Source organism: Pelodiscus sinensis, chromosome 11, assembly GCF_049634645.1.
Source record: "Pelodiscus sinensis isolate JC-2024 chromosome 11, ASM4963464v1, whole genome shotgun sequence".
In the NCBI taxonomy this organism is placed as follows: domain Eukaryota; kingdom Metazoa; phylum Chordata; order Testudines; family Trionychidae; genus Pelodiscus; species Pelodiscus sinensis.
The window spans coordinates 22,613,290-22,674,237 of record NC_134721.1 but is presented as its reverse complement, the minus strand read 5'-3'; the positions used below and the strand labels follow the sequence as shown (position 1 = coordinate 22,674,237).

Genomic DNA, 60,948 nt, shown 5'->3' with positions numbered 1-60,948 from the left:
CAAATTCTCTGAAGATCTATGGACTGGCTGTGAATTTTTTTAACTGACTAGAGACTTATTTATTGTTTTTTGTCCAAAATGTCCTGTAATGTTATTTTTAATCACTACATTTTGTGTACTATATCTATCTTTCTATATATAGATATATAAAAAATGAATATATAATACATGGCTCTTCGCACTCTATCCACCACTATTTTGGCTCTTCGTTGGCCACCCCTGCGATGAACAAACTGGTTGGCCACCCCTGGGTTGGACAAACACCTGCCCTGAATGATCTAGGTTTACTTGGTCTTGCCTCCGTACCAGAGCTGGACAAGATGTCCTTTTAAAGTTCCACCCTCCCTACATTTCTAGACCAGATGGTATTTTTAAATGGATGTCTGGATTTTGTATCCTAGCTTGGAAATGTGTCCCATACTCTGCAGGTCTAGGTGCTAGTGATGTAATAGCTCCTTAGTCCAATGCCAAAAACAGTGATTAGTAACAATAAAATAATGGCAATAACCCCTCTTTCAATCTACAAAAGTTTACATTTTATTTGTGCATGTTTCAATAAACTATAAAAAACTTCTGAACAGACATTCCTTAAACTGTGAAAGAACAATCCATCTTGTCAATTAGATAAATTCACTTAGTCAGGCCCTGCCCTGGATGACTGTTCAGTGAGCTATAATTCTATGGGGAACATGCTCTGTGAGATCCTAAATACTCAAGTTATGGAAAAAAAATTTTAAGGCCTTTATTGTTTCTCCCTCCCCCAGGATATGGCAGACATGGAGAAGGGGGAAAAAACCGCTTAGGCTCCATCTGCTGATTGGAAACATTGCAACAACCTCATCTAGGATCTTATCTGAAGACTAACTAAAGTCAATGGAAACACTTCCATTGACTTCAATGGGGTGTGAATTTAAGCCAATCAAAATGCAGATTTGCCAGGATATGACCTTTGTTCCTTAGCCCCTGGTTTTCTTGCTGCACACATAGAAGAAGTACACTGTTTTCACATGGTTCGGTCACTTTCAAAGCTGTATAAGTCCAGATGGGTTCTGCTTCTTTCAATCTGAATTAACAGCTGTAAGGCAATGCAGTGGTCAGTGGGGATGGGCAGGATAGCAGACCCATTGCAGTTTAAAGACCGAGAATACCCTGTTGGACCATGTTAAAGCACCATTCTGAATGAGTTGCTTGGCGGAGCAGCAATGGATCAGTGCTGCAGCAGAAGTCCTGCTAGTTTCCCGGTTTCATCTCTGTCCCATTCATGAGCCAAACCAAACGGAAGCAAAGTGCCAGGAATCCTGTGCCCAGGAGGTCTCCCAAGGCAGTGAGGTAGGGGATGGAGAAATTGTCTGGATCTAGGGCCTTCCTCCACATCAGTCGCACAATTAAATCAGCCATGTAGAGCAGAATTCCCACCTGCAGTGAGAAGACAGATCCAGTTATCAGTGAGTGCCAAGTATGCAGCAGTGATACAGTACCTACTTCTAGAATAGACTGTCCTTGGGATGGAGGGATGGAGTTCCTACAGCCAATGACACATGTAGCTGTGAGCAGGACTGGGCCAAACAAGTTTAGAGAAAAACAACTGGCTAGCCCACAAAAGCTAACTTCTGAAGGCGGAGGTTTCATGCTTCACTTTTCCTTTAATGATTCAGATCTTGTCTACCATGTTTTTCCTGTCAATCTCCCTGGTCAACTGGAGAACTAGTAGGTTTTTAATCACATTGAAGGTACCAAGCAAGTGAACCCTGAGCCATTGGAGAGAAAACTGATTTTTTTTTAATCTAGAATGTTTAAAAACCTTTGGGTTTTTTTTTTGTTTTCTTTTTTGTTTGTTTTTTCATTCCTATTTAACTCAAGATCCTGATAGTCAGCTGGAGGCAAAGCTATGATTTATTATTAAAGACTGCCTTCTTAATTCAGTTCAGTGTTGAGAGAGCTCTCCCACTGTGAATCACTATATCATAGAATCACAGAGCTGGAAGAGATCTCAGGAGGTCATCAAGTCCAGCCCCGTGCCCAAAATAGGACCAATCCCAACTATATCAACCCAGCCAGGGATTTGTCAAGCAGAGACTTAAAAACTTCTAGGGATGGAGATTCCACCACCTCCCTAGGTAACCCATTCCAGTGCTTCACCACCTTCCTAGTGAAACAGTTTTTCCTAATATCCAACCTAGACCTTCCACAGTATAATTTGAGACCATTGCTCCTTGTTCTGCCATCTGTCACTACTAAGAACAGCCTCTCTCCATCCTCTCTAAGGAACATCTCATCACACCCAGGACCATGAGGCCGGGCATTTAACAAACCAAGCAGAAAAAACCCAACACAACTCACTCCCCTGCAATGTTTCCTATTCTTATTGTAAAAAGGCACAAGCCTAGTGTTCTCTTCTCTACTGGGCTCCCCTAGAAATCAGCAGTGATGTTGCTGGGATTCGGTTACCAGTGCTGTAATTTACCGCATGTATTTTCATATTTGGGTCTGACAGAGGGAATAGTTTTGCCATGGTGGATACATTGAGTGGCAAACTGCCATCCTCTGTCTGTGTTTTATGACCTGCAACTGTGACACCACAGTGGAAGATGTTGGAAAAACAAAGACAACCCAAGTACTACACATGCAATGAAATCACACATAGGTGCAAGCCTGATTGTAAAGGGAAGCAAAAGGAGGAACAAAATCTTTTACCCTGCAAGCTAATGAACTTGTAGAATGACTCATTTCAAAGGGTGAATCAATGTATCAAGAGCATCAATGAATTTAAGAGACGGCAACATTTCTGTGAGTAGGACACTGGAGCATGTGGGCTGGGAAGGCAGAATAGTGAAAGGATAAAGGGGCAAAAGCAGAGCCAATGGAATTGGTGGTCTGAAGTCTATGTAGAGCTGTTCATTTTGGATGTGGGATCTCTCGCCCTCTCAGCCTGCTTGCTGCTGGATTTTCTCCCTGATGAATGTAGCTCTGACCCACAAAATCAAGTCCCCCCACTCCACAGGTTTCTACTCTGGCATGTGAAATCAGCCTTGCAGTGATAATGGGGGAGAGGAGGAACTCTCAAACTAGAGATTGTTATTTGCCCAATAAAATATTACTGCTGCAGTGAGACTCGAGAACTACACAAGCCTGTTCAACATAGCCAACATCTGGCACAGGGATGCTCCTGTCATTCATAATTCCTGGTACTATGGACACTGGGTGAGCACGGTGGGAACAGATGTCTGAGTCTAAGGAACAATGTTTGGGATTCTGGAGTTTTTCCCTGCTTAAGAAGTATCTCCTAGATTCAACCCTTAGCTCAGATGCACTATTTTTGTTACCTGCAACAAAGCAGCAGTCAGATAGAACATCACAAAAGTGAAGGTGATGGCTGTGTGCCCGCCCTGCAGGAAGTGAATGGTGTACAGGAACACGAGGTGTCCAGGAATAACTAGCAGGAATAGAACTCGGGCTGACTTGGAATTCACCCCTGCAGAGAACACATGTATTAAAACAAACCAGAGTGGCTACTGCTCGAGGGGGAAAGAAGCGTACAGCTGAACAACTTTTAATGACTACAAACATATTTGTGAATGTTAAATATCACTACCAGAGGAGTAGGAGAAAGACATGGACTGTTGACAACTCATTTCTGAATGACATTCAGTTCCGTAATATTACATTAGGGATCATGTGTAACTAACTAGCTGTTTTATCCATCCTGGCAAATCTCACTGCTACCACCTTTGCTAGAATAAAAAGCAAAGCTATTGCCATGTGAAGTATTTCTACGACTGCCCCCGGCAGCTTTTTCTGGCATTAATGTCATCATAAAACCATAGTTTATGTACATACTCAGCTCCCTCACTCTCTCCTGATCCTCTTGCTTAGGCTTCCCACAGCTGTTCCATTCAGCTGTCCTATACAGTTCTGGTCCCCACTCAGCTCCTGCTATGAATCACTTATGATCCACTTTCCTAGCTCTGACTCTGCCCATTCATCAGTGCACAGACTTCTAGTGGAAAAGCAACATGAGTCAGTCATCTAAAAGTAACAGAGGCCAGATTTGGATTTTGCTTGTGCCAGTGTAACTCCATTACTTTGATCGGAACTATTCCTGATTTTCCCAACAGGAGCAAGATCAGCGTAAGCCCCACCATGTGCTACAGTCTGCTATTAATCCATGCCCTGGGGCATCTAAGACAGCCCCTGTTACAAAGGGTGACTGACTCTCCATCAGAGTGAATTTGAAGTTTATTTTCAAATGGCTTGTTGCCAGTACCACACTCTGGAGGCCAATGTTCCCGGTCCATCCACAGAACAAGTACAACATAAGCAACAGGAACCAACTTCTCACAACCTGCCCCTTGCCAAGGTATCTCAACTTTCAACTCCTATTCCTTTCCTAGAAGTGGAAACTTCAGAATACTCTCCACAACACATTTGGTCCTTGGTCAACAAGGGTGACAGTGCTCTCGTTGGGATGATGGGTGTTGTGAGGTGCAAATCTGGAGTTCACGGTCTACCTGACATGAAGAATGTAGTGCATGGGTTGGGCCAGTTCTGCCTCATCTTGTAGGGCAGGACTCCAGGCATGCTCCAGAAGTGCAGGAATGTGGAGATGCGGCTGGCTTGGATGGCAACCAGATTCCCGCCAACACCTGTAAGTGCAAAATGCAACTATTCCATAAACAGCAAGAAGCACACACAATACATTGATTTATAGGGATTTAGCAGAAAATTGGCCAACCTGAATCTGCTCAAATGCATAGTGAGAGTGGTGGGTAAGGAAAGATAAATCCAACCCCATGAATCATTGTGGTACTGTTTTATTCACATGCTAGGAACACTCACAAACATCACGGCAAGAAGAAAGTTCAGATGAACGTCTCTTTTTGATGGATTTATATAAAACATTCTCTGCTGAAACTTGTGCTTGTTATGACAAGTGATACACGCTGCATAATCTCCAGCAATGAGGCAAGTCCGGCCAACATTTATTGATCTCTGGAAAACACCTGATGCACACAGCCACTGCAAAGGCAGCTGCTGCTCTCAGTTCTGGTTCTCAGATGAACTCAGGTAGAGAGACTTTAGTATTTAAATCACAAGTGACACAGACAGTGATCATCTGTTCACTTGGAGGCATCTGATACACTTATTAAGTGAGAAATAATCAGATGAGGATGAAGCAGGCCTAATCATGTTAGCTAATTAAAAGGCAATTAGTTCCTTCCCAATTGTTTAATTCTGGCAAACATGAAATAGCAACTACATTCTCCATTAGACAACAGACTATATCCTAGGGAGCATTCCTGCATTTCCTAACTACATACACATCAATGGGGAGGGAATGGGATGCACTGGATAAAACAAGAAGCCTTTACTGGTTTCTTTTCTCTCAGGCACTCTGTCACTGAAAGTGAAATTTGCCAGAATAAAAGCCATGGAAAGTCTTCAGGACTTGATTCAATAATAATATTACCTAAAGGGTGATATTGTCAAATTGACTCCCTGAAATGAAAAATGGGCCAACCCCAGCTGGAGCAATTTTGCAATCCAGCCTGGGACTCTTGGTGCACCTATGGGACCTGTCCCTTACTGGCCCCAAAACCTGCCCCTTCCCGCCAGAGCCCTGCCCTCTTCTCACCATGGCACCCCATTCCCTGAGCATGTAGCTTTGGGGATCATCGAGGTGCGGGGGGGAGCCCTGGTACTGCACAGGGGCAGCAATTGCAGCCCCTTGTATGCTCTGTGGCAGCAGGAGCCACGGGGGGAAGTGGAGCACAGTGGGCGGGGATGCTCGCTCCATTTTCTCCATGGCTCCAGCTTGGACCCTCCACTCCCATGAGGTCATGAGATGTGAGCCAGTGCAATGTGTGTGTAGTTGGAAGGGGGATTAGTCTTGAGTCTGAATTCAAACCCTAGGTTTCCACTGCAGCGTAGACCTACCCAAACACGTCTACTTTTACACAGGTCTGATATCCACATCTCGTGGACATGAGAATCTCTGTGGCTTAAAGAGCTGCTAGATTACAAAATGCTTTGCAAATGGAAAAATGCTGCAATTTCTTAACAAATGTTGGTTTCCTCTGAAATGAGCCTAACTTGCATTAAACATTATATCAGAAAAAAAAGCAAACCAAGAGCCCAGGGTGTTTCCACAGTTGGCTAATCTTGGTCATCAAATGTATCAGAAGCTGAGACTGATTGCACAGCTCAGAATGTCGACATGGGAGAGGAAGGAAATGGGTTTTATTGTGATACTTTGTAGTGATTTAATGCACATGAAATTTAGGGTATGCCCACACTGCAATCAAAAAACCCCAGTTGGCCTGTGCCAGCTGACACAGGCTTGAAGGGCTCAGGCTAAGGGACAGTTTAACTGTGGTGTAGATATTTGGGTTCAAGCTGCAACTTAATCCTTGGGACCCTCCCACCTTGAAGGAACCCAGAGACTGGACTCCAAACTGAGCCTAAATGTTAACTCTGCAGTCAAACAGCCCCTCTGTCTGAGATCCAAAAGCTCAAGTCGGCTGGCATGGCCAGTTGTGTGTGTCTAAATTCAGTGTAGACATAGACTAACAGCAACCCCCCAGATTTAGTAGACTGGAGTTATGCAAAGGTCCTCCCCATAGCTCTGTCAATACACCTCAGTGCTGACATGCAGCACCCCCCTGCTACTCCATTCCAGAGCCTCGCCCAATCAGAGGTAATGTATAGACTGCAATCAGAGGCAAGGCTGCAGCTCAGGTTGGCATACTCGTGCTAACTAACCTAGCTAGCAAGGTTCAAAATAGCAAGTGACTGGCATAGATCTGAGCCCAATCCAGGAGCGTGTGTATGTACCCAGGGCTCTGAGCGCACACAGCCCATGCCACTGTGTCTTCACTGATATTTTTAGCCACACCAGCTAAATTAAAGGTAGTCTGGGTATGCCTACACAAGCTGCAATTACACCTTGGGCTGCGCTACAGGCATAGCTTGAAACTGACAATTGTTCTACAACATGTGATGTGGATAAAGGAAGACCCAGATGAAATCTCCAGACTCATTTTCCTTGGTAACATGAACTGGCATGTGAACCCAGCCCTCTGGCAGCGAAAGGACAAAGATATAAACCCCCACCCTCAACCTACCATTAATCACAGGTGTGAAAACTGCCATGCCTTCGAAGTTTGGGTCAGTGACTGTTTTGTCCAAGATCAGCCCACCAATGCTGTTAAAATGACACAAAATGGAAGCTTGTTACCAGTCATCTGGTACCAGGTGCAGCATAGAGAGACTGTATGAGGCAGTCTCTCTTTTGTTCTGTATTAGTCCAGCATCTAACACAATGAGGTTCATGACTGGGGTTCCTATGTGCTACCCCAACACCAATAACAATGATAGTTGTACAGGGTGCATTTGACAATGCAGCAGATGTGTCTGGTTTATGGAAGACATTGGTCCATCAAAGTGCCTCTAACAATGGCAGATCCCGAGGGCAATAGAATTTAAAATTTCTATGTCACTATCAATTATCACTGGAATCTCAAGCAGGCAGAATTTTTTTCTGGACACTGTCTTGGACCTTGGATTAGGTTGGTTGTTATTGCCTGAAAGAGAAAGAAGGATCTTCGGGGGGTGGAGTGCAGGTAGGGTGGTTCCTAGGTTTACCTGCTGATGCTCATTGCGACAATCACCGGCTGCCATCCAGACTTCAGCACCTCAGCAATGGAAGGACTTTGCTTGGCAACGGCAACCCAAAGAGGAATCATGATAATAAACACAGCGCAGATCAGAGGCGAAAGGTATTTCACATCTGGCATAGAAAAGAAATTCAAAATTAAATGCGATTTATATGCCTCCAAATCCACAACACTGTAAGTCTGATTGGACCAACCATTACATTCTGACCGACTGAAAGAAAGGAAGCAATGCCTGCAACTGAAGTCTTCATGTATCTTTTGCAACATCACATCCTTCAGGTGCTTTTTACCCCCCCACAGTCCATAATTCACCTGTGAAACTCACTGGCACAGGACAGTGCTGAGACCAAGAGATTAGGAGGATTCAAATCAAATTAGATGGCGATATGAATCTGGATGTTTAGGTGGCTTCATTAGATTGGATGAAAATGTATACGGAATATAAGCCCTTTTATTTCAGGGGTATGTCAACTGCGAACTCACTGGAGCTAAAAAGAAACTGTTCCTATAGCAAGTTATGCCATAAATAGATATAAGGGGGCATTTCACGCCTTCCTCTAAACCACTGGCTATTAATGGCGGGAAAACAGATGGACAACTGCTGTTTCCAGTGCTCCATACATCAGACAGTGAAGGGGCAGGAATGTACTGCTTCATTCATGTGCATTTCTATTAACTACTTTTCCATTTGGTAGCGGCATAACCTTGAAACAACCTTCAGAAGCAAATGGCGCTTAAAAATGCTGCCCTACAAGAAAACAAACATGACTCAGCACCAGAAGGAAGCACCTCCAAGCAACCGGGATTGTGCCAGGCCTTTTGATATGCTAATAATTTTTCTACAGGGCTCTCCATCTGCTCTCTGTATTAAGGCAAAGATGGGCCAGCTGCAACACAGTTTGGGCAGGTATTCCAATATAAAGCAAGCTTAATACATGCATTTTCCCGAAGGTGTTGTCAGGGCCCTAGGGTAGAAATGTAACACAGCATTAACTTTCTTAGAGTAATATCTTACCCTTATGAAAGCTTTTTTACACAGGGAGGTAAAGTGCACCCACCACCAAAATGCAGCCTCTTCTGGGGTGCAACAGCAGCTGTTTAACAGTGCACAGCACTTCTCAAGCCAGCTAGGACAGGAAGCAAAAATGCATGATGGGACATCCAAATGAGTTAGATGCTTAATATCCCCTTGCTTTTTCGGGCATTTGGCAATTAGCTTATTTTTAAACCCCACACAGAGGATTTTCACATCAATAATGTGCAATTCAACTCCTACTGTAATCAATGGAACAACTCCCTTTTGAATCTTTGTGGCAGGCCTTTGCCATCCTTACCCTGTAGTATTTTATTAAGCAAGGACTCCAATTATCACTGTCGAGGTATGTACTACTCAGTGGGTATGTCTACATTACAACATTAATTTGAACTAACTTAGTTTGAATTAGTTAATTCAAACTAAGCTAATTTGAACTAACGGATCCAGACTAAAAAACTAGTTCGAATTAGCGTTTTGCTAATTCGAACTAGCATGTCCACATTAAGTGGACCCTGAACCGGGGTTAAGGATGGCCGGAAGCAGTGCCGGCAGGGCATCAGAGGAGGACTTAGAGCGTGGAGATGCTGTCTCAGGCTAGCCGAGGGCTGTGCTTAAAGGGACCCGAACCCCACCCCGGACAGACAGTTCTCAGGGGTGCCCCACTTGCAAAGCAGTCCTGGCTTGGAGTGCCCGGACTACTCACACTGGGAACATCACAGCACCCAGCCATCATCCCGGCTGCACTTGCCGCAGGCTGCCATCTGGGGAGAAGGGGCAATTGGGGGGCTGCAGGAGAGCTTCCACCCCCAGAAGCCCGCAGAGCCAGCCCAGTCCTCCCCATCGGGGGCTCGTGTCCCATTCCTCCGTCACCTCCTTACACTTACGCTTCCCTAGCCCCTCTTCTTGATGTATAAAATAAAGATTACATGTCTTCCAAAATGGAATCTGTCTTTATTGAACAAAACTGGGGGAGACTGGGAAAAGGAGGTGGGAGAGGGGAAGAGAGAGGCTGGGAGAGGGGAGGGCAACTACAATGATCAGGGGTTGGGAACAGGTCCCATATGAAGAGAGGCTAAAGAGACTGGGATTTTTCAGCTTAGAAAAGAGGAGATGGAGGGGGGACAGGATAGAGGTCTCTAAAAGCAGGAGTTGGGTGGAGAGGGTGCATACAAAAAAGTTCTTCATTAGTTCCCATAAAGAAGGACTAGAGGACACCAAAGGAAAGGAATGGGTAGCAGGCTTTAAACTAGTAACAGAAAGTTGTTCTTCACAAAGCAAAGAGTCAACCTGTGGAACTCCTTGCTGCAGGAGGCTATGAAGGCTAGAACTAGAACAGCGTTTAAAGTGAAGTGAGATAAAGTAATGGAGGTTGGGTCCATGGAGTGCTATTAGCCAGGGGGAAGGAGTGGTGTCCTTGGCCAAGGTTTGTGGAAGGCTGGAGTGGGATGGCACGAGACAAATGGCTTGGTCACTGTCTTCGGTCCATCCCCTCCAGGGTCCCTAGGGTTGGCCACTGTCGGCAGACAGGCTACTGGACTAGATGGACCTTTGATCTGACCCAGGACGGCCATTGTAAGCTCAGGGCTCAGGGTCGGGAGTCTCAGTGGACCCCCTTGATTCTCTTGCACACCTGCTCCTGGGTGGCCAGGCTGGCAGCTCTCCTGCCCTAGACGGCCACTTTCCTGTGCCTAGTGCGGAGGTCGTGGACGAGGTCCACGATGTCTGCACTAGCCCAGGCGGGTGCCCGCCTCTTGCGGTCCCGGGCTTGCCCCTGGGAGCCGCTAGCCTGGTCCCGGGAAGAGGGGGTGGGCTGGGGGGCATCGGGTGGCTGGCTCGATCTGTGCCAGGTGCAGGTTCTGCTGGCTGGGTGCTGGCAGGCTTGCACCTGGCACAGGCACCGTAGCCAGCCCGTGCCCCTTTAAAGGGTCCGGGGCCGGGAGGGGGGCAGACGAGTTTCCCTGGTGTTGGCCAGAGTGGCCACCAGGGAAACCTAGGGAGGGCTAGCCTCCCACTAGTTCGAATTAAGGGGCTACACACCCCTTAATTCGAACTAGCTAGTTCGAACTAGGCTTAATCCTCGTAAAATGAGGTTTTCCTAATTCGAACTAAGCGCTCCACTAGTTCGAATTAAGTTCGAACTAGCGGAGCGCTAGTGTAGAGCCTAGCAAAGTTAATTCGAACTAACGTCCGTTAGTTCGAATTAACTTTGTAGTGTAGACATACCCAGTGTGAGTAAAGAGGGCATAATCAACTCCAAAGTTTTTAGAACTGGACAGAGACGTATTAATTTTAAAAGATTATAAATTGCTACAGTGGAACAACAGCGTTTTACCTAGGGCGAAATGTAACTTCAAAAGCATGTAACATTCTGAGCCTGCTAGGATTCATCAGTATCGTTAAGGGACTATGTAAGGGTATGTCTACACTACAAAGTTAATTCGAACTAACATCTGTTAGTTCGAATTAACTTTAATAGGCGCTACACTAGCAAACCACTAGTTCGAACTTAATTCAAACTAGCGGAGCGCTTAGTTTGAACTAGGTAAACCTCATTCTACGAGGACTAAGCCTAGTTCGAACTTACTAGTTTGAATTAAGGGGTGTGTAGCCCCTTAATTCGAACTAGTGGGAGGCTAGCCCTCCCCAGCTTTCCCTGGTGGCCACTCTGGCCAACACCAGGGAAACTCGTCTGCCCCCCTCCCGGCCCCGGACCGCTTAAAGGGGCACGGGCTGGCTACGATGCCCGTGCCAGGTGCAAGCCTGCCAGCACCCAGCTAGCAGACCCTGCACCTGGCACGGCTCGAGCCAGCCACCCGATTCCCCCCAGCCCTCCCCCTCTTCCCGGGACCAGGCTGGCGGCTCCCGGGAGCTTGCCCGGGACCGCACGAGGCGGGCACCCGCCTGGGCTAGTGCGGACATCGTGGACCTCGTCCACGACCTCCGCACTAGGCACAGGAAAGTGGCCATCTAGGGCAGGAGAGGTGCCAGCCTGGCCACCCAGGAGCAGGTTTGCATGAAAACTAAGGTGGTCCACTGAGACCCCCGACCCTGAGCCCTGAACTTACAATGGCCGTCCTGGGTCAGACCAAAGGTCCATCTAGCCCAGTAGCCTGTCTGCCGACAGCGGCCAACCGTAGGGACCCTGGAGGGGATGGACCGAAGACAGTGACCAAGCCATTTGTCTCGTGCCATCCCTCTCCAGCCTTCCACAAACTGTGGGCAGGAACACCACTCCTACCCCCTGGCTAATACCACTCCATGGACCCAACCTCCATCACTTTATCTCACTTCTCTTTAAACTCTGTTCTACTTCTAGCCTTCACAGCCTCCTGCAGCAAAAAGTTCCACAGGTTGACTCTTTGCTTTGTGAAGAACAACTTTCTGTTACTAGTTTGAAGCCTGCTACCCATTCCTTTCCTTTGGTGTCCTCTAGTCCTTCTTTATGGGAACTAACGAAGAACTTTTCTTGATGCACCCTCTCCACCCCACTCATGCTTTTAGAGACCTCTATCCTATCCCCCCTCAGTCTCCTCTTTTCTAAACTGAAAAATCCCAGTCTCTTTAGCCTCTCTTCATATGGGACCTCTTCCAAACCTCTGATCATTTGCCCTCCCCTCTCCCACCTTCTCTCTTCCCCTCTCCCACCTCCTTTTTCCAGTCTCCCCCAGTTTTGTTCAATAAAGAGAGATTCTATTTTTGACCACGTTTTCTTTATTTTGTACATCAGGAAGGGGGGCTAGGGAAGGGTAAGTGGAAGGAGGTGAGGGAGGAATGGGGTAGGAGCCCCCGATGGGGAGGACTGGGCTGGCTCTGCGGGCTTCTGGGGGTGGAAGCTCTCCTGCAGCCCCCCAATTGCCCCCTCTCCCCAGATGGCAGCCTGCGGCAAGTGCAGCCGGTCTGATGGCTGAGTGCTGTGACGTGCCCAGTGTGGGCACTCAGGGCACTCCAAGCCAGGACTGCTTTGCAAGCGGGGCACCCTTAAGAACTGTCTGTCCGGGGTGGGGGTCGGGTCCCTTTAAGCGCAGCCCTCGGCTAGCCTGACGCAGCAACTCCACGCTCTAAGTCCTCATCTGATGCCCTGCTGGCACTGCTTCCGGCCATCGTTAACCCCGGTTCAGGGTCCACTTAATGTAGACATGCTAGTTCGAATTAGCAAAACGCTAATTCAAACTAGTTTTTTAGTCTGGATGCGTTAGTTCGAATTAGCTTAGTTCGAATTAACTAATTCGAACTAAGTTAGTTCGAATTAGCGCTGTAGTGTAGACGTACCCTAACTCTGTGGTCCAGGCATGAAAACTTCAGAGCATAAGATCTGCAGGATCACACATCCTGTCCCACATCCCTCTCACCTCCACTGAAATGTAGAAGAGTTTGGAACCCTGGGAATTAAGAAAACCGACCAATTGGGTGATGTCACACTAGTGGCTGACACAATGTAACCAATCCCCTGCCAGAGGGCTACTGAAAAAAAACCCACCAGAATTATGTCCTTAGCTGCCGTGACAGCCCCTTACATGTATTGCTACTCTCTACTGTATTTGTATGTTATTTTATATGTTATCACCTTATTCTATAATGCAGTCCCTGAGAGGTATTACTGGCTGTGGAGATTCTGAAAGACACCAGTTTTGTCTAGGCAGATGAGACAGCATCTTGGGAAACTGCACACTGAATAAATACATATATGAAATCTAGGTGAAGTAGAATGAGTTGACTACTGGACTTCTGCTGGTCTTGCGCTCTCTTTGGGATGTGGATTCAATTGTTCCCCTATCTGTGAGTATGTAGAATAAACTGTTGTAATAGGAAACAGCTGTCTGTCTCTCACTTTCAGATCTCAGTTTTCAGTGAAAGCTTGGGTTTAACCGTTACAAATTTTTAAAAACATCCTCAACAGATTTTAAAAAACCATCCAACCCTTGATCTTTTCTCTTTCAAGGTCAGGACTATGGTACCTGGCTTCAGAGGCATAGCGAAGGGGGAGCGGGGGAGGACAATTGCCCCTGGGCGCCATGCTAGGGAGGCACCAGGCCAGGATGAGAGCAAGCGCACGCTGCGCCGGCTCACCTGACGTTCATGAGCGGCGAGTTCCATGGGCTCGTGGTGCCCATGCTCCAGCAATATTCAGAGCCGGGGGCCCTGCTCCAGCAATATGTGGAGCTGGGTCTCTCCCCCAACCCTGCCTGGAGCGGGCCCCAGCCCCCACCTGCTGGCCCCCCCACGCATCCCCCCGGCCCCGGGCCGTCCCGGCCGTGCGCAGCATTCAGTCAGCTTCCCCTTGCCAGTGCGTGCTGCTGCTGCTGCTGCCGCCATGCGCGGTGTTTCCAGGTGACCAGGGAGACGTCCGGGCGTGACGTCATGGCCCAGGACTTTAAAACTGGGAGAGGAAGAGGCTTGTGCGGAGGGGGACGGGAAGGGGTGGGAGACGAAGGGGCTTTTGCGGAGGGGGAGGGGGTGGGAGAGGAAAGCACCAAGGGACAGCCTGGAGGAGAAACAAATGCCAGGGGGCCAAGTGGAGACAATAAGGAAAAGGGCAGGAGGGGAGGTGTCAGTGGGAGGGGGGACAGGGTGGGGCTGGGAGAGGAGAGGGTAAGGGCATTGGAGTCTAGAGGCAGGAGGGGAGGTGCTGGGAGAAGGCATGAAAGAAGGGGTGGGCATGAGAAAGGTGGGGATGGAGCAAGTCATGTGTGAGGGCACAGGGGCAGAGAGTGGTGAGGGGGTGGGCATCAGGGAAAAAGGGGGCAAGGGCAGTGAGGGAGGAACCAGGAGGGTTCAGGGGTAAGGGAAGGTGCAGGTGCCAGGGGATTCTGGGGGTGAAGCAGAAGGGCAGACACCTGCAGGGGAGGGATCAGCACCAGAGGAGAGAGGCAGGGCAGGTGTGTAGTGGGAGGTGTTAGGAGAGGGGATGAGGAGGGGTAGCTCACATGATCAGAGAGGGTCTCCTGGAGGAGTGGGCACAGGGGGGAGAGAAGGGCTGGTGGATGGGGGCAGGTCGCAGGAGGGCTGAGGGCAATGAGAAGGGCAGGAGTCAGGACAGCAGAGGAGGGTGAGGAGTTGGGGGGCAGCAGGCACCAGGGGAGCTGATGGAGCAAGGGGAGGAGACATGGCAGCAGAGGGGAAAGGTAGAGGTTTATAAAATATTTATTAATAACTTGGGTGCCACAGTGGCACATCCAAACAAGCCCCATGAACTCAGTACTGGTGCACAACACAAAACTCATTCTGCTCATGGGAAGATGTGGTACAAGTTCCCCTCGGCTGTGCACCAGGTTTGGGCCGTGCCACATTGCGGCGGGGGGAGGGAAGGGTGCAAATTTTTCCTTTGCCCCCAGGCGCATAACACCCTCGCTACGCCTCTGCTTGGCTTAGCGATTACTGAACATCAATTAAAGCACAAATCACACTGCTCTGCTCTCCTGCTCCAAACATGTACTGTGAATTAACCAGGCCCATAAAGCAGTTCAAGTGCCAAGGTTTTAACCAATCTGTCACCTTGTGGATTATGTCTACGCAGCAAAGAAAACAGATGTCTGGATGTTGTGTAGCGATACCCTCAGGGCATAGTTAGCACAGCAATCACAGCACTGGCTTAAAGAGGATCACTCTAGGAGAATATATTCTCTCGCCAATTCTAAGATGATGATAAAGCTTTGTACTCCCAGAAGATCAGAGGACACCATCTAAGTCTCACAAGTCTAGTCAAGTGGGGAGCATTATTATTCCCATTTTACACATGGGAGTGCAAAGGCAAAGAGCACATAAGTGACTCAGCCACTGTTGCAGTGAGTTTGTGACAGATGCAGAAATAGAACCTAGGAGTCCTGAAGCCCCATCTTCTGCTCTAACCACTAGACAACATTATCTCCAGTCCACTGAATGGTCCTAAAAACCTTATAATAAACTGGTCAGGCATGGGACTTAACCTACACATTTTTTTCCATATCTATCTTCCACCTCCATGGCCCTATAAGTCCATCCACTGTTGTAACGCTGGGTCCAGTTTAGATTTAATATTCCCAGGAATCGGCACGTTTCCTTTCAAACACTGAACAGCTCTTCCTGTCCAGAGACTTCCCCGAGAGCAGAGCTGCAGGTCCTCTGGTATGTACCTTACCTATGTATTTAAAGAGGGTGCTGCTGATTCCTGCTAGCAGAGAAAGGGTTATCAAATCTCCAAGGCTCGCTGCTATGGGAGTGGCGACATTGTCTGGGTTGATCCCCACCTTCCGTGCACAGATGATTACGCCGATCATCACCAGACCTAGGGAAGAAGCAGACCAGGGGTTCAGACACAGAGGACAATGCTGTATTTTGTGGGGGCTCCGCACTCTGCCAACATTGGCCTGGTTCCAGAATGGCCCAAGGTGGCGTAAAGTTGCCTTTGCCAGTATTTAGATGCTGCCCCAAGCACAGTTCGGTCACACCCAGCAAAAGACCCCATTGTTCTCACTGACGAGCAAGGCTCTTCCACAGAAGACATAATCAGAACAGACCCATGGGGATAAACACAGCAAAGCAAACACCACAGCTCAGTGCAGACACCACTGCATGGCCCAAATGTACATGCTTCCTTTCATCAGGCTAGTCTCTACTGGATTGAAGTAGGACCGAGAGCAAAGCACGCTCATAAATATGCATCTCTGGCATCACATCTAGATTCCACAGCACAAAGGCATTTTTCAGAATGGAATTCAGTATTATTCAGACTTCTTCTTTTGATTCTGAATCCCCACATGGCATGGGCTGCTATTATAGGTTACAAGCATCTCCACACCCCCAGCATAAGGATCTTGGCTGGGTATTCCTTTCCCCTAGTGATCCCTGGCTCCCAGAACAGCTGCTTGGAGACCGCAGCTCTCTGAGCTGTTTTAATTTACAAGGGGGCCTGGCCTGGAAGAAGGACACTTCAGGATCAAGGAGATATCAGAGTGTTTCCTAGCCACATACACACCCCCATCCCGAAGTTTGCCAAGCAAAATTCAGCTGCAGTTCAGGACCTGAGTCACAGTCTTAGGCTACGTGGTGAGGGAGTAATTTTGACTTTTTAATATAAGCTGGAAAGGCCAAGACTAAATGCCAAAGAACAGGTGAGAATCAGATTCTGAGAATGGGAGAACACCCTGTGACAACAGTCCAAACCAGCAGAGAGTGCAGCAAAATGCTTTGGAGACTCACAGCAGCAATAACAGTTCAGTTCACTTCACTTGAGAAAATGAGACCTTGGCAGAGATCAGAAAAAACGTCTATCTGTGGGCAAGTCAACCACTAGATACATTTATCAGGATGACTCCTCTGTATTCTGACTGCTAAGGGCAGCAGTCTCCAAAACCCACGTCAAATTACCTTGGAGCCTCCCAGCGCATCCTGTCCTCTGCCACTGCCCCACGGCACTATGCTGACCACTGATGGCGTGGCGCTGAGGAGGCAGGAAAGGATAACACCCTTGTTTGCTCGCAAAGACTTCCAAGCGCTGAGTCTCCATGCATGCCTGGAACATACTGCACTCTTCCGAACACCACACCTCCAGCCCCCTAGACCAAAGCTCACACACATACGTCACCTCACCTCTAACACGTGTACAAAATGCTCCCCCAAAACACGCAAACACATCTTCCCCACAGAGCAAATCACTTGTCTCCCCTTCGACACACAAACACAACCTGCTTCCTTTGTTACACACACCCACACAACAGTGACTTGTCACTCTAGCTAGGAAAAACACTGTCAATGGAAGGTCTGTCGAAGTCCTTCCTTTTTATATCCAGTCAGATCCTTGGAGGAACAAAGGTTAATAAAAGCAGTGAGGTTTTTAAGAGACTTCTGAGAACTAGTCTAGTACTTCTCAGTACATGTATCTCCATTGTTCTTGGACTCTGGCCTGGGTACATCCCTATGTTCTGACTTGTCCTCTTTTTCTTAGAAAACTCCATGTGTGCAGGGCAGCTGAAACACACAAGGTTGCCAATTTTGTTTGGATGTATTCTTGTAGGTTTTGTTACATGACATAATCTTGAATTAAAGATTAATCTTTAACTTCTGGAGACTCCAGGGCAATCCTGGAGGATTGGCAACCGTAAAAACAAATTGCTGCCCACTCATTCACTAATAAAGATGTTACGCCACCCTCTTGTGGCAGATGTGTGAATTCCTACTCTTCCCTTTCACCAGACACTCCTTACAATGACATCACCATGGACTGGCCTGCCAAGAATGCTGCTCTGTTTATCTTCATTTCACAGATGGGGCAGACAGCTAGAGATGAGAAGTGATTTTGTCCAAGTTCAAAAAGTCAGTCAAAGACATAACCAGGAATAGAACTCAAGGGTGCAGACTTCCAGCCCCTTGCTTTAAGCACTCGATCATACTGACCTACCCTGGACTTTGCTTGAGGAAAGGGACAGCTCTGACAGCCATTTCCCCTCCCTTGTCACAAGCATACACATTTCCCTAGCTGGGCATGCTCTGAGAGAGAAGTGCGAGAGAGAGAGATGCGGTGAAAGAGCAGAGCCAATTAATGGTCCAGCCGTCGGGTGCAGGAGAAATCACAAAACTCAGAAATCAACAGATCACAGAGGACAAAAACAGATCACAGAGGACTGGGCTTCAGGACACAAGAACAACAGGGATTAAAAGGGACATGGAGCAGAAGAGCCCAGACAACACACCTGCAGCTCCAAGAAGGCATTCAAGAAGAGAGCAGACAACACCCATAAGAATTCTGTCCAGATGTGTGCATGGATCAGGACCCCAAAAAGGACCCCAAAGTCACAGAGAAGCCCCATGACCAACTTCCTTCTGCTGGACTGATGGATGGCAACACCTAGAGGCCAGTGCCAGGCATAGGATGATGATAATGGAGATTTTTGGACTTGCCCTGGAAATTGAAATGTTCTCTCCACAAAACAGATACAGCATGGACAACATCAGGACAAACTGGCCCCACCACACCAGCACACCTCACCGCCAATTAGGGGAGAGAGGGAAGCTCTCTCTTTCTCAATGGTGCATCGAGTCTTCTGCCTTTCTAGATGCTAATCTGTGGCAGTGATTTTAATAATCCAGTAATATTTTTGGGACGTGGCTCCCTGCCCACTGGCAGTTCCACCACAACCCCAAAATAGTTTCACATCAGCTACAGAACAGTCTCCAGATGGGAAAGGAGCAAACAGGTCATGGAGGGCAGGTGTGCATGGAAAGGGTCCAAATTACCAGGTTAACGAGACTTACCTAGGGAGAGCGCAGCTATGAATGCTGTCATCACGCTGCTCGCACACAGCACTGCAGCCTGATTCAGCTCCACATGCCCCTTGGAGAATGCTCCCAGGATGACAGCAGCTATTGCAGCCAGCAGCCCCACTACAGTGGCCTGTACCTGTTGGGCAAAAATCAGCAGGTAGGCAGTGTTCCATCTGGGGTCAGTGACCCCAAGCAGGAGAGTGTGATCTCACTGCTAACATGGCACTAACAAGACATGGAGATCATTTTGAAGCAGGAGGCTCCAAGTTATATCCCTGCTGTTGCAGTGAAGTTCTGGATAGGCACCCATTTTGTCATCATGCGTGTTTCAAAGGGGCAACGCAAGTGGAGCCCGGGGTCAGCTAGGGACTCCAGTTGATCACGGGCTCCCGTGGCACTGACAGCACCGCACAGCTGATCCTGTGCTTCTCTTGCACTGCTCCTTTGAAACACCACTGCGACATTTCAAAGGGGCAGCGCTGCATGGAGCTCCTTTGAAATGCCGCGGTGGGATTTCAAAGGGGCAGCACTGCATGGAGCCACGGGTCAGTTGGGGACTCTAGCTGATCCTGGGCTCCCGAGGCGCTGCCCCTTTTAAACTCTGCTGCAGTGTTTCAAAGGGGCAGTGCTACACAGTTGATCCCAGGCTCCGCTCATGCTGCCCCTTTGAAACACCACTGCAGCGTTTCAAAAGGGGCAGCGCTGCGCACTGAGGGACTCCAGCTGGGGACTCCAGCTGATCCTAGGCTCCTGCGGCATTGTCATTTTGAAGCGTCATGGCAGCGTTTCAAAGGGGGCAGTGCAACGTGGAGCCCAGGATCAGCTGGAGTCTTATTATTGTTTAACAGCACAATTAATCATAATTTATTTTTTAAATCGCTTGACAGCCCTATTCCTGGCTCAACAAAATGTAGAATCCCTATCCGCAGAAGTGCTGCCGATAGCTGAGAGAAAAGACGTGGAAGGGTGTGCGAAGGCATTGTGTAGTACAAATGCTATTAGCATGGAAGCACACCCATTATACCACTACATGCAACCTCAAGGTTAATCACAGGATTTTAATGCAGAATTGCCGGAGTCAATAGGGTTTACATAGGGAAAGATTCCATGCCACTAATAATAAATTATCTGACACAGCCGGCAGGAGATGTGTGCTCCACAGTCTAGCCCAGTATGACTTCCCAAGAGGGAACAGCCTAAAAGGGCACAGTTTAACAAAAGAAAGGAGCCTTTTCCAGCTCCTTTTGGGGTAGTTTACCTGAATCAAGGCCAAATTGCAGGTAGCCATTTTCCACTGTTCCTGGGTATCATCCATCTGTCCAGTGTTTGCCTGGAAATCAAGAGAGAAAGTGAAAGGGCTGCTGTCCCTCTGGCACTGGCAACACCCGAACATAGCAAGAGGGTTTCACTTGGACCCTCAGAGGGGGCAAGGTAAAGCCAGCATGACTACAGATGCTAGCCAGTGTCCCCAGTCCTCTTAACCTCCCCCCCTTCTCAGTAATAAGAATTCCCTTGCCCTAGCCTCTGACAGGCATCAGAATTCAGAGCTTTTCTCTTGAAGGCAGGTAGGATATCAGCAGACATGCTGGGCCAGACTTTCTAAGGCAGGTACTTGAGCTATTATGTACCATGTCTGCATGAGCAGATCCCATATGTGAGTGCCCACCGAATGCCAACATCCCAGTGCAGACTGTATGCACAAATGTGCAAATTCCACAGTGCACAGCTCAGGCACCTGCCTTTAAAATGCTGATCTACAGTGTCAGGAGCTCAGGGCTGCCATGGGACAGAAAAAACACCGTTTAGTCACTTCTTACAGGTAAGGGAGGCTGGCTCTGGCCTTTGACAGCACCCATAGATCTTTGGTACCCTCATGAGTGGTAATGTTGATGAAAACCACTGAGGGGATTGTGCTGTGCAAACAGAAGAGAAATTACACTATAACAAACCCCCTCCCCCCCCCAAACAAACAAACAAACAAAAAAAACAGCCTTCTCCCCACAAGGGAAAAAGACCTTTCAGAATAAGACTCGTGAAGGAACAGGCTATATGCACTAAATAATCTCTTCCATTTTCAGGCTACTTAGGGAAAACCCTGAGGCAGGGAAAACCCATCTGTGCCTCTCCCTTTGAAATGGACAAGAGCCATATCTTAAAAGGGAGAGCCGTGGGTGGCTCTTGTACATTTCAAAGGAAGAGGCACAGTGGGACAGTGAGTGCCCTCCTTATCGACTAATAGAGTAGTCGATGAAAATTCTATCAATTACTCAATTAGTTGATTAATTGAAATGTAAAATCCCTATGTCCAAGGGGCAGATTTGTATTATGGGCATTCCCCAAACCAACAAAAGGACTCCCAAAGGACAGGTCACGCCACTGCCAGTAGGGCTAGATCATGCCATGAGTTGCAGAAGCTACTGAAGGTGTCAAGACGCCTTGGAAAGACTAGTCTGCTTGGACAGCTCACTGCCAAGAATGGTCAGAGGACACAGTGAGGGGCAGCTCAGAAGTGCAGTTCATAGTCCATCATCGGTAGCCACTGTGCATACAGCCTATGTACTCTTTAGCCTCTCTCAAGTTTTGCAACACTCTCTGACACCGGCAGCTGGACACTCATGGATGAATTATCCTTTAAGAACTGAGCAGTTACAGAGTCAGGCACAAATCTTATTTAATACAAGGTGTTTCAGGGAAGGGGAGGTATCAGCTTAGCAGGGAAAGGGATGTGGTCTCTGCTCTATATAGGGCGTGTCTAGACTACAGGGTTTTGTTGACAAAACTATACCTGCATCTACACTACCGCCACGTTCTGTCGACAGTACGTCAACAGAAAGCGGCAGTTTTATCGACGGTGGTAAACCTCATTCTACGAATAACGCCTTTTTTCAACTGTACTCTGTTGAAGAAAGGCGCTATTGCACGCAAACTGTGCTTTTCAAAAGAGCGCGTCTAGACTCTCTGTTCAAAAAGCACCTTCCTTTGTCAACAGTACTGGTTGTAGTCTAGATGCTCTTTTTCGACAGAGGCATTGTCGACAGTATCGGTTGACAAAGCCTCTGTTGAAAAAAACCTCTAGTCTAGACGTACACCTACACAGCGAAGAGGACGGGGTCTTTGTCTCTCTTGGTCACACACATAGTGGAATCTCTATCCCTAGAGGTTTTTAAATCCCCTCTTGACAAAGCCCTGGCTGGGATGATTTAGTTGGGGTTGGTCCTGCTTTGGGCAGGGTGCTGGACTCAATGACATCCTGAGGTTTCTTCCAGCCCTAGGATTCTATGTACACATAAAAGTAGGTCCTATTGCTAAAAGGATTCCTTCCTGTTCACTCCTCCACACGCCCCCTTTACACTTACAGCAGTAGACAGTCTGGATGCTAGGGTCATTTCAAGGTTACCCTTCAAGCCAACCAGTGCAGGAACCAGGATAAAAACTTCTGTAATTGTTCGAAACACATCCCAGTGCTAAAAAGGAAAGCAACAAAATGAATGTCAACCTCATCTAATGCCATTCTGCTTAGTCCATTTTGAGTGGGTGTGTGTTCCCCCCACCCTTCTGTCCTAAGCCATATGGCATACAATTCAAACAGCTGATGTGTTCCACTCCAGAGGCAGCTGTAATCTGGTGATGGGTGAAGAAATTTTCAAGTGTACAAAGTGTTCTATGATCTCTTGGGCAGAGAGGCACTATATAAATATGAGATTATTAGTAACTATTATCCAATAACGTGAATTATTATTAATTGATATTATCCAGTGTGTCTCAACAGTCAAGACAAAAAGAAATTTTTGAACAAGATATAAAAAATACTTGTGTTTTAAGGCTTAAAACAATTTCTATTAGGAGGCAACCTTCTTGGAAGAATCTTCCCACTTTGGGTTTCTGGGAACTTCCTCGGAGACATTGTGATGCTGTGCACTATTGAAGACCGGATGCTGACATGGATGGACCGTGTGTCTAATGCAGTATGGCAATTCCTATGTTGGATGTTTCGATGGCTGCCTTGGAATTAAGTTACATAAAGTGGAAACTTCAAATCGTAACGTTCTTTAGGAGCTGAAAGCTCAAGTAGCTTCAATGACTGATGCAGAAATATTGTCTCTAAATACTAGAAGATTTACCTGGCAAGATTTACCTTAACTCTATGAATTTTTGTTTTTTGGAAAATAAAATGAAAATGTCCATGCTTCGTTTAAATCATTGTTCTGGGGTGGGGCGGAGAGATTCAGTGGGCAGGCTGCATTGGGGAGAAAGGACTACCTCAGCCCTCTCACTGCAGCAGGTTGGGGCCAGATGAGATGCATCTTTCCATGGCACTGCAACTCCAGTGGGCACAGCTGGGGGAGAGGCGCATGTCCCCTGGGTGGGGCAGGTCCAGGTTCGTCTGCCCCCTGCACTCCCTAGATAGAAAGAGGAATGCAGCAAACTGCACTTTCCCCTCACTCCCTGATCAAGGGAAACAGCCAGTAATGTTCCCCATACAAATGGGGGAGGCTGAAGGTTCAGCCCCTCCTTGCCCTTCTGAAAGGGTGCTGGGGGTGTGCAGGAAGCTCGGGGCTGGAGTAGTCCTGGAGTTGGGGGTGCCACTAGCCAGCTCCTTTCTCCTGCCTGGTGATTCTGTCTCTTCTCTGTATGGTTCTAGAAGAAGCACTCCCATTCCACACACATCCCATTCCTGTAGCCAAGAGAGGTCCTATCAGAGTGAAATGACAGACTAGACAAGCTTATCAGAATGTTCTGAAGTCTGCAGAGCTATTTTGAAACTGATCCATGTGCTGTAGCGAGAACCCATGTCAATTGCTGTGGGAAATCTGATTATGGGATAAACTGGGAGGTAAACTATCGAAGTCCCTTCCAAGCTCTCTTCCACGTGCATTGACTTTGCATTGTTGTTCAGTGGAGCCAGCCCGGAATACAAGGATCAAATTCAGCCTCGGAATAAGCGGATGCAACTTCCAATGGCACCACTGTCCTGAGATCGGTGGCCCAGCATTTCAATGGACATTAATCCAGCTGAAGACAGAGAGAGCTGCTGGTGCTCAGAACCTTTGAAAAATCAGGCCAAAGAACAGAGCCTATCTTTGGGAGCTATGGACAATAACCAGCCCACGGGCTGAATGTGGTTCACTAGGTTAGTCCCTGGTAGGCCGCTGGCACTTTATTTACCTGTGCCTCCACAGGTACAGGCGCTTGCAGCTCCCATTCACCACTGATCGCTGTTCCTGGCCAATGGGATCTGCAGGATGCAGCGCAGACTGGGATGCTGCTTCCCACAGCTCCCATTGGCCAGGAATGGTAATCCACGGCAAATGGGAGCTGCAAGCAGCCGTACCTGCGGAGGTGCAGTAAATAAAGTGCTGGCAGCCTGCAATGGCTAACGCCCTGTCTACTGGCTGGTTATTGCCCACTGCTGCCAAAGATAGACCTAATTTAATACGTGAGCAAGTGATGGGTAAAACATCAATTCTTATTCTCTTGCAATGGTGACCTGGATAAATAAGCTAGTGGATGTGAAGAGCAAATGTGAGAGTGGAAGGCATACTAGTCAGACAACCTGAGTGTCGTCAATTTTTATTTGATTTTAATACCTAACTCAAACACCTGAAAAACCTTTGAGGAAAAAAAAAATCTCTGTTAAAGATTCAAACACCCCTCTGCCTCTTTAACAGGTAAGAAAGCTTCCAATACACAACTGATCCTGCCAATGAGTCCTGTTTGTTTGTTTTTTTTCTGGAAGAGAGACCAGACTTGATCTTTTTAATGTACAAAAACAGGCATAACTTTACCACCTTCCACTTCACCTCCCCCAGGCTTGCTGGTTTTATACATAACTAAGAGGCTGCACTTCCTGCTCCCTACGCTTGCCAACCCCCCTCCTGCCTCCCCAGAGCACTGGGGAAGGGGGAGGCTGCATGGCTCCTGCCTCCCAGGAGCACAGGGGAGAAGGGAGGGGGAGGCTGTGCAGCTCCCAGCCCTCCCCCCAGAGCATAGGGGAAAGGGAGAGCACATGGTTCCTCCCCTGCCCCAGAGCACTGGGCAGGGAGGAGGCTGAGGGGCTCCCCCCACCCCGAGCACCAGGAAGGGGGGAGGCTGCACAGCTCTGGTGCCTCCAGAACACCAGAGAGGGGAGAAGCCGCTTGGCTCCTGCCCATTCCCCCCCACCCCCCACCCCAGCACCACGGAGGAGAGAGGCTGTGAGGCTCTAGCCCCACCCCCTGCAAGTGAGGAGGTGTCACAGCTTTAGCCCCCCTGAGGTGGAAGGTCATGTGGCTCCAGCCCCATGGAGTACTGGGGGGGGAGGGAGGGAGGAAGGGAGGAGGCAACTGAGGGAGGGACTGTGGTACACAGAGTGATGTGATGATGTCACGGTCATTCCACAGGAAAAACGTTTTTGCTATACAGAGAGAGAAAAGAACCTCAGGGATGGTATGTGGTCCTGCTGTGAGGGCAGGGGACTGGACTTGATGACCTTTCAAGGTCCTTTCCTGTTCTATGAGATAGCTGCCAAAATGGAAGTAGGCCTATTACTGACTTTAAAAAGTATCAATGGCACGCAGGTCGTCAATAGAAGTGAATACGTTAAATCTTGGCACGCCACTTCTGAACGGTTGCCGACCCTTGTGCTAAGTCATATTCTGTAGCACAGGGGGTGATGGTAAAGAAGGGAAGCTCCTGCAAGACTGAAAGGTAGGTCAGTGCCTTGGAGCAGAGCCAAAGCAGGTCGACTGGCAGGGCACAGCACAGCACAGGATACGCTGTTGCAATTAGCCATTCTTTCCCAGTTGCTCCTCACATCATATTCCCTTGAACCCAAAGCATTCTTCGCATCATTGTTTTCCTTGCTTGAGTGACAGAGCAAGACTTCCCCTCTCCCCCCTAAAAACAGAGCATTGCCTATACTTAGCTGACGCTGGGGTACAAGTGCCAGAGAATACTATAAACTCCAGGTTGCTCTGAGCACTTTCCGTAACAGCGGGGAGCCATTTGAAAGCAGCAGCAGCTGTGTCCACATTCTGATTTGTAAATCTACCTACATAAGATACTCAAAAAAGATCAAAATTTTGAGTTTCTAGTAGTGCCGCCAGCACAAAGGAAAGCTAGATTTTGATTTCAGACAAAGCAGTGAAAATCCAGCACAACTCTGTTGAAATCGAGGGGAGTTATTCTGAATTTATACCTAAGTAAATGGGATCAGAATGTGTCTCAGAAATGTTTAGATTTCAGTCTTATTTTCTCATTCTGTGCCTATCACCAGAGTAGCTGAGTGACTTCAAGATTAAAGACTAATCAAGGATACTAGAGGTTATTTTCAAAGAACTGAAATGATAAACTTTCTTCAAAACATGAACACCAGTTACCCACAGCTCTCACTTGGAACTTTCTCATTGGTGATCTCTGGGGGACAGAATAAGTATCATACAATAGATGAATATGCTGTAGCATCTGTTTGATACCCATACTATAGCCTGATGAACTCTCATACACGTTGCCCCAAAATGGGTGGCTAGACAGAATAGGAGGAACTCTTCTACTGTATCTAAGGTACTGTCTGTCCAGCATCCCATCCCTAAATACAAAGCTAAACACCCAGCCTTAGTCACAAACCTTCTAATATACAGGCAGTCCCCGTCTTACGCGGATCCGACTTACGTCGGATCCGCACTTACGAACGGGGCTTTCTCGCCCCGGAAGTCGGGGCGAGAAAGCCCCGTTCGTAAGCTGCTCCGGTGCCCCTGGTCTGCTGGAGACCGTCTCCAGCAGACCAGGGGCACCGGGCAGGTTCCCGCGCTTCTGAGGCTTTGCCAGAGCAAAGCCTGAGAGGCGCGGGGAACCGCCGCTGCTGCCGCTTCAGTCTGGGTCCCCAGCAGACCACAGGCACCCGGACTGAAGCCGCAGCCGCGGGGGGGTCCCTCGCCTCTGAGGCTTTGCTAGAGCAAAGCCTCAGAGGCGCGGCACCCCGCTGCCACTGCGGCTCTGCTCCCCATGTCCCTGGTCTGCTGGGGGGGGGGGCGCAGCTAGTGTGCTCCCCCCCCCCCAGCAGACCAGGCTTTTGTTTTGGACGCTGGGGCAGAGCAGCTGGGGCGCTGCCGATTGGTCCTGCAGCGCCGCTCTGGGCACTACTGGACCAACCCGGCAGCACCCCAGCTGCTCTGCCCCAGGTCCTGATTCAGCCGCTGCTAGTCAGTTTCAGCAGCGGCTGAATCAGGACGCCTGGGGCAGAGCAGATGGGGTGCTGCTGGGTTGGTCCAGTAGCACCGAGGAGCGGCGCTACTGGAGCAACCCAGCAGCACCCCAGCTGCTCTGCCCCAGGCGTCCCCAAGTCAGCTTCTGCTGAAACTGACCAGCGCTGACTACAGGAAGCCCCAGGCAGAGTTGCTCTGCCCCGGGCTTCCTGGAATCAGCTGCTGATCAGTTTCAGCAGCAGCTGACTTGGGGACGCCTGGGGTTCTTAAGTTGATTCTGTATGTAAGTCAGAACTGGCGGTCAGTTTCAGCAGTGTCTGAATCTGGACGCCAGTTCCGACTTACATACAGATTCAACTTAAGAACAAACCTACAGTCCCTATCTTGTACGTAACCCGGGGACTGCCTGTATTGACAAAAAGAGGATGCTCTTTAGCCCGGGCAGGACCCAACAGGAGTCATTACTAGACACACAAATTACAAATGCATACACAAGGTCACCAAAATAAACCAGACTCTTGCTACTAAGCTGCTCGATCACACATACATACTTGAACAATATCCATCAACAGGCCAGCGGCCACCATGCCCAAACCAGCCAAGAGGAATGGCAGGAAGATCTGGGAGACAATGGAGAAGGACGTCTCTGGGAGAAATCCATTAGCCGACTTCGTCAGCTTGCAGGTGAAACCTCTCAGTTTTTTCCCATGGAAGCATAGCTCCAGTTGTAGCTGGGTAACCACCATGGTCAAATGCCTTAACCCATATTCGACAGGCAAATGAAAGGAAAAAAAAGCCAGGAAATCACAAAGATCACGCTCCGAGGTGTTTGCTGCACAGTCTCAAGGCACTTCTCCCCACCTTCAGCAATGACACCACAGTCCTTTGGTTTCCTCTTCCTCTCCACCTCCTCCCTTCCAGCGAACTCACAGTCAGCTTATCTTCCAAAATCAGCTTGACTTGGCTTGAGCTCAGACTGCAAGGAGCCTCATGGAAGCTCTCTCACCATGTTGCCTCCCAAAGAATTTAAGAGAGAAGCAAGGAAGATTGCTGAGATGTTTGTGGACAAATACTGATGACTGCACCCCTGCTCCAGCTTCTTCCAGCTCAGCAAAAACCAGACAGACCTGCTCCTCAGGCCATGGCATTAAAGTCTCTGCGCAAAGAGTGATGGGTCATGCAGGAATTCCTCAGTGTACTCAAAGGCACAGATGTCTTCTCTTCTTAGGTTAAATTTCTTCCCAGAACATGGGTTGCTTTTGATGCAATGGTTTAATATATAAGCTGGTGCTGAAGTAGCCCCACAATGTGGGGCATTGAACTTTTCTCCAACTCCAAGGGGTAGGGCAATTAATATCCAGGTTTTCATGTAGCTTCCCTCAAGGTCATCAAGAGCAGGAGTCCACGCCTGTTACAACCACGGCTATTTCCCAGCTCCCACCGGGAAAGGCAGCAAAGCTGTACTGGCTGTGAAAGGTTGTTTGCTCCATCTAGCCTGCTTTTTGCTCCCTTCCCCCCATCTTGTCTGTGGTGTACAAGCTCAGGAAGGAATAATCAGATTATGCCAGCTGCATCTCTGAATGATTGACTTAAAAAAATTCCACAGAACCAATCAATGAGCTTGAAAGAGGAACACTCTTATCAGCTCTCATCACGTCAACTAGCAGCTTGCTTGCAAAGGCCAAGATAAAAGTCACAGCAAGAGCTTATTTAAGGTAGCGCTATAATCTTAGTGACCATGGGAATAAAGGAAAAGTTTCCACAGCTAATATATTATGCTCTTTCACGCCGTGTCCAAAAGCTCAATGCGGCATTGCTGCAGGCTAGCTCTTGTGGCTTCGCCTCCATGCTTCCTGTTTAAAGATACATGGCCAAAATCACCACTGGCGTCAGTGTGGTTACACCCATTTATGCCAGTTAATTTGTATAATTCTTTGCAAAGATGGGCCTAAACTGTAAAGTTTGAATTTAGATCCAAACTTCTCCAAAATTAGGCAAGGTGGGTTGATGGAGAGTGTTTTGTCAGGGCTCCTCTGTGACAAGAAGGATTAATTTCAATCAGCAAAAGGAAACCTTGATTTAAATCATTGATTTTAATTGTTTTAAATGTGTACTTAGTTATTTTCTTGAAGAAAAGTTGATTCTCATTGATAGATAACTATTAAAGCATGTTGTTTTGCAACTAAATATTAGGGATGTGAAAATGTATCCATGTATCCTAGATGAGCATTTTAGGCTCACTGGTTAACCATCACAGTTACATGCAACCCCCTCCCCCTGCTACCTCTGTATCAGAGGCAGCTAGGAGGAGGGAGGTGGGAGTGGGTGCGCAAGGGGAGCTGGCTTTCAAGCTGGCTTCCCATGCGTACCAGCCCTGCTGGAGCTGCTGCTCCCCCCCACCCTCGCATTGCTGCCTCTGAATCAGAGGGGGGGAAGGAAGGGAGGCGGAATCATGTATGCATGGGGAGCCGGCTTCCATGGAGCTACCTCCCCCCTTCCACCCATGCTGCTGCCTCCCACAGAGGCTTAAAAGCCAGCTCCCACCTGCCCACCTCCCCTCATGTGCAAACGTGTAACTGCTGAACATTTCAGTGGTTACATGTTTGCAAAAATAATCACATTTTAATATCCCTACCAAATGTAGCCTTTATTCTAAATTTAGGGCTTCTTTCTCCTATCCAGGTACTCTATAGATCTATACACTTATTAAAGAATTATATAGTTTAATGTACAATATTACAATTCTTCATTTTGATATTTTTATTATTTTAGAAAATGGCAAATGATTAATTTCTTATTCACTAGATGGTGATTAACTTTTTTTTTTACTTGTGCTTTGTGTCAAGCCCTATTTGGATGGAATTTCAAATTCAATTAAAAATGCACAAAACAACATTTTATTTGTTTTAATTAAATAGATGTGTTGGAAACATAACACAAAGCATTTACAAAGTTTATCAAAACATGTTTTGAATTTAAAACCAAGCAATTTATTAAACAAAGGAAGTATTATCAGTAGTTAATAAACTGAATCAAATATCTCTGATCACTGTAGCCTTCAAGATTTCAGAACTAGTATATCTCATCCTCGCACATTTATTTTTCACTTCCAATTTATGAATAAAAATTAGCAACCTTCCCTTCTTTATCAACTCTGAACAGGCTTCTTAACTTTGAATGAACGAGTCATGGAACTGAACTAGTTGTATAAACTAAAATGAAGAAAATATTCTCTCTGCTGCTGTGGAAAAGACTACTACATCAAAAGCTGGCTCAACACATAACTCTGCTTGCAGGTGCTTATCTAGTGGTTGCCACCAGTTCAGTGGTTTCTTTCAAAGTTGGCAGCAAATATTTATTACTGAATATTTTTTTTGCACTTACTTTACATTATTTTAATAGATTATAATGTTTACATTTCAAATTAAATTTTAAATGAGTTATTCAAGTCTAAACTTGTATTTAATTTAAATTTTAAAAATCTGATTTCAATTTGAAAAGTCTTGGTATTTTTAAATCTTCTTTATACCTACCCTTCTTTGTGATAATTTGGATTACATATTAGAGTCTTGGGAGTCTAAAGGTTCTATATGAGTTATTTGCAATTACAGAGGATCTGGGCAACCTGTGGAATCTGAAATTAGATAGCAAGCTATTCACGGATCAGTTGCTGGTTTAAATTCAGCCAGCAGGTAGTGATAGAAATTGCTGTCTGTTTGGTGGCCAGTGCAAAGAGTGTGTTTGTCTCAGTCTAGTTCCTAGCATTCAAAATCAACACTGAAAAACCATCATTACTATATTTGGTACTAGACAGACTCTTAATGGGCATTCTCAGCAATGAGACTTGAGGGCACATGGGCCATGAACTCTGAACTAGTATTTGTCTTCAGAACTAATCACACTGGCTGGAAATATGGATACTTACCCCAATCTTAGACTCGATAAATGTGTGTGTTTGTATGAATTTATGGGGTTTGGCCGTGCAAGGATCTCCCTGTAAGTGAGATAAGCCACAAAGCAAGATCCCTGACTCCGGATTCCTGATTCAGTCCTCTGCCTCTCCCCGAAATGATGCACTGCAGGGAGGTGGGAAGCAGTACCCTCAAAGCCAATGGGATTTTTGTCTCCAACAGCAGCACATGGTGGCTGTCAGGAAGCAAAGAAGGGAGGTCATTTCAAACCTCCCTGTTGGAGGAGAGCTCAAAGGGACAGGAACAAGGAAGACTAAACAAAGACGCTCTCTCCAATGCCCACAAAATGGGACTCATGAAACAGTCTGCTACCCACCAACAACTTCAAGGTAACAGGATGAAGTTCCATCCAAGATCTTCAAGTGAGTAATAAATGCAGAGCTAGTTCTAGGTAGCAACCTCACAATTTCTGGGGATTGATACCATGTAAGCAGATAATCTATATGCCCAGTCCTAAAAAGTCTCATTCACAGGCAAAAGCATTAGTATAAGGAAAGTATCAGACTGTTTGAAAGACCCAGGTGCCATGAAGGGACATACAGTAAAACTCCGATGGTCCGGCATCTGACAGTCCGGCACTCTTGATGGTCCGGCACCATCAGGAATCCGGAAGTGCTCCGGGCAGCCGGACCATTGGAGCTGCTCTGCCCCCAGCTTCCCCATTCAGCCGCTGCTAAAACTGACCAGCGGCTGACTCCAGGAAGCCCAGGGCAGAGCAGCTTTGCCTCGGGCTTCCTGGAGTCAGCCTCTGATCAGTATCAGCACTGTCTGACTTGGGGACACCTGAGGCAGAGCAGCTGGGGTGCTGCCGGGTTGGTCCAGTAGCGCCGAGGAACGGCGTTGCGGGACCAACCCAGCAGCACCCCAGCTGCTCTGCCCCAGGTGTCCCCAAGAGCAGCTAGGGTGCTGCCCCGTTGGTTTCGCCGACCAAGGGTCGGCGCTACCAGACCAACCCGGCAGCACTCCAGCTGCTCTGCCCCAGGCGTCTCCGATTCAGCCGCTGCTGGTCAGTTTCAGCAGCGGCTGAATCAGGGACGCCTGGGGCAGAGCCGGACTAATGGAAGGGGGGCTCTGAGGGGGTCTGGGGTGGCATCCCCCCCACTCCTGACCCCTCATAGCCCCCCCCTTCTGATAGTCGGGCATATCTGATAATCCGGCACCCCCTGGGTCCCAAAGGTGCCGGATTATCGGAAGTTTACTGTAATAACTAATATGTCTTGTACTAAAGCTTTGGCAAGCTGGGGTGAATGAGTTTAGCTCTCTCTGTCACGCTCCAATACTAAGTAAGCACCATAAAAATCATTCAGCTGTCAAACTGACAGGCAGAAAACATACTTAACTTAGGTGACCTATGTTTGCACGGTGGCTTTTTTTTTCCATTGTACATTTAAGGAACCTCTTATAGAGAGTCATATATTCAGAGCCTCACCCCTTCCATCACAAATTGTCCCACGGGTAATATTTTGTTTAGACTAAATTCTTTGTGAGCAGGAAAACACTTATGATTATGTGCCTGGCCAGCATCTGGCACACTGGGGCTCTTACCCCTGCCTGGGGTCCCTAATGAATAACTTTCAATAAGAAAATCAGTATCACTAAAAGGAGCACAGGCAAAGACATAAGATGCTAAAGAACAAAATTTAAAATACATTTTGTTTGAATGTGACTACAGAACGTGGTAGCACAAGGTGTCCCCAATGCATTAAAAGTTAATACCACCATGGCTGACCACCTCCCTGCCCTCTATGTTCCAATAACTACACAGCAGGGCTGGTAAGCACCAATGGGATCCACAAATAAGAACAGTAATAATTCTGCTAGTTCACTGCCAGCCTGAGGTGAAATATTTCAATTTCATATTTTAATTTATGTATCTCCCTCACTTTATTTGAGCAGTGACAAAAAGGAGAGGAGTGAGAGTTTACCACAGCATGGGTTGGCTGAAGACACCATGAGTGAGCAGGGGAGGAGGCCAGAAGAAGGAGCACCAGGAAATGCAGAGTTCCTGTTCACTCAGAAGAAGCAGCACCAACTGCTTTGGGATGGGACAAGCTGGCAGGGTGGCAGAAAAGGAAGGAAAAGTCCAAGCAGCAGCGAGTCTCACTGTGTGTGTGTGTGGGGGGGGGGAATAAGAAGAGCCACACATTGCTGTGGGTTGTGCACATTTCTCGGGACTCCCAGGGTACGTTTAAACTACGTTCTATTTTCGAAAGAGGATATGCAATTTCTGATCTCGCTTTTGAAAGTGGAGTTTTTGAAAGTGAAAGTAGTCTGGACGTGATTTTTTGGGGGAAAAATAAACCATTCGAAAAAACTGCGTAAGCATTATTTAAGGAAGTGCGGTTTTTTTGAAAAAGGGTTTTTTCCCCCCCAAAAATGCGTCCAGACTATTTTCACTTTCGAAAGATCTGCTTTCAAAACTGAGATTGGAAGAAAATAGGCAAATTCCCTCTTTCGAAAATAGGGCATAGTCTAGACATAGCCCCAGGGGTAGCAGCTGGAGTGCTCGTCTTTCCACAAGTGAGTTTGCACTGGGCTGATTTCCTCCCTGACTGGTTGGGAACTTGGCACGAGTGGGAAGGGTCTCATATAGTTCTCGTGTAATTTCTATTGGATAGGGATTCATTTCACTTCCTATTCTAAGCTACAGAGTGACATTGCTGGGAAACTATTTAACAACTGGCAAGTTTTGCCCCAGAAGTGACCACTTTTTAGGAAACACTTCACCCACCAATGTCTATACAATTTGTGAAATGGTTGTGTGAACACTGGGATAAAAGATTATTTATACTAAACATCAGTTATTAATAAACAGGAAAAATCAAGAGAAATTAAAAGTTAAAAAGCAAACTGTACTGTCTACGTAGTAAAGTTTCATTAAGGGGCGAACAAAACCAAGATCAGGAAGGACATTCGAAATGAAGAGACCCTCTGCTGAGCTACGGTGCCTTCTGTTTTAGGAGGGTTCTTACAAGAGTAGCTAACGTGTGCTGCCATATTTGGTAAATGAAGAATACCATGCCAGACTTAAGCGGCAATGTCCTCTGCTTCTAAGTCCTAGTTGATCTCCTTAAACCACAAGAGCAATCGAGGGGCTGAAGGGAAATAATTCCAACTCTGTGAAAGTTGTCAATATCAGCACCAGGCTTTCAGTGTCACCATATCAGATAATTAAGGGACACACTGACCTGATAGACTGCTAGTCAAATACACAGGGAGGAAAACAGGAATGCAAAGTTGAAAGAACATTACTCATTAGTAATAACACATTGTGACCTCTTGCCTATATTACTGACATGAACTGTAATTCTAAATGTAAAATGCCTAAAATCAGTTCTTAGGGACTGTTAAGTTGTGATTAAACTCACAGAAAACATGTTGCAAAGGCTGGAAAGAGACCCATGTCATCCATTAGAAGGCCTTAGAAACAACACGGAGAGCAACTTGGTGCTGAGTGCAGTCTGCTGAGCACCAAGAGCACTGGGGAGAGCTCTGGGGCTTGGAAGCAACAGAGTGATGCTTTTAGACTCCATGAGAGGTGCATGAAAAGGGCCTCCCCTAACAGAAACCAGAACACTGTTTCAAAGCAGCTGTGAAACACCGCTTCAAATTTGGGGGTTGGAGAGGAAATGAACATCCAAAAATGAAGTGAGACCTCCTCTCCCACAGTCATCCAACCTGCTGTAACCCTTTCACTTGTGCATAACCAGCAAGGGAGAAAAGGCAGGACCTCTGAAGCCTGGGAACACCATACCCCACACACTCCTACAGAGGACATTTTAACCCTTACCTGAACATAGTCCAAAACCATCCCAGCCAACACCATGCCAAGCCCTGCTAACAGGTAGGGCAGGAGCACCTGTAGGGCAATTGCAATAGCCGATTCTTCCTGCAGCTTTGCCATGGGTACTTTCCCCTCGGCTGGCTGCTTCTGCTGTGAGACCAAAGGGACATCCTCTGCTTCCTGGCTGCCAAGTCTGCTGTCTTTGTGTTTACCCTTGCTCTTTGCTTTGTGCCTGGATTGCTCTCCATTTTTCGTCCTGCCCTCCTTCCTCCGCTGCCGAACTTCCTCCTCTTTCATTTTGATCCTCTCAAATCAATGGCTTTCTAAAGATGCAAGGAAAGAAACAGGCTAAAGTGAGAGGTGATAAAAGGGAGCAGCTCATAAACTTTTTTTTTTTTAAGAGGTGCCCTTTTTTTTATTCATCCCCATGGTTACCACCATCCAATCATGGTTACCCCCATCCCATCAGCTTTAAAGTAAAATGAACCTAGTTCTCCAAGAAATGGCACAGATTACTAGTTGCTCCAAGTATTGGTCCTTAGACTTTCACTTATCCTCTCATTGCAGGCTACTAGCTCTCCTCTCCATAATCCTAGCACCCCGCTTTAGCATGGGTTCATGCCACACTGCCATGCATTCCAGCAGTCACTCAGGAAAAGGCCAGGAACTCTAAGGAGACGGCATTCCAGTGCAGTAGCTAAGGATGTGATCGCTTCTAGCACGCCATGAGCCTCCAATGATTCCAAAGGGGGAATCAGACTTGGTCATTTGTAGGCTCAGGACCTTACCTGGTATAGGAAATTGACATTCTATCCAGTAGGGGGCAGCAATGCTGATGCCAGCCCATTGGAGACCCCAAGCATGAATATTTTGTGATCCCTCCCCACAACACATACTAATAATTAATAGGGGAGCCTTGACCTATACAGGGCCCTAAGCAATTGGTTACCCTGCTTATGGGGGCAGGGTAGTTCAGAGCAAACATATATTATAGCAAATAGTCACTCATTAGTTGACGAGCTGATATTTATTTGACCATCCCTCAGCTCTACATTATACTCTTCTCTCACAACTATCCAAAACATACACATATGGGGACCTCAAAGATATTTCTGTCTCAAAGCATCTACTATGAGTAACAATGGTGCCATATAAGTAGTAAATAATAGTGCCATGTGGCACACATTTGATGTCTCGGTCCATGGCCACATGCCAATGTCAAAATTGGCCCTACTAGATCCCATGCTGGTAGGCTCATTATAGAGGCTATGGAGAATGGACTCCCAAACTCATAGGTCTGACTCAGTACTTAGTCACTGGCTGGCTGATGTTTTGTGATCTGTGGCTAAGAGAGCACTGTGGATCTAATGCATTTTAGATGCAGGCCTTAGATAGATGCATCCTAACCCTCCTTTCCTCTAACCTTACTTTCAGCTTGGCAAACATCTGGAGAGTCACAGAGTTAAAGGCCAGAAGTTAGGGATGTCAACATGTAGACAACTACGCGATTAACCAATAAGACTAAGCATATCAGTTAATCCTGTTGACTACGTGCATTCCCTACCCCTTGCTGCCTCTGTATCAGAGGCAGCAAGGGGGGAGGTGGGAGCCGATGCCTGGGGGGAATCTGATTTTAAGCTGACTCCCCATGAGCTCTGATAGAAAGGCAGCAGCATGGACTCCCAGGGGGCTTATAGAGGAGTGGGGCCAGGAGCTCACTTGCTGCTGGCCCCACCTCTGGGTGCTACTGAATAGTCATGTAACTGCTAATATTGGATGTGGTCACAAGACTATTCAATTATATTCTATCTAGCATCCCTACTAGAAGCTTTGGAAAACCAGACCATCTAGTCAGCAGGTGCCCAAACTTTTCCTCTCATACACCCCCTTACCAATAATGAAATGTGTCTGTGCCTCCCCTGTATACTGCAAGCCACCAACACCATCCAACTCCCTTGCCGAGAACCCAGCAAATGAGATCAGACTAAAGATGTGATTCTTATACCACACGGCTATGGCCCATCTGACATCTTCAGGGCCATACAGGTAGTACTGGACAAGGCTCACAATGGCAAATAAAAAACAGGACTATGTAGCTACACCAGACTAACATGGCTATATTTCTATCACTATTCTAACGGCAAATAGGTTGAGAACCACTGGACCAAAGCATTACAGCCCACAGAAAGCAGTGTGTGTGGAGGGGAGGGGAGAGGCTACACATACTTTGGGGTAGCTAATACAGCTGTGGAAAACAGCTGGAGCTGTCCCTAGAAGTTTTGGTGCCCTACACAGTCCCCTGTGAGGGGAAGAGAGTGGCCTTTCTGTGTGTATGTGGGGAATGCTCAAGGCTGCAGGGATAGAAGCTATGGGGACCAGGCCCAAAGATGAAGGGGCAGGGGAGGGAGGCAGCAAGGGTCGGGCCACCCTCATACTGAGTGCTGGGTGTTGGGAAGTGGAGCAACACAACCCCAGCCCATTCTGCTTCCCTGGCTCCTAGTTGCACTGCTGGGGTGGGGCTTGGGGTGGGATGCCCCTGGACTCACCAGCTGTGAGAAGCAGAGCGATGCGGCTGGGAGCCAGTGGAGCAGACTAGGATCAGGTCACTCTGCCTCCCTCTCTGCCACTGAGCGCAGGGGCGGACCTGACCCTTGTTGCTGTGGCCAGGCCCCCTGCTAGACCCCAGGATCCAGTGCTCAGGAGTGGGGACTTCAGGGACAAGAAGGAGTGGGGACAGTGCCAGGCAGAGCAGGGACAGATTCTTGGGGAACAAATGGAGTGTGGGTAGAACAAGGGAGGAGTAAGGTGGGGAGAGTCCCAGGCCCAGCACCCTCCTAGGGCCAGACCTGATGGACACAGGCAGAACCGCCCCACATGTAGGGGCAGGGGCAGATGACTGTTTTGCGGGGCCCCGGGCAGCATAATTACACGGGGCCCCCCCATTTGCCACGGCGCATGTGCAGTGACGGCAAGCGCATGCGCAGCAGCGCCACGGCGCATGCGCGGGGCTTTCTGAAGCACGGGGCCCGGGGCGGCCGCCCCATTCGCCCTGCCCTATATCCGCCCCTGTGTAGGGATATAAAATCCGTTTAATCAGTTAACTAGTTCAACATTCCGTTTCACTGGCTAACTGATTCAGTGGCATCCCACAGACAGAGGAGCCCGGCAAGGCTGGAGCAGCCCCAGAGCTGCCAGTTCCTAGCCCCAGTCTGTGGTGCAGTGGGCCTGGCCAGACTGGAGCAGGCCGTCGCCCACGGGGAGGCTGCTCCCTGACAATGGTTACCAAGTAACCAGTTACCCATTCACATCTCTACCCTTATGGAGCATGCAGCTGCCTAGGGCACCACAAACAGTGGGGAAATTGGGGGCCCCAAATTTTGAGGTACCCTGTGTGGCTGCATAATTTGTGTAGTAGCAGGGACTGCTTTGGACACCGCTGAACCCAGGGGTGTTGGATCAGTCTGTACAGTGGGAGTGCTGGGAGCCATTGATCCAACCTGCAAGCCAGCAGTGGGCAAATACCAGCTCCCGGGCCAGATCCAGTTCGCCAGGGTTAGTCCCTGGCGGGTTGGTGTATTTACCTGAGCCACAGCAGGTAAAGCCGTGCAAACGAGCAACTGCAGCTTCCAGTCCGCCCGCTTCCCACAAAGCTCCCATTGGCCGGGAACAGCAATTCGCAGCCAATGGTCACTGCAAGCACCTGCCCTTTCAGAGACGCAAGTAAACACAGCGGAGGGGGCCTGCCAGGGGCTAACCCTGCCCAACCCCTGCTGTAAACCCTGCACAGGATGGAAACCACTTCAAGCCAGTGGGTGCAGCTCCCCCACACTCCCGGTTCCAGCACCCTGGAGCAAACAGCTGCGGGAAGAAATGTCCCTCGCACCCCCCCCCCCCCCAGCAGGAGTCCCTGACACCCCCAGTCTCAGGCACTCACCCGGCTCTTTGTCCTCGCCCAGCAGGCCTCTCTCTAGCTCCCCGCCCTCCCCGCGAGGAGGGGGGCATCGCGCATCTGGACAATAAGCGAACGAAGAAGGCGAGGGCGCCACATCTGGAGCCGGGCTCCGAGCAGCGGCGGGAGCTGGAGCCCGGGCTTTACCGCCGCCCGACGGGTACTTTGCAGCAGGAAACGCCGCAGCGGGACAGGCGGAGCGGAGAAGCCAGCGGCAGCAGGGCCCGGGGAAGCCCTGCCCCGCCTCTGCCGAGGGGCGGGCAGTGAGTGACAGGCAGGGGGCAAGGAAGCCCCGGGAGCGCTGCTGTCTGCAAGGGGCCACATTTGCTGCCAGCTGCCACTGGCCTGTCTGCAGCCATCATTGCAGGCTACGGCCCTGGTAGCATCTGCAAATCTAGTGCGAGCTGCCCCTCCCCCAATCTTCTGCACCCCTCACTGCAGGCCAGGGCACTAGTAGCAACAGACCTCGTCCTCACCCTCCCCCCCGATCTTCTGCAGCAGTGCAACTTCTGCAGCGGATCCAAGGGATGTAAAGTGTTAAGGGCTTAACCTTAATCCGTGAGGCTCCCTGGTTAAGGTTAACTTCTGGGGCTCCCAGGATGAGCAGGGGCTGCGACGACGACGGACTTCACCTGTCAGGCTGGAGCAATCCCTGCTCATCCCCCACACACACTTCAATTGGTTATCTGGTTAAACAATATGTTTAACTGGTTAGCCAATTAAACAGGGTTTTACACCCCTAGTGTCAACTACCCAATAAACAAATGCTTACCTGGTAACTGAGTAGTGACTCAACTAGTTGCTTCCCCCCTTTTCTGCCTCTAGCAGAGAGATGCAGCAAGAGGGTGGAAGAAGCAGGAGCTGGTGCTGAGGGGAGATGGCTTAAAAGCCGGTTCCCCCAGCACGGTCTCAGGGGGACAAGAGAGGAAAAGGTGTAGCAGGGGGACCAGATGCGGCACCTCTGCTTTTTAAATGTATTAAGAGCCTGATGGCTCTTAATACATTTAAAAGTCATAGCTGCAGTGGGTGGCTCTGCAGGCCTCACCCTGCCCCCCATCAACCAATTGAATAATCGATGGAAATTCCATTGACTACTCAATTAGCTGATTACCTGCAATTTAACATCCCTAGTGGATGCTGCTACACCACAATGCACATCGTTCCCAGACCCCACTTCCACTCTCTGCAGCTCAACTCCCAGCTAGGTGTTAGTCTATACACTGCCAGCAATGTACAGCCTCTGCCCCTGGCTCTGCAAAACTGAGTGCATAAATGTAAGTGCTCCAAAACAACGCCAGGACAGCTGAGTAAGAGAGGCCCAATTTCTCACCTTCAACTTCCACTATCACGGATGTGACCTGCAGAGGCCCAGCACTTAAAAATCAGGCTGTCTTCATTTCATTAACAAAGGGCAGGTCTACACTTAAAACAATGTTATAGAAATGTTAAAGTCAGTTGTAGACAACCTGTGGCCTACAGCCCTCAGGACAAGCTGCTGATATTCTATTCTGGTATGGCAGCTATTATTAATTGATTGTTAATCACTAAGGGTACATCTACACAGCAGTATTATTTTGGAAAAACTAATGTTATTCTGAAATAATAGTCCGTGTCTACATTACAAGCAGTTATTTACACACAATGTCAAAATAATGTCCAGCTGGAAGACTTCTTACTCTGATTCCTGTAGCTCTCATTTTACGAGGCGTAAGGGAAACTGGAGGAAGTGTGCTCTTTCTCAGACTTCCTGCTGTGTAGACAGCATCAAATGCTGGAATAAGCTACTTCGACATAAGCTACACAATTAACATAGTTCAAGTTGTGTAGCTTATTTCACCTTTAGTCCTGTTGTGTAGACATGCCCTAAAAGTGTGATAGGTCCAGTACAAAACACAGAGGAGGAGATATGATTCTTGCCTCAAGGAATTTACTGTTGAAGCAAGTAGTTCCATAGATCCCTGAACCTTTTGATGCCTTACTGAAGTTAGTGGAGGTCTGTATGGGTGCAGAGGGTCCACTCATAAACTGACTTACAGGGGCAGGGTCTATATAGACAAAACAATTCATGCACAGGACACACTGACTGATCTGTGGAAGCTCTGCAGTAATTATTTGTATTGCTTAGGGTAGGTATTCAACAGGAGTGAGTTGTAAAGAGGATTGGAAGGAAAGTGGTTTTCCCTGCCAATCAGGGCCTGGAAAGGATTAAAATGTTTTACGTCCTTGTGGCTGCCAACCTGCCCCCAAAATGCTTGCTACTGACCTTTTTAATGAGAGATAAAGATACAAACCAAAAAATAAAAAGTGAAACATAAAGGACCTACATGCATGAAGAAATCCTACTTGAGGTGAATAAGCAATGCAGAATGAGTTTTAAAGGAAACGGAGGCATAAGACAATAATGGAGAAACAAGGTATGGCAAGGTAAATAGGGTTAATGGTTAAAAGACTCACCGCAAAATCCCAACTCCCCACAAAGCCATTCACAAAACACAGGAAAACTCAGCAAAATAATGACAATAATTAACAAAACAGGAAGACACAGTGTTTACCTAGTTATTTTTTAATATAAGTGCTAGCACATTTACACATACAACAGTCATTCATGAGCTGGACCCAGGCCTGTCTTTCCTCAACAGTAACACTTCTCAAGAGACTACCCACTGGCTCTGTAGATTCCTAAAGCACAGTAAATTGATAAGCATAATAAGAGCTACAAGACTTTCTGTGCCTCAGTTCTCCATCGGTGGCATGAAAATAATAGCGCTTCCCTACCACACAGAGCTGCTGTGAGAATAAAGATAGCCTTTTGTGAGCTGCTCAGGTACTACCATAATGGGGGTAATATAAGGACCTATGATAGGTAACAAAAATAGATAGTAGATAATCTCCATTAAACACAGGCTTTGGCCAAGTGCAATCAAAAAAGCAATGCGGCAGTTCCTAAAGTTTCTTTCATCCAAATCATTTCTTCAGACTGTAGTTTCAAAGGGATTTTTCCCCCTTAGGAAAGTAAAACAGTTGGATATCAAGAATAAACTTCCAGACAGAAAGATCTATTACATTGTGAAAGTCTTCTCAAAGGCAGTAATCAAAGCCACATTCTCATTTAAAACAAGACTGGACAAAGCACTGGAAAATATACTGAAGGCCACAATCGTGTAGCTAAGCCTTTGGTGAAGAATTATATGGGATCTCACAGAACTTTTCTTTCCCACAATTCCATAATTCTATAATGGGTGCTATTAGTACTTGCTAAAACTTCCAGCACTGACCTGAGTGAATGAGAGACTGCAGTTGCGAGGGGAACAAAGACATTTCTTCATTTTTTAAAAGTATTTACACACCTAATGTTTAAAGTTTCCTGGGTGAAATCCTGGCACCACTAACTTCAATCAGGCAGGTTTTCTCCCCTTGATATTTGTTTTAACACGCCACAGATATGTTTTTACTACTCGTGGCTTATAAGCCCACAAATCCCATTAAGCATTTTTAATCATTACACTCATGTAAACCGATTGAACCATGTAGCTCAAATTTTCAAAATACTTAAGGATTTAGAATCATTACCTCAGTGTCAGAACTGTGTTGCACATGAGCGAAATCCGTCCTGGAGGCTATACTGTTATGCTAAAGGTTTTATAAGGACAGAATGGTGTCTCGAGGCCTCCAAGCCCATGGTTTGAGCAGAGTAGAGTTGAGTGCGGTGAGCCTTTGCAACTGACAGTAACAAAATCCTGCAGCTGCTTGTGTGCCGGGACCATGCATTACTTCTCAACGTCATTTCTAAAATGACCAGGCTTAAATTTCAGCTTACAGAGCATTATTGTGAGCCTTATCTTCATAAGTGAGGCCTCCCTTATAGTGGCCAGAAGAGGGGGGTTTCCCCCCCAGGAAAGGTTGGGGAATGAGGTATCAGTTAAAAATAGTGGCCTAGACAAGACATTTTAAGACTTCTAGCTCTTCTTATGCTATTAATTTACAGCTGAGCCTGAAAAAGCTAAAGAGCAAGTGGAGAGTATCTGGAGGGCTGTGTCTAGACTGGCAAGTTTTTCCCCAAAATCATCTGCTTTTGCAGAAAAACTTGCCAGCTGTCTACACTGGCTGCTTGAATTTCTGGAAAAGCACTGACGATCTCATGTAAAATCATCAGTGCTTTTCCGGAAAAACTATGCTGCTCCCGTTTGGGCAAAAGTCTTTTTCCAAAAGACTTTTGCGCAAAAGGGCCAGTGTAGACAGCATAGTACTGTTTTCTGCAAAAAAGCTCCAATCGTGAAAAAGGCGATCGGGGCTTTTTTGCGGAAAACCGCATCTAGATTGGCCATGGACGCTTTTCCGCAAAAAGTGCTTTTGCGGAAAAGCATCCTGCCAATCTAGACGTGCTTTTCTGAAAATGCTTTTAACGGAAAACTTTTCCATTAAAAGCATTTTCGGAAATTCATGCCAGTGTAGACATAGCCGAGATGTATCAGTATGGAGAAAGTCAGAACTCATTTTCACACAGGCTGTGTCTAGACTGCATCCCTTTTCCGTAAAAGGGATACAAATTAGACACATTGTAATTGCAAATGAAGCGGGGATTTAAATCCCCCCCGCTTCATTTGCATAAGCATGGCTCAAGCGGGGATTTAAATCCCCCCCGCTTCATTTGCATAAGCATGGCTCAAGCGGGGATTTAAATCCCCCCCTTCATTTGCATAAACATGGCTGCCGCTTTCTTCCGTCTCGGGGCTTTGCCGGAAAAAAGCGCCAGTCTAGACGGGGATCTTTCAGAAAATAAAGCCTTTTCCGAAAGATCCCTTATTCCTCTTAAAAAATGGAATACGGAATCTTTCAGAAAAGGCTTTATTTTCTGAAAGATCCCCGTCTAGACTGGCGCTTTTCTCCGGCAAAGCCCTGAGCAGGAAAAAAGCGGCAGCCATGTTTATGCAAATGAAGCGGGGGGGATTTAAATCCCCGCTTCATTTGCAATTGCGATGTGTCTAATTTGCATCCTTTTTACGGAAAAGGGATGCAGTCTAGACACAGCCACATAGATTAAATACATAATACAATATTCTACAGTAAGGGTAAAAGTCATGATAAATTCCAGAAATGCAACAAAAGTATTCTGAATCAATGCTCTAGCATCCTGTTGTGTTCTTCTACATAAGGAAGTTGTGTGGGGTAATCTAGATTCTGAGCATAAAGACAAGAAATATATAGTTTTAGAGTGGTCAGAGGATGTTATAGGTGGCTAAATTGCACATCTGTGTGATGGTGTAGATGACAGCTGATGACAAGGAGAGGCAGAGCTGGATATCCTCAGCATGTTGATGACTTTGTCGCCAATGACATCATCACCTCTCCAACTAGTTTCATGTGTATGTTGAACAGGAGAGAGGGCAACGTAGATTGCTGTGGGAGACACATTTGCCAAACATAAATCTCTGGAATCTGAGAAGCATGGGCAGAGCTGCCCTACTGCTGCACCATCTTCTTCAAGGTCTTTTGTGTGCAGATCAGTGTGCAGATCAGCAACACCTTTTGACTAACAATATCAAAGGCAGCTGATGCAACCAAGAGGTTTTCCCATTGAAAAGGATGCCTTGCAGAAGTAGAAAGGCTCCAGGTGATAGACTCCAGTTTGCTGTGATGGAGGAGCATATGAAAGCAGCCAGAGCAAGAAAACTGGATAGAGGCTCTTCATATCAGCCTGCTAAGACTCACAACAGTGCATCTTGTATTGATCAATCTCAAAAAGCCATTGCCACAGTCATTGTATTCTTCTAAACACAGACAACACTGCTATGCTGATGTAGTAGTTCACCAAGGAGCAGAGAGAGGCTCTTGCGGAATGGAACCTTTCTGGTCAAGTAGAGGGAGTTCTACTATCTGTCCATCAAACTGAAATAAAATCTGAGGGTTAAGCAGAAAAGTGATATAAGCAAGGATCTCAGTAAGTCAGCTTTTCATAGGGTAGAGTACAAGCAGGGTACACTGCGTACCAGCCTCTGTGGAACACTGAAAACACAAACCATTCAAGAACGAATACAGATGTAGTAATTCAGGACAGAGATACAGTATATTCAGGATTCACTGGTGTGGCATCCTGACAGATCTCCTGCTCCATCAGTGATGATAAACTTTCGGCTGCTTGCATTCTTGTATGCTACCTCAGTATATCGTGCCAGCTTTGCACAGGTAGACTTCATGAGGGCCCCCAAAGACCACAGACTCAGATAAGATACGAAGGCACCTGAGTCAGATTTATTGTTGAACGAGTACATTAATAGTTGTCAGTAGCCAGATGGCCTCCAAACCCCTACATATTTGAACCCGGACATGGATACAGCTCAATCGATAGTATGGATTTCACTATCACCCCCTAGGCCAGCCAAAGAACTTAGTAAAGGTACCCCAATATTTATAGACAGAAATGAACAATCTATGATACATACTGTACATATCATCTTACACACTAATGACATGTTTGGTACCTCCCCTTCTACTTTTCTCCAAAGCATTCACAGCCCATTGTTATGCTTTCATTCTTGTTTTTTCCAACTATTTTATCATGTATTCAGCTGGGTGCGCCTGTACTGTTCTGATGGAATGTATTTACATACTTCATGTGCTTTCATTAGTTCTAGCAGTTCTAGTGCCAAGAGACACTGACTTGCAGGCAAAGATCTGCTTTTGACATGGCCTGTCTATTACTCATAGTAAAACTCTTGCTTACTTTGGTTCATGCTTCAGGCTCTTTCTTTCCTACATTCCTCCACTTTTTCTTTTTGTTTTTGTTTTCCTGGGGAGGATGTTTACTCATTGTCCTGGAAAAGCTGAGATACATGTCCTAGGCACCTATCAGGCCAAAACAGGAAGAGAGACAATGTATATTATGTATGTAAACTGTTGTCAGAGCAATATGGCAGTTATTCCTGCTTAAAACTGTATTTGTGACTGAATGCTGCTTGAATCTGGCTGGCTTAGATATCCAGCCATTCCTTCACAAAATTCTCCCTCCCACAAAAAAGTGCAAAAACCAAAATACATGGCAATTGACTATTGATCATTGCTAGTACCCTTGTCACAGGAATGTGCAGCAATATATTACTTTATGCTTTACATTTCTGAGTTGATTTTAGATTGTAAAGTAATTTTAACACAGACATGGCCCAATATAGGATAAGATGAATGAATATTAGTTAAAAACTTCTTCCATCAATAGTGTTCTTACTAATCACAGAATCATGGAATATTAGAACTAGAAGGGACCTTGCACGGTCTTCAAGTTCAGTCCCCTGCATGCATGGCAGGACCAAGCACCATCTAGCCCATCGCTGACAGATGTTTGTCAAACCTGTTCTTAAATATCTGCAGGTTCCACAACCTCCCTAGGCAATTTATTCCAGTGCTTAATCACCCTGACAGGAAGTTTTTAACTAAAGTCCAATCTAAATCGACCACGCTGCAATTTAAGTCCATCATTTCTTGTCCTATCATCAGAGGTTAAGGAGAATAATGTGCCTCCCTACTCCTTGTAACACTCTTTTAATAATGAATTAATATATAAAAAACTGTGAATAATAAATCCTGTTGCATATCACACCTGAATGTAATACGTCCAGGACATTAGGTTTTAGTGTGATTTACACCCATTTTGTTGACCATGTGAAGTTATTTGCTCTTCTATGTTACACAAGTGACATAGGAAAATCGATGGGCCACTAGATGGCAGCAGAGCATAGTGTGACATTTTGTCCAATCCCACTCAAGGGAACACATTGTACATTGATTTCCTGGAGGACTCATAGTCTTGGGATTCCAGGCCTGACATTTGTAGGTCAGTGGTTCAAATCTGGCCCAAGTCAGCAGTGACCAGAAACCCTTACACTCTGACAGCTGTTCGGTGGCCCCTATAAAATGAGTTTGTGGGTTTTCATTCCTGTTTCATGGACAGGTGCCCATATGATAATTGGTACTAATTGGTTCATTGCTAGCAGTATTTGCAGAGAAGCTGAAGACTGAATAGGTCATAGAGATTGAATTCCCCTCTCACCTCTCTGGCTGCTTCCACAAAGCAAAGGGTTCATCTCTGTGCATAAGCCTTTCCTCTGTAATGATGCCAGAAAAAAGAATGCCTTGGCTTTGTTTCTCCTGGGAAAAAAACACTGCCTGAAATGACCACATTCAGGATCAGGGCACAGAAGACAGGAAGGAGGATATATAGGGTCCTTTAGTGGCTAAATTTTAAGTTGCATTTTTTTTGTACATGACTCTCAGATATTCTAGTGATGGGGCATTCCATACCATTAGACACATCAATAATGTATGTTATTGACACATCCACATAACTGCACAGATGGACTTTATCCATTTAATCTAGCCTTAGAGGTGACACAACTTTTTAGCTGGGCAAGCTGCCCACTCACCTCTTTATAATCCTGTGTGGGGCTAGAGCAGCTGATACTCTCAGGCCACCGATGAGATAAGCAATCAGCCCAGCAACCATGTGACTGATACAGTTCAAGTCTGTGTGTCACATAGCTTGTTCCATTGAGATTGGGAAAGCATGTTGCTATGCCAAGTCTTTCTGGGCTTCTGGGCACCTCTCCAGCGCTCATGAATCAGCCTGTTTTGCTAGCTTACCTCCCAAGCTGGTTTACCTAGAAACCAAGGGTTTAAGGAACAGGGCTTTCTCCATTCATAATAACAACCTGTTTTAGATGATCTTCCTCCCTCACTCATATTTATGGAGGGAAAGCAAAAGTGAGGATGTCTGTATCCAAGAGGCACTTCCAGGAAACAGTCCCAAACAGCATCAGGCCATTTTCATTTTCAGCCCTGACATTTCAGGATGCCAGCGTTTCCACACAACAGAAAATGCCTGTGAGAGCCTGCTCTGGAACTCACCTGCCTTGTACCAAGAACCTGATGTGGACTCAGACTCACGGTGTATGTTTGTCAGTTAGCTATTTCCCTATTTCAATGAGGGGCATGGTCAAGGATGATCTAGATCAGGCCTGGGCAAAATATGGCCCTTGGGCTGGATCCGGCCCACCAAGCCACCAGATCCGGCCCACGGAGCCAGTGAGCAGCCCCAGGTAGGCTCCCCTGCTTGCCCCACAGCCCCACACTACCCACTCAGAAACACAGCTGCCCGCCCATTTCTATTTCAAATCTGGAGGGGAGGGAGGAAAGCTTCAGGAGCTGCCCCTATCATCAGCACAATACCATTGACTGGTTTCTGGCCAGAAACTGGCCAATTGGAGCTGCCTGTTTGAATAACAGGCAGCCAAGAAGAACCATGCCCCCTCTCCGATCAGTTATTCACACAAGCACGTGGTCATGCAGCCTGTGCAGGCAGGCTGGCTGTCTGAGAAACATTTTAAGCTCTGCAAGCCTTAGCTCTTCAGGCAGGCAGGCAGGCTGGTTTGCCTGCCTCTGGCACCCATCCTCTCCCTTCCCCAACCCCCTGCCCCCCCAAATCAACATACCCACACCCTCTGCCCCCCTCTTGCACCCATACCCTCTCCCAGAGCTGGCACCCCAATTGCCTGCCCCAGATCACAATACCCTCCTACCCTAGGACTCATCCCAAACCCCTGCACTCCAGTCCCCTGCTCTAGGTCACAACCACCTCCTTCACCCAATCTCCCCCGCAGACTCCTTTCTCCCTTCTACACCCCAATCTCTTACCCCGAGCTCCTTTCTGCACCCAACCTCCATCCCAGACTTCACATCTCCTCCATTAATATCATGGAAGAGTGCGGCCCTCAACCACCTTCCAAAATTGTGGAGTGCCCCCCCCCCCCATCAAAAATTATTGCCCACCCCTGATCTAGATGGTGCTTGGTCCTGCCACGAGAGCAGGGGACTGGACTTGATGACCTCATGAGGTCCCTTTCAGTTCTAGTATTCTATGTTTCTATGACTATTTCAGAGTTGGTGAGGTCAATTGCTTAAGACTGCTTATTCCACCATAAGAGCAGATCATTCATGACACTGAGGGCAAAACAGAAATACACACCCAGAACCTTCACCGAGCCAGACTGCAAAAGAGATGGCACCTTGAGGGGGAATGCTTGTATAGGAGAACCATTCCAGATGCCAAACTGGGCATGGGATGCAGGGTACTCAGTACAGCCCATAGAGAAGACAAAAAGAGCTCCCCTTTTTGATTCCCCCATCAGTATCCCTAAAAGAGAACTGGAAACAAGACCACACTGTGACATTAAAAAGATAAGCCCCACATTAAAGAGAGAGGGGGCTGATCAAAAAACTCTGACCTCACCAACGCTGACATAATCATAGAATCACAGACTACTAGAACTAGAAGGAACCTTGAGAGGTCATCAAGTTCAGTTCCCTGCACTTATGGCAGGACCGAGCACCATCTAGATCATCCCTGACAGATGTTTTCTGAGGCAGAGCAAGCCCATCAGTGTCCCTAAGCAGGAATATTTTGGGGCATTCCTGCAACAGCACAGACTCAAAAAGTGAATGGGACCCTCTTTGGGCTGCTGAAGGGCCTAAGCAATTGCTTAGTCTGCTTATGCCTAGTGCTGGCTATAATTCAGGTCACATGATGAACTACTGTAGTTAAAATTCCTCTCTGACCCCAAAAGTTGAATATTGCATCATTTGCAGTGCATATGATCAAGCATTATTCCTAGACACACTTAATTGGGTGTTACACACTGTGGAGAGTAAAGGACCCTAGCAACCCTAACTCAGTATTTCCTGGGCTTCCAGGGGTCTCAGCCGTTGCGCCCCATGTGTTTTCTGGCAGATCTACAAGCTACTGAAAGGGCTTTAGGAAAAGGGAGAGGGACTTTCATTTCTGGAACCAAAGCAACTCCAAAGATGGTCAAGGATGGTATCGTTGCTGCTGTTCAGTGCAATCTGAGTATGAGTACCAACTCCACGTTAGACCTCCCTGGTCTGTCACCCTTGGGACCTGAGCTGTCCTGGACCAGGAATTTTGCCAGATCAGGGGAGGTCAGTGCTCCCCTGACGGAGGCCCCACTCCCAGGCTCCTCTTCTTGGGGTTTCCTAACCTGCCGCTGGCCGCGTAACATTGGCCCGGCACGACTCCCCACCCTGCTGCCCACCTGCTGCCCCAGCATCTCCTGGGGTTCCTGTGGGGACCACTTGGCCACTGCAAGCCCCACTGCTGCAGGGCCACAGATGTTGCTGGACTAGGAAGTGCCGGATTTGGGAGATTCAACCAGTATGACTAAATGGGGCAAAGGTTCAGTATGTTTCTACTACTTCTGTTTTGCACTTGTTAAAATAATCTGTCGTTCTGAGGCCCTCAGCCCCATGTGTGCTAGGTATCATTAAATACATTTAGAAACACGTTTGCCCTGAAAGAAAAGGAACAACACTTCCTTCCAACCCTCTATCCCCACAAATCAATGCCTCATACTTAAGAGGAATCAGTTTTAGGTGGTTTATTCCCTAGAGCACATACATATTAAAGTGATTTTATTAAGTGACTCAGAAAATGATTGTTTTGAAGTGCCTTTCCAGTTTATTAGGATATTTCCTCAGGCATTTCTTATACTCATGGTTTTTGCTGATCTATGTCCCAAATCTTTGCATTTCATCTCTCAGCCTTTTTTATTGTTTTATATTGTGTAGCGGCTGGCACGATGAATTGTTAGTCTCAGTGCAGTTCCCAGTAGACCGGTGTCCGCATCAGAGAACCCACCTTCCTAGCTGACTTGGCACTAGCTGATGGTTGCAGCAGAGTGGTTTAAGTTTGTCTGGACCATGGAATCCAAGCATGGATAGGGCCATGATCATAAAGAGGATTTCAAAAACAAAAAGAAAACAATACATAATATAGTTTTTGTTGCATGGCACTTAAAGAGGTGTGGGGGGGGTCATATTTCCAAAATCAACCTCTAACATTGCAGGTTCCATTTTACACATCTACCTTTTCACGCAGCTAAAACTTCCCTGTTGTGCAAGAAAATTGTAGGCGGGTGCCGTTTCAGAGGTGGATCACTGCAGTTTCAGTTTCAGTGACCATGCTCAAAATCCTGGACAGCGCTGAGCTCCTCTCAATCCATTGAACTTTAAAGTCAGCACCTCTCAGGATCTGGCTCTAAAAGGGTTTCTTGCCATTTTAACCAGAAAGGACACTCTCTCAATGACTTAACCACCTGCATTCTGCTACAAAGACCTTTTACATCTGCACTTGAAAGGGAATCCTCTGAACTGTCATTCATGTTAAAATTCGACACTCTCCAAAAAGGAATGAACAAACACTCAAGCTATCTTACCCATTACCAAGATAGCTTCCCCAATTATCACCTCTAATACCATTAACTCACAAACATCCCACTCTCCCCACCTCTAATATCATCAATTCACAGACACTTACCTTCCTTCCTTCCTCCCCCCCTGCATCCCCCTCCTGTTCTGAATTGTGATTTGTCCTTTTCATATGTGTTCATTTTTTTTAATTGTACCCTTTGGTATATATGGTTGTGAATATTTTCTTCCACTATTTGATCTGAGGAAGTGGGTCTGGCCCACGAAAGCTCATCATCTAATAAACCATCTTGTTAGTCTTTAAAGTGCTACATTGTCCTGCATTTTGCTTCAATCACATCTCAGGACATCAACTCTTATTGATCGGTTTCACCCTGGCTCAGAAGAGAATTGCAAAGCTCTCCAGCTACCAAAACCTCACGATAAGTGCCACCAGCAATTGCCTCATATCAGAAGGTTCTGTGCCCTTAGTTCCCGTGATTTGGCAGACAGGGTAGTACCGGGGACAGGCTATGAGAGGGCAACATACATTTACATGGGTCTCGCTGCTCTGACCTCAGAACAAGTGGCATGGAGGGGCATAGCCACTACTCCAGCCTACAGCATCTATGGAGCCTGTGCTGCTACTACTCCACTCCCTAACCCCAGGTCGTGTGTGCAAAATAAGCAACTTGCCTGTGATTATGCAGCTTGTCAATGGCAGGGCTGGAAATAGAATCCAAGAGTCCTCCTGCAGCAATTCTTCTACTCTAACCACTCAGCACGACACTCTCTCCCACTGTTTCAATGCATTCCCTTTTCTGAATTATCTGCTCTCTTTAGGGCCCCCTTCTACAACCCCTTGCTTATGTACCTGAGCAGTCCAAGGCAGAGCTGTGGAGAGACTTGCTAGGTCCCTGAGCAGGGAGGGAGAGGGCCCAGCTCTGTGCCCCCAGAAGGGGCAGGGCCTCGGGTGGAAGGGGGCAAGGCTGGGTAGTCTCCCCCAGCCAGCCCTTCATGGGCACCTGAAGTGCGCTCTGCGTGGATCTGGGGGTGATTTAAAGGACTCAGGGCTCCAGCCGCTGCCACTGACATAGTAGCGGCAGCAGCAACTGGAGGTCCTAGGGCCCTTTTAAATTGCTGGGTCCTGGGACAGCTGCCTGCTTTGCTCCACCTCCCCATCTACAGCCCTGATCCATGAATAAGGGCCCTTATTTTGAACACCTTCAGGAATAACTTTAGGCAGCACTTCTAATTATATGTCATGATTTCCACCCTCCCCTTTGCCACCCACAAAGCTCAAACCCCTGTTGACTCTCTGAGAGCTGAGAGAGCAGGGAGCAAAGACAAAAACAAATGCTCAATGCACAGAGCAGAGCCGTTCTTTGGCCTCATTGCCTTCCCCAGAGCTCGGAAAACAATTAAAGTGATCCTCTAATTGGGAAGAGCACCCCGGCCTCCGGCTCACCCGCCAGGTTTCACACACTAGGCTCACATGGTTTACTGCTCAGTGCCTGAGGTTGCTTAGGTTCAGCTGGGACCTCGCCAGGCATTCTGAAGAAAGATGTATTAATTTAGATCTGGCTTGTGAGATGGAAACTGGTTTCTATCTTTAACGGGAGGCACCCTCTGCAGATTAACACCGGCCGTATCTTCTTTGAGGACTGCTGTGTTCTTATGTGTAAATGTGCCACTACCCTCTGTGGCCTTTTTAGGCATAATCCTCCACAGAGTTGTGATCTGGGAATGTATGCATTTGCCATTTATAGTTCTTTTCTCTTCAAAAGCCTCAGACTAAGAATTAAAAGCCGCCGGCAGCAAAGGAAGATAGGAATTTTCAAAGCTGGGAAATGTGTTCACTTTGAGGGTACGTCTAGACTGCAGAGCTTTTCCGGGATACCTTATCCTGGAAAAGCTCTGCCACATCCAAGGAACGCGTCCACTTTTCCAAAAAAAAATGTTGGAAAAGCGGCTGCGTTTTGTTGGCATCCTTGTAAACCTCATTTTATGAGGAAGAAGGGATGTTCTGAAAGAGGGTTTTTTTTTTCCCAAAATGTTGGCCCCATATAGATGGGCCAAATTTCAGAAAAGCATCTTTCAGAAGTAAATTGGAAAAAGATATGCAAATTGTATACCGCAAATTGCGTTTCTTTTTCCGATTGTCTTTGTAGTCTAAACATAGCCAAAGAAATAATCCTTTGCATGAATACTACATACTACTTTGTTTGTCAGCCTTGACCATTGTCACAGGCTAAGCAGGGCATGACCACATCCCTGCTTGAAGGAGAGAGCTCCAAGGAGCCTCCTGATTCTGCAGCAAAAGGTGATTCACTATTACTGGAATCAATATTTTGCCAATGTGCCATATGCGGGTGTTGTGGTGTCAGAGGTACCATCATTTGGATGAAATGTAAACCCACAGCACCGTTTCGTAAGAGTAAAGGTAGCATCCTCCATACTCCATCCTGGGTCGTTACATTTTACATGCCTACATTTCCACTGACCGTTCAGATGCCTACAGTCTCTTTCCTCACTTCCTTTGGCAGCTAAACTCTTGTGTATCATTGCAAAGCATAGCTGTTGTGCCTTTTTAATTCTATCCCTGGCCAGCATTTCCCAGAGCCAGCCACCCCCTCAGGGTATGGATACACTACGGGACAAGATCGAATTAAGATATGCAACTTCAGCTATGTTGACCGTGTCACTGAAGTTGAAGTACCTTAACTCAACTTTTGGCGCGTCCACACTGCAGAAAGTCAAAAGGAGAACACTCTCCCTTCAACTTCCCTTATTCCTCATGGAAGCAGGACCACCCGCAATGACTGGAATGCCCCTCTCAGTTCGAATTAGCTGTCTTAATTGGACCTGCTAATTCACACCCTGGAAGATCAACAGCAGCAGCTTCGATCTTCTCTGTAGTGTAGACATACCCTCAGAGTCCCCACAATGAGCCTCTGCAGAGGAGGGTAACTGCTGGCTGGAGACTGCTGCTGAACAGAGGGGGAGCAAGATGAGTTAAGGACTTGGGTGATTGCCCAAATCTGCTTTCCTTGTGAGGCTGAGACTGGTCTTCACCCCAGCTCTTCAGCACAGCCCTCTCTGCTTCCCTTGTGCAGTGAGGGAGTGAGGCAGGCAGGCAGGTCCTGGCAGCTGAGACTGCTTTACTGCTGCAGTGACAGACCCACAGGGAGTGACAGACCCACAGGGAGTAGAAGCCTCACCTTGCTCACCTGAGAGAAGGTGGAAAGTGAGGGGTTCCCAGTTCTGTTTCCCATTAAGTTCTGGGCATCCTTTAGGCCCCCCCCACCTCAATCCATACCAGATGTGCCCAATGAGTACCAGGCACCAGCAGCCCCCAACCAGCTTAACTCACATAAATACCAGGGACCCCTCACCCTGCCTGCTGTGCCTGGTGAGTTCTGACCCCACTCACTACACTGCCCCACGTCCTGGGAATGTCTCACTCCTCCTGGCTCTTCATTTTAGGTTTTTTAACCTATTTTCACCCATTTACAATAATTTTTTAAAATGAAAACAGATACATTCCTAGAAAATCAAAATAAAAGCAAAAAAACAAAAAACAAACAAAAAAAACCCCCTAAAGCCAAAGGCCTTACATATCATCACCTGCACACGGAATATTAAACACAGCACGAATGTTCCTTGTGCCACTGGGTGTAACCAGAGCTTCGGTTTCTACTGCCAGCAGCGGCTGGTTTATATTATCTGCAAGGAAGCCAATTAAGGAACAATGAGGATTTGTAGCCAGTAGGACATGAGACATGCTGAGGAGGCTAATTCAAATTCCTTTCTGAAAGCCTCGAACTTGCACAGAGAGAGTGAGAGAGAGAGACATGTATCTGTCCTGGTGCAGCAGCACAATCTAATGGTTCAAACATGAAGCTTCGAGGCAGGAAAGCAAGATTTTATTCTCGGCTCAGCCACAGAATTTCTGGGTATCCTTGACCAATGTTAGGCTTTTGGGACAGAGTTTCAAGGATAGGCACCTGATAAGATCTTCCAAGGGACCTAAGCAGCTAAGTCCTGCTAGGTGCTATCAGCATCTTTAGGCATCTGAATACTTTTGAAACATTGGCCCTTTGTGCCTCAGTTTCTGCATCTGTAAATTTGGAAAACTAAAATTAACCTCCCAAAATGGACTACTATAAAACTTAATTTGGGGATGTTTGTAAAGCACCTTAAGATGCTTATATGGAAGGTAATTTATGGGTGCATATTGTATTTGCAGATTTTTATTCCATTAGTAGCATCATTCTGTAGCAACATTAGTAGGATACAAAACATTTCTGGCACCTTTAAGAAGAGATCTATGTATGTATCTGTGTGCTAAGTAAAAAAAAAAATCTGAAGTCCTTGGATTGACAGGAAAAGCATACTTCTGAACTGGGTATCTGCACAAATGGGCTAATGTGGGGAAGTTATACTTTATTTAAAAAAAGACAATACAATACAATAATACAACAGAAAGAAATTCTTGTTAAATTCTTGTGAATGGAACTGGTTCCCTATTCTGCCCACTGGAAATGCTGATCTGGCAGCGAGTGTTTAGGCATAACAAGAACCATAATAGGCATGCAACTCTTGTGCTTTCTATATTTGTAATGGTCTGGCCTGTTGGGAGGCAGCTGCATTAGCAGCCACATGTTATGTCTTATGATCTGCTCTCTGATAATAAGCATAAAAGGATGGTGACGTTAAGAACTGGCAGCAGTCCTTTTTGGAGCATGGAGGGGGAAAGGGCAATAGTTTAATGAACTTCTGAAGAATTTGTGCCTTCTCAGGAAACTCTGGCCATGAAACCTTATTGAAACAATTCGAGTCCTATCCATCTATAATCCAGAGTGAATATTTTGTAGCTGAATGCCAGATCCTGAAATTAAAACCCTAACGTGAGGCCCATGCAGGTATAAAAGGGATCTATGCTATGACTGGTGTCTGTAGGGTGGAGGAGGAGTGGGGGTGGGGGAAGAGGTGCAAGGAACACCACCCAGAGGGGCAGGGAGGTATATGTGGGGGGCATCCCATTTAGCAACTAAAATTTTGGCAGGGGAACAGAGGGACAGTGCATCTCCTGAATGCTACCACAAGTCATCTCTGATACTATGGTTTCATCTGGTATCAATTGAGAATTCTTTCAGAATTTTCAGAATTACTCTGGACTAAAGAGATTAAAGGACAGAATTGGCCACTGGCAGCTTTTCTAAATAGTCACAGCAGTACCATAATAGCCCAGATTTTACAAAGAAAGTGAAAAATAGGGCATGTGCTTCCCAAAAATAACCTCTCCTCTTTTCCACTCCACCAAAAAATTGAAAAATTTCAATCAGAGCTATAATTCACTGAAAATAGTTGGGGACCCCCCAGCACACACACACAAAAAGCTGTATCATAATGGTTTCCCATTCCCCCCCCCCAAAAAATGCATCTAATTTTTTTAAAAATCCAACCAGTTCTACTTTGAAGATTCAAATGATCTTCAAAGTCTTTAAACACTCTTGCTGCAAGCAAACATTTTAAAACTAAATACTTCTCCTTTACTTCCCCAAATTAAAATCCTCCAAAGTATTAGATGGGCTAATTTGTGTCTCAGATAATTTAGCTGATCTATGCGTAGCAGTTACCAACTCCCAAATGTATCAACAGTAAGCCTTCCCCACTGCTCTCTTGCCATCTTTTGAGAGCCTTTGGTGTGTTTCAATGCATTAGATTAATTCTCTATATTAAACTGTAAAAAAGCAGGAAAGATACATGGAATTGGCTATTTAATAATAATTAGCTAGGTAAACACTGACTCGTTATCCTCCAGTCATCTCTTACAAGGCAGGTCCTTACATTTTAGTTTAATTTTTCCATTACTTTAGCAAAAGGCTAACTGAATATTTAGGTAGGTTAAGTCAAAACTAAACCCAAAATACCCAGTGGAGGAAATGTCCAAATTAAAAGGATTGAATATTACCTGGCCCATGTTCACTTCCCATCATTGCTATCTTATAGCCACAGACCCTTCTCTAGAGTGTGTTGGCAGCTGAAATAGGTGTCAGAGATTATCTGTTAAACAGAAGGTAGACACGTTGACACAACAGGGCATAAAAGCTGTTCGTGATAATACATTCATCAAGAGACAGATGGGTATTACGTGTTTCTCTCCCTCTATCTTTCACTCTGTCTCTCAAGGTGCAAACAAAGAAGCAGTCTACAAGGACCAAGAAACTATGGGCTTCTGGCAAGATGTCTGGAATTCCAGGTTAGATTGAAAATGGAAATGGGTTGGCTGATCTCATCCATTCAGTCCACACTGCAGAACTACTCCTTTGCGCGACTGGTAATGTGAGCTCCAGGATCAGCATGCACTAGAACAGAGGTGTCCAAACTTTTTTCAAAGAGGGCCAGATTTGAAGAAGTGAACATGCGTGAGGGCCGTCCCTGCACTCTCAGCCCCAAGGCGGAGGGCCCGCGGGGTCGGAGGTGGGCGGAGAGCGCAGGGCACGCCGGCCTCACGGCGGCCCGGGGGCAGGGCGAACCCACAGCCGAGCGGGGGAGCGGGGCTGCGGATGTGCCCTACAGGGCGGGCTCTAGGACCGCGGAGGCCATGGGCGGCAGCGGCGGCGGCGCGGCCGGAAGCGGCGGGCTGGGCGCGCCAGTTCAAAAAAGCGCCGGGGAGCCAGGAGAGGGGGAGGAAGCGGGGGCCGTATTAAACCGGAACATGGGCTGCAATTGGCCCGCGGGCCGGACTTTGGACATGCCTGCACTAGAATGTTTGTACATCAGAACCGGGCAGCACTTGCAGAGCAGTTTCAGGAAAGTTTGCCGAGCATCTGCCCATGCTACAGGCTTATTCCTGAAAGGTCGTGCATGATGCACAACAAGGCTGTAGAATAGTAATAGAGATAGCCGTGTTAGTCTGCATCTCTATTCCTGTCTTTTGTTCCAACAAAGTTGTAGGCAGTGTGTGCTCAGAAAGTTCAGAGCTAAGCATCAGGCCTCCATACTTAAAGGTCCCAAGGCTCCCAAGTGCTTCCTTCCTTTCCTCTCAAGAGTGCAAGATAAAAATCAACAAGATGGGGTCTAGCCATTGCTCTTAGACCTTGGTAGGAGCAGCTTTTAATAACCATGCAGCAGCATGGTCACCGATGCAGGAACCGAGTTCCCTGAACTCCATGCCCTGCTCGCACTATCTACCTTGCACTTTTCCAAGCAACATGCCACACCTGCGCTGGACAGGCTCAAGTCCTGGGGCTGATGCCATTGCAATGGTTTGTGTCCCATTTTCATTAACAGTTCACTAGTCTCTCATTTCCAGCAACTTCTCTCAGTCTTCTGCTTCATGCACATCGGAAGTGGAACATCAGAATGATCTCAAAAAGTGGAAGGCTCCACTGTGAGCCGATGTGGCTGCTGTGTGCCAGTGCCCCTTGGCTGTAGAGGAAGAGCTGGATTTCAGATTCAGTAGCTGCAGTTGCAATGAACATCATTGCACTGAAATAAGACATGTTACTGTGCAGTTAGAGCATGAAACTGCCCTAGGGCAGCTGCTGCTCCTCAGCTCTTGTGTGGTTAAATCTCAGATCCTTTTGTTAGTCCCTGGGCAGCAATAGTGACACAGGTTTGATAGCCTTGTGTTGCTAATAGGGGCCATATGGTGTTTGGCCACAGTGCAGGCTTAGAAAGGAATTATGGGGTGTCAAGCAGCATCATTAGCTTTGTATCTTGTGCAGGAACCACACATCACAATTCCTTTTCAAAGAGACAATCCGGACGCACCCCTTAGGCCAGAACGTGCTAAATAAACTGGCCTAAAGCCAAGTATAAGGAAGCTGGTTCTGTGCAAGCTCCCTGACTAGGAACCGCTTTCCCTACGTGAGAGGTTGCACCCCATATTCTTTATGGAAATATGCTTAGGAATAGGAATAGGACATAACTCAAATATGTTTTATGCAAAATACTGCATGTGACATACCATTTAAAAAGGTATGATCTGTGGAATGTGTATATTCTGTTTGTGTACATGCATCATTCCTGTATCTGATGTTAGAATTATAAAGTATAAACCTGTTTACCAATCTAGATGTGCTAAGGGAGAACCATTAGTAGTGCTCAAGCAATTTAATGGCCCAGTACTTGGGACAATGATCTATGAGTAGTCTTATCTTTCCTGTAAGCCTGGACTATAGTTAGTCCTGCCAAGATGTGACCAGGTCACCTGATGCTGGAACCCATCTTGGATAGTGTACTTTTCCACTGAAGGTGAGAAAAGTTTGAACTGAATACAAAGGATTCCCAACTTGAGCAAAATCTATTTATAGGCAGGAAACAAAATACGTTGGGCAGCTGCCAGACTCCAGGACCCCCCTCTTTACCATCTATGATGTCTGCTGCAACCACCTCAAACTGAACAGTAAGAAATACCAGGCCCAAGTTAGGAGGCTCCCCAGCTTGTGAGAAAAGATTATTAGAACTACTGTTAGGGTAAGAAATTGCATGTAACAAGTTGCTTTGAGTATTAGGCTTAACTGTTTTATTTTGCTTAGTAACTTACTTTGATCTGTCTGCTATTACTTGCAGCCACTTAAATCCTACTTTTTATACTTAATAAAATCACTTTTGTTTATTAATAAATCCAGTGTAAATAATTGTTACCTGGTTGGGGGGGACAGCTGTTCATATATTTTTTCATTGATAAAGGGGGCAAACAATTTATGAACTTACTCTGTATAAAACTTTGTACAGAGTAAGATGGATTTATCTGGGGTTCTGGTTCCATTGGGGCTGTGCACTTGGGTGCTGTGTCAAGTCCCTTTGACTGAGCCTTCCCAGAGCTGAGGTGATCTCAGTGTCTGTGTTGCTCTGCCGTGTGCTGTGACCCCAACTCTGTGCCTAACACTGGAGGAGACTGGAGGGTCTGGTTCAGCAGGATAGGGTGCTAGGGTACCCCAAATGGCAAGTAGGAGGGCTCTGTGTACTTCAGCACATCAGGTGACAGTCTCAAAGGGAACCTCTGTGACTGAACCCATTCCACTGTGCACCTCTGTTCTCATCTGCAACACCCACACCTAAACTAATTCTGGGCTTTTCTCCAGCAGAGAATAATGCTGTGTTGCAGTTGGTTAGAAGCATAAATGCCTTCCAAAAAGTGGAGTTCATCTCAGGTTTCTGGAGATGAAAGACCTGTATTTTAATCTCCTCCAGCAACTAACCAAATCATTATCAACTTATGCTGCATTTCCTTAGCAGAGCTACAGTTTCTAATCCCTCAAATACTTTATCAAATGGATGTGACCCTCGTAGGTCACTTTGTGGGGAGGAATGGGCAGAAGGCCAACAATCTGATAATATGCAGCAGCCTAAGGGGGCTCAAGGACAGCATTTCCACTTAGCCATGCCATTTGGAAAAACCTAAGGGAATGGTACAATCCTGTGAACATTCTTCACTGCCTGTAATGTTAAAATCTGGAGATGCGATCAAGGTGTAAAAATCAGGTCTGGCTTTTGAACCTCCCAGATTTCAAAGGTGAAATCCCAACTCTTTCTATATCAATGGGAAAAAGCTCATTGTTTTCTCCAGGGCCCGGATTTCACACCACAAATAGTCAGACCTGTGGTTTGAATATCCTCATTATAAATATAGAGACCATTTTCAAAATTTGTATCCCGAATCTGACCTGGGTTCTGATTGCAAACATCACCTATGTTTGAAGTAATAAGAACTGGAGTTTCATTCCTGGTGCATCTCTACTAAAATAAAAGTCAAAATGATTTTGTTGCATCTGTTTTGTTGTGTGCTCCACGCTCTTTGGCTAAGTGCAAGGAGGTGGCGTTTTTTCATTGCAGCTTCATCCTAATGGTGAATTC

The 60,948-nt window shown here is 46.9% G+C and overlaps 1 protein-coding gene across 3 annotated transcripts; it reads right to left on the bottom strand.

Moving 5' to 3' along the window:
• Window positions 1-513: 513 nt before the first annotated feature.
• Window positions 514-42,565, bottom strand: SLC41A3 (solute carrier family 41 member 3). Of its 3 annotated transcripts, none has more exons than XM_006131256.4 (11): window positions 42,403-42,565; window positions 34,890-35,206; window positions 22,302-22,409; window positions 20,204-20,275; window positions 18,937-19,081; window positions 15,824-15,970; window positions 7,642-7,786; window positions 7,122-7,201; window positions 4,509-4,643; window positions 3,324-3,472; window positions 514-1,416 (listed from the first exon to the last, which is right to left on the bottom strand). In XM_006131256.4, the coding sequence occupies exons 2-11, from the start codon at window positions 35,178-35,180 to the stop codon at window positions 1,231-1,233; spliced, it is 1,458 nt and encodes a 485-aa protein (XP_006131318.2). In that variant the 5' UTR covers window positions 35,181-35,206; window positions 42,403-42,565; the 3' UTR covers window positions 514-1,230. The 3 variants fall into 3 exon arrangements, with proteins under 3 accessions (XP_006131318.2, XP_006131317.2, XP_006131319.2); XM_006131255.4 differs by lacking the exon at window positions 42,403-42,565 and adding an exon at window positions 38,818-39,094; XM_006131257.4 differs by lacking the exons at window positions 34,890-35,206; window positions 42,403-42,565 and adding an exon at window positions 27,680-28,841.
• Between the last annotated feature and the right edge of the window lie 18,383 nt (window positions 42,566-60,948).

Bases quoted from the DNA above. Each gene is read 5' to 3' on its own strand.
- SLC41A3 (XM_006131256.4), bottom strand. From the start codon at position 35,180: ATGAAAGAGGAGGAAGTTCGGCAGCGGAGGAAGGAGGGCAGGACGAAA. The intron at 4,644-7,121 runs GTAGGTTGAGGG...TTGCACTTACAG, and splicing joins TTTCACACCTGTGATTAATG to GTGTTGGCGGGAATCTGGTT. The intron at 3,473-4,508 runs GTAGACCGTGAA...TGTTCTCTGCAG, and splicing joins CACTACATTCTTCATGTCAG to GGGTGAATTCCAAGTCAGCC.